Source organism: Populus trichocarpa, chromosome 18 (genome assembly GCF_000002775.5).
Source record: "Populus trichocarpa isolate Nisqually-1 chromosome 18, P.trichocarpa_v4.1, whole genome shotgun sequence".
NCBI classification, from domain to species: domain Eukaryota; kingdom Viridiplantae; phylum Streptophyta; class Magnoliopsida; order Malpighiales; family Salicaceae; genus Populus; species Populus trichocarpa.
The window spans coordinates 13,832,910-13,893,857 of record NC_037302.2 but is presented as its reverse complement, the minus strand read 5'-3'; the positions used below and the strand labels follow the sequence as shown (position 1 = coordinate 13,893,857).

Sequence of the window (60,948 nt, the reverse complement as noted above, 5' to 3'; positions counted from 1 at the left end):
TGAAGATTTAATTTGATTGATAAGTGAGGTTTTATTATTATTGTTAATTTGAATTATTAGAGAAAGCAAAAAAAAATTATTATTTTTTTAATAAATAAAATAGTTTGGCGTGGATGATCTGATTAGTTACAATTTAAAAGACTGCTTCAAGAATACATGTTAATAAGAAATCCCTTAATGCATTGCAAGAACCTCAAGGTACAATATATACAATAATTTTAATTTTGAGGGGACCACTAGAGATTTACATGGTTGTTAACTTCAGGGCCCGTAAAATTAGTCGAGGTGCACGCAAACTGGTATGGACACCCGTATTAATCTAAAAAATATATACACAACAATCCCATAACACTTTTTATCAAATTTAAAGAATATTTTGCTAATCAACCCATCTTATTAGCATAAATTACATGCAAGTAACTTTCCTAATGATATATGTGACCTATCATATTCATAAATACTGGCATAATTATGACAATATAGGAAAATGGACAACAACAACAAAGTTGGTGTTCTGGGATTGACCATACAAAATAATTTTATTTAAAAATATATTAAAATAATAATTTTATTAAATTTTATATTTTATTTTTAAATTTAACATATTAAAATATCTAAAAACATATGAAAACATTAATTTAATAAATTGTAACGATAAAACAAACATTCAATTGAATCATGACCACTAATTATCTATCTCAACAGATTAATAGAAAATTCAATTGAATCATGACCACTAATTATCTATCTCAAGAGATTAATTTCTACGCAGGTTGATAAGTATGGTGTCTCTAAGACTTTGAAAGAAGCTTTATTTTCGTGATCACGTGGGACCGGTCAGATTTTTCCCCAACTCTTCATACATTAATGCCTTTTATTTTGGCTTGATGGTTCATCAGCTTCCCTGTGCATATGCTCCATGATTGAGAGAGAGAGAGAGAGAGAGAGAGAGAGAGACTAAAGTGGAGCTACCAAACCTCTGTGATGCTTGCTTGCACTGGAGAGCCCATTTATGCATTAAATTCTGTGTACTTTGGCACAGGCCATGTTTTTAAGCCTCGAGGAGACGTAAGATGACTCTCTCTCTCTCTCTCTCTCTCGTGTTTTTTCCCTTTCAAAGCAGAGTCAATCAAAATTAAATTTGCATTTCAAAATGATTTTAACGACACACCATCTCCTTCGACCTGATATAGAGAACGTTTGTACCTGCGTTTTGGTTCAAATTTGAATTTTTTTATTTTTTGTTAAAATTGAGTGCGGTTTGTACTTTTTAGATCGTTTTGATGTGCTAATGTCAAAAATAATTTTAAAAATAAAAAACATCATTGGCATATATTTCGGCACGAAAAGCTATTTGAAAAGCACCCGCAACTACACTGCCAAAACACCTCATATTTAAAAGAAACAACTATCATGATTTCAAAATTCGAATTCAATAGACTTAAAAAGAAAACAAAACTTTTTAATACTGAAACTGATATATAAAATTAAAATAAAACTCCTAGAGAAAAAAAAGAGTTAATTATAATTTATTCTCTGTAGTTTGTCATAACTAGTTAATTAATCCATATAGTATAAAGATCAATATTCGGTGTAATGAATAGTTTAATTATAGTGTTGTACGGCTTTGTATGCTTTTAGTGAAATACTAATCTTCATGGAAACGTAAATCTAATCAAGCTGGTTTCTTCTTTTTCTTTTTCAAAAACAAAAATAATCTGAATAATGAAGAATTTTGCAGCCAGCTTCTCACGAATTTCCAACAACCATTCATATTTTTTTCAGTTTTCTCCCAATCTTTTAGTAAAAATCAAACATACTAAAACAAAGACATATTAACTACTCAAAGAAATGCTGATGTGTATAAACTTGATTCTTTTCTAATGCTTGAACTGAACAATATGTCTTCCCAGAGAAAAAGAATCCGATTAGAAGAGCTATAATCTTTGGGACCGGAGCAAGACAATTTTTTCTTTGTTTGCAACTGTTACACAACTAGACAACTGTTATACAACTAGACATCCCTTTACAGAACTGGGCATTTGAGGCCTAAAAAGGAAAAGGAACAATGACAGAGTTCTGCACTGCACTGCATCTACATATTTTACTCATTTTGATTCGGACTGCCAATAACTTCATTCCAATGTTCGTAAACAATTCCCAGGAAGAAGAAACCTAAACTTATCCGCATTCTCTATCAAATATGACGGGAGGTGGACCGCAGAAGCTGAATGGGGTATTGGTCCCATCTTCTTAATCAGCTCCTGAAAGGTGTGCTCCTCAGGTAGCATATCAAAGAGATCATCTCCACTGCAAATGATTTTCTGAATTCTAGAGTAGTTCAAAAATTCATTCCTCCTAACTCTATCTGCATGACTATATGCAGTCATCTTAAACACAAATTCCTGAAGTCGGCGAAAGCAAAAACTACAGTGCCACCCAGAATCAGAGAGAATAAGGTCAGTTTGGCGTGAATGCCGGTAACCGGTGCGAGGGCCAAAAATCTGGATTGTGGCCCGCCAGCTACTGTAATCTACAGGAAACTCAAATGAGTACATGTAGTGCTTGAGCTCAAGGTGCATGGCATGTGGAATTTCATCACACCACTGCAGTAGTTTCAATGTGTGTGGGCTTGGAATCTCATCTGCATCTGACATAATGATCAAGTCACCGTAGGAAATTCCTGAACTGCGGAGCAATCCACTCATAGCTTTCCGCTGCTCAAACTCAAGTACAAAAGGGTCTTCATTTTTTCCACGGGCAGCAATTCGGCCTGAAAATACACCATGGACAATCTTCTCCTTCGCAAAGGCAAATCTAGACCGGTTTGAGTCAAAGAAGAGAGGCTTGGGGATGCCAGTGAAAGTGGTATTCGATTCGAGGATTACAAATTTAGTGATGTAAGGATAAAGCTCGTGCCATCTGATCTCAAGAACGTCTAGCTCATTGCTAAAGATGATGGCATCAAATACACGGCGAGGCTCAGATCGTAGGGACCAACCATGTAGGTGGCAAAGATGTTCCATTGAGACATTCTCTGCATAATAGTGAGGTAGGTGTTTAAAGGGAGGAGGGGGGTTGTCCCAAAGTGGACGTAAAAAGTAGGAGACATGCTGGGCATGTGTGAGGATTCCAATCACACAAATTGGCACAAGTATCAGCAGTATGAAGAAAACAACCTTGAAGGTTACTCTTCTGTAGGCTAAGCGAAGGAGTCTAGGGGCCATGATTTGGTTTAGAAAGATTGAACGGTGCAGTTACATGCATGGTCCCGATTCAGGAAACCCCAAAGCCATGCTTCTTCCAACTTCAGTCACCTACACGATATTTGGGTAGTCATGAATAAGACTGCGATGGCAATTAGAAAATAGTTTAATGACTTGTTTGCTAGACAAAGTTATTAAATTAAAATGCTGCAAACCTAATTTTAGTTTGCTAAACTCAAGGGGACAGTAATCGAAACAAGCTGTGCAGCAACAACCAAGCCTCAAACCCAAACTAGTAGGGGCCGGCTATATTTATCTTTCTGTGTCATTCTGCTTGGATCACAAGAGGCTGTAAAACAAAAGAAACATGAAGCAGAAGTTAAGCGCATTTTGAAATTTGGAAAATGGAAGTCAAGAAAGGTTTTTCTCCTTAAACTTGGCGCAGTAAAGAAAGCAAACAAAACTAGCGGCAAAAACAGAGGGAAAACCCTTAGAAAATTTCCAATAAACAAGTAACAACAGCAACAATCAGTTTAGAACCCTTCACCACTCTTCGAACCCAATTCTTAAAACTCTTATAGCTAACTTCTCCCTCCCCTAAACCCTAAGTGAAATCCATTTACACTACACATATAAATTTTAAAGTTGCAAAGAAAAGAAATGAAACAAATAAAGGAAAGGAAAATTTAAGCACTTGTCTTAAATGTTCAATGTGCACATTCCATTACCTGTTCTATTTCTTCTTTAATAATAAAATCACAATTGTCAGAATTCATCATGCAATGCCTATCGGTTTCATATCCATCACTCCAGAGCTGCCGAGCAGTTCCAAAGCAAACGAATGACAGATATGTAGATAATACTAGGAACTATTTTCAAATCTTTCAGTTGTAATTCTGTTGTATTTTGAACTTTACGTGGATAGAGTTAGCTGTTTGGAATTCAGAGCTCTACATATGCTACATATGCATAAACACATATATAGAGTACACCGGCAAATATTCTCTCTTCCTCTATGGCATCTCTTGTTCCTATCTCTCAACCTGTCTTTTCTTCTCAACCCAATCACTTCTTTACTGTCAAGCTTACATTTAAACATTACATTGTGTGGGAAACAATATGCTAAAATCAACCAATCAATTAATACCCCACCTCTCTGAGAACCCACATAAACAAACCTCTCAAAAACATCATAGGATCTCACCATCAGTCTCCAAGGAGTAACAGGACGAAACACACAGAAGTAGAGCTGGCAAAGCAAACCTAGTAACAACTAGCCAATTAGCTTGAATTTCACATCAGAATTTACGACTGTCTTTGTAATAAACGATTTGATAATAACAGTGCATGATGACAGCCCATCACTCTTCAACAAATTAATGCCATTTTTCTTGTCATCCCCTACCAACCAAATACATAAATAGAGAAAACAATGTATCTAAATATTCAAGATAATTAACCATGCATCAAAATAACAGAATTAAAATCATTTTAACATTAAAGATGCAATAATTTACCAAAAAGAACAAAAACAAGTAGAAGAAGAAAGCAAGCGGGGTAAGAAAATTTCACGATTTCAAATTAAAAGAAAATGATAAAAAGAGTTTATAGTTTCTAAAATATATTTATAATAACATCGCAACATATAACAATAAAGAGTTGACCATTGATTGATCTAATGATTGTCATTAACATACTTAAAACCAAGAGTATTCAAATCCCATTTCTTCAATGAAGTGAAATTCAAAAAGAAAAAACAAGAAACCAAGTTGAAGCAGAGAAGGAAATGAAATGATAAAAAAAAATTAATTACCTCAATTAAACCAAGTTCAGGATCTGGAGATTCATTAATTAAATGAATAGATTCGATGAAAATTTCCCATTTTAATACGGCACCGTTTTCAGCCAAGCAGAGTCGCAGAAAGCAGAAAGCAGAAAGCAGAAATGGAAAATACTTTTATGATGGGAGAGAGAAGAAGACAGAGGGAATGATTGTCAAATAGAGTTCTGTCTGGTTACGTGGCATTTGATCAGTGGAGAGGGTGGTGAAGTTTATGTGAGATGGGTTGCAGTGGAAAATGAGAGGCAGTGATGTCATGTTGGGTTCGTGTCTTGACGAGTATCATAAAACACAGATTTTTTGGGATCTTACTTGATCCTTAACCTGATTCGTGTCTTGACATCAATTTGGGATCTTACTTGATTCTTAACCTGCATTTATTTATTTATTTATGTTTTAATTACTCAGAGATAGATTTTTTTTTACTTATATATATATATTAAGAGAAATCATAAAACACGTAACTTAAACACTGTAGAGAATATTGTCCACACAGATACAGAGAACTGTTCACTATTGCAGTTAACTTGCAATTTTGTCCCTTGAAGAAAGTTTAGGGTGCCGAGGGTGATTTCATCTTTTTTAAAAACCAATTGGTTATTAAAAGATTGCCCAAGGTAATTTTCATTTTTTAAACTTTTTTGAATAGTATAATTCCTTATTTACCCCGTACTCAACAAAATTAAACTGCTCTAATTTTATATTTCTTTTTCATGAAAGGACATTTTTTATCTTAAAATAAAAGAAAATAAAAAAAGAATTCAAAGAAGATTTTTCTTTTCACATGGGTTTTTTTTGCCAATACAATAACCATGTTTGAACTTTTTGCTATGAATAATTAATTTTTAAATAAAAAAACAACAAATATGTGGCCCTCGACTTTTGGCACGTTAGAGGCGCCCATCCTTTTTATGCGACGTGTGCAATGTCTCATGGTGTTCGAATATGCTATTTCATAGTATCATTGGAAGCACCACCTTGCCCTCTTCATCCTAGTACGACATGTAATGGTGGTTGATGAGCGGTTTGTTGCTAGTGATCATTTTTTTTTCTTCCTTATTCTCTCTTTTCCATCAAAAATAAATCCATCTTTTTTTTTTTTTTCAATTTTATTCTTTATGTTATTGACTGTTTATTTTAGTACTTTACCATTTTAAAAAAGTTTTTGATATTTTCAATTTAGTTCTTAAATTACAACATGTCATATATTATTGTTTCCGATTCATTGGTTTTGACTTCTAATTTTTTTTCTTAGCTCTTTTGTTAAAATTTTATTTTTTTAATTTTATTCTTCAATCAAAATTTATATTTTTTAGCCCTCATTTTTTTTTATTTCTTTTTCTTCTTTTAAAGTTGTTTTCTTTTCGATTTAACCCTCAAATGTTATATATATATATATATAAACAATTGTTTAGAAGTTATGTCCTATTTATATATAAAAAAATTACATTCACAATATAATTTGGTTAATTCGACTTTTGCTCAAATTCTGGTTAAATTTATTTTACCAAAAAGTTGATTAGAAATTTAAACAAAATATTTTTAATCAAATCGAACCCACCAAATGCTGTCTTACAAGAGAAAAAATTGTAATTCTAACTATCAAAAGTAGACATCTTTCAAATCTGAGGGATCAAACACTATTACAGGTTACAGATCTCAAAAAAATAAAAGAAGGAAAAACAATTAGCCCTAAAGCAAATATTATATATCCACAAACACTGGGAATATATGACTATATGACTTTAGTTTGGTCAGGCTTTATTAGTAAAAACTTCAGTTCTGTCAGGCTTTGTTCCATGTGTCCATGTTTACCACAGCAGCATACCATTTTGTGAAGAAATTCTAACTGGCAGTATCAAGGAATAAAGGTGAAAGGAAAAGATACGCACAAAGAAGAGAGAGCTCCAACACGAACAAAAGAAACCCATAATATGTGTTTCTTCTATTTTAATCCAAAAAGTCATAAAGTTAATTAGGTTCTTCTTACTGCTAATTAATTACATGATACATAGTCAATTGATTCAAAATTCAAAGCGAAGGTAGAAAAAAAAGCTAATCAGCTGCTTCTCCTCATCAATTTTAGTAGTTGGACTGTCCCAAGAAAGTTCCTGCAAGATTCAAAATGTCCCATAAGAAAAAAACAAATCAGTAACACCATCAATTTGCATGTCATTTCAAGCCCCAGAAGGCAAAATTTGCTTTCTTGAGTTTATGAGCATCACCTCCAAGGTACATCTTCAGCTAGTAGCCAGTCACCTTCTCTATCCTGGTAAGTCAGTCTGTAGTTGCTTGAATTTTCCTGGCCTGTCCCGAATTTCACAGCAAAATTAGGAATCTGTCACTTCTCATGGTCTCGTTAAAATGGAAAAATATTAATTGTAATGTCGAAACTACTTACATATCCCAAACATGTCAAGCAAGGTCTGCTTGAGTGTTGGAAAAGAATGGTGGAGGCTAACATCAATTTTCCTTGCTATTCCTACCCCCTCCATCTTGACCTTAATGTACATATACTTTGATGTTCTAGCTTGGCAATCTTCATAACCATTGTCCACTGCCCGATTGATCTCTAGCGCCCTGCTGCTTTGACGACTAAGCTTCTTCTTCTTGAACTTTATTGGTGGCCACCCCACTATCCAATCACTTTCTCCATCACTTCTGCCCAACCAAAAAAAAAAAAAAAACAATTGTCATAAAACAAAACAACTAGCTATATTTTTCACTTGATTACAGAAAGAGAGGGTATATACTTGTTGGAGGCACAAGAGTTGCTACTATGGTTGTCGAGATCTTTAGGGAAATCATCTTCGTCGTTTGGCTGGTTATTCCAAACCAAGAGAGGTAACGTTTGAGGCCCATCTTCATTTCCTGAGCTCTCTTCAAAGGCATCAATAAAACTCCGTTTCTTGTCATTAGCATTCGTAGAAAACCATGAATATTGACCCAGTTGAAGTTGTCCCGAGCCCAGCAACCCTTTAGGCTCAGAAACATAGCTGTTTAGGTCTAAACCCTTCATTGTTTTCTCACTTGGGAGACCGAGACCAAGTTGAAGTTCCATCTTGCTTAGCTCAGCAACTTACTACGAAGTATAGAGTGTGTGTGTGTGTATCATCCAACAACAACAAAACAAAACCAGAATTCCCAATAAAAAAACCCACAAGCAAGATGTCAAGAACAAGAAAGGAAACCAAGGAAGAGAGAGTTTTGGGTATAAGAGATCTGGGTTTCTTGCTACTAAGGGGTTATAATAGTAGCTTAGAGGGACATAGAATTTATATAGAGAGACAAAATCAAGAGGGATTCTGCTGTGTGTGTTGAAATATGTGGCTGTGGTGGGGCCTAGAGAGTAGAGAGAGGGACATGGGATGTAAGAAGGGAAAGCATGGTTAGCAGGTAAGGGGACAGTGTTTAGGCAACAGTGGTATGATGTCCGAATCAATGCTCCACTTTTTCCCGACCCAGTTGCCCTCTTCGCTTTCGTCCTTTTGGGCGGCACCCACGCGCAAGCTAGTAAAGGTTGAAACCTTAGCTATCAAACATGTCCAAGTGAATTTGACATTCATCAGCAGCAACATCTACACAAAATTCTGTGAAAGATAAGATTGCTTGCCATGGCCCATGGGATGTTGCAGCTATTTCCATGAAGATATGGCCAAGCTAAAAAATTGCCACTGTATCTAAGTTTATCCTCTCCACCTTTTAAGTTTCGCATAATCCTTGGTGTGAAATATTGTAAATATTGTTTAATTTCACATCGCTCAATCATACCAAGTAATCACAACTATGCATTTCATTGCATTAAGCAAGAGAATTCTAGAATATTGCCATTCATTGGACATAACAAATAGTGACAAATTTAAATTTCCAATATGTTACCGACAACGATAAATTAATATCAATGTTGGCTTTGTAGCGATCTTAAACTAGATATGTTTTTAAATTTTCTGAGGTTATTTTTTAAATTGAAAGGAGTGGAAAATCTTAATCTTGTCTATCCTTTATAATTAATAAAAATAAATTTGTTTTGTGTTGAGAAATAGAAGTACCGAACTAAAATTTATAAGTATTATCAATAAATAATTAATTAAACGAGTATACAAATCTACATAAATAGACATAGTCTAATAGTTATATAATCGGTAGTTTTCTTTAATGAAATATATATTCAAGCCATGATGAACATAATTAATTTGATTATTATATAATAGAGAAGAACTATCTTTATTCTATAGTCTAAAATCCGACGATTAATTAATTACCGATAAACAAAAGAAAATGTACATCATTTTGTGTGAAAACGGATGCAATTACTAGCTCGAATTAGCTTGTTTTGTTTTATTGAGAATATTTTAGAAGCCTTTAACTAAGCTTAATTTGTTTTTGCCCTCCTTTTCTCATCCAACTAACCAAGCTATCAACCATAAATTAATTTCCATGAATCTTTCTAGAAACAAAATATAGAATTGAAATTTATGAAAGGTTTTTTCTTTTTATTTCCCCCTTAACCAAGTGGAATCTATTTTTTTTTACATCAGCTCACTACGTACCATCACATGCTAACCAAAAGAGAAAAAAAAAGTTAGGTTAAAATCAGTCTCTTCCTTTTCTTTTTCTCTGGATGCAAAATCTGTCTCTTCTTTCTCTTTCTTTTTTTAAGAAAAAGAAAAAAGAAAAAAGAAAAAAGAAAAAGAGAAAATGTTTGTGTTTCTCCTCCCTCATCACTTCTTTATTCGATAGAAAAGTGAAAATCATTGGATCCTAATTGTTGTCTAACACGCCTCTCACTTGAGTGTGAAAAGTGTACACTTACTTCTCCATTAGGACCGCGCGCATAAGATTCAATACAAAAACCTTGAACCAGTTCTATAATTCAGATTCTTGAGTCAAATCTATGGTCCCATCTTCTTTGTAACATTAGAAAAAGGAACATCCAGCCCTTCTATTTACGGACCACTTACCCGACATTTTAAAAAAATTATTTGGAAATGTAGTAGTTTTCACTTTTAGATTTTTTCCAAGAGTGTATTTATTTTGAAAAAAATATCAAATTGATATTTTTAAATGATCTTGATGTTTCTAATATAAATATAATATAAATATTATAATTCATTTTCAAAAAATAATATTTTAAAAAACAACATCTATAAACCAATATATCACGCAATAATTCACTTTCTAGATGAAGAACACGTATGTTCCTGAATGTATCATTGACATTCACGAATGGATTACACGTTTCATTAGTTGTTATCCACGAAGACAATATATCAAGGGGACAGGGTCTAGTTTAGTTGATAAGAGTAGCCAATTTCATAAGCATTTTGCACCTTTTCTTCTCGTAAAACACAAGTCACGGACAAGCAGAAAAGAATCCCCTTTTGAAACAAATGTAGAAATTCGAATAATGTAGCCAGTCTCCTGTGTGTGTGTGTGGGGGGCTAACCTGAAATCACTGAACATTGATCATGGGTCAATTAGTTTTATAACATAGATTATGAAAGAAGAACATTCAACAGCTGAAAGGGTCCATGAACTTAATTATACTTAATAATCCCAAACGTTGTTAACATCTTAGCCACTATAGAAATTGCTAGCTCTCCTAGCTAGAACTTTCAATACCTAATTAAATTATTATATTATATTATATGATAACTCCATGTAGAGGTTCTTTTTGTCCCTTTTTAATTAAATATGCAAGGAAGAGAGATCATCCCCTCATGACCAAGCAACTAACAACAAAAATGTTCCCATGTCTTTCCCATTTAGGGCAGGCAATTAATATATAATCATACAATAATTAATAAGATCAACTATAATAATCCAAACAAAAACACATCTTCCCTATGTGCTTTGTTTTTGCTCTGTGTGCCGCATGATGATAAAATAACACCAACAGAAAAAAACAAGCAATATTGAGTGTGTCACTTTGCCCCATGTAAACCCGAAACATGCTCACCGCCAGACTCCGTTGTCACAGGAAGGTTGAACAAGATTGAACAGAAACCATGCAGGCTTCACGTGGCTATCTCCCTCACTGCTGGTAAGCTAGACACAAAATGGTCAGGGTCTGGACCGGAGAACCCGCACGGGGCAGTCCTTGGTGCCGCCCACATTCGAACAAGGTGAATGTGATCTATGCCACTCAGCCCTCATTGGGTAGCCCACGTGTTAAATGGTCGATCTTGGGTTACTGAATACAATGTCTTTGGTCAAATTGTACGGAGTTTGAAGAACTTGTGGCGAAGAACTAGAAATATATCCACCACTCACTCTGTGCGGGATCTGGTGGTTCTTCTTGTGTTATGCCGTTTTCAGTGATTAATAATATCGTGTATAGGTGTGGGAAGAGCTAGTGAATAGGGTTTCAAGGTCCTTTTCACACCTACGAGAGCTATCTTCGAGGGGAAATAGGTTTAAGGTCCTTTTCACACCTACGAGAGCTATCTTCGAGGGGAAAATAGGGTTATAAGGTCCTTTTCACACCTATGATAGCTTTCTTCGAGGGGAAAATAGGGTTTTAAGGTCTTTTTCTCACCTATGAGAGCTATCTTCAAGGATAAATGCTATCCAGAAAGCTAAATTCTTAATATAATTTTTTTTAAATATAAATATAGTTTATTTATTTATTTATTAATGTGCATTTCAATTGTGAAAATTCATTTTAAAAATTAATTATATTTTAATACATTTGATACATAATTATTTTAATAATTTGATATGACTTGATTAACTTAACGAGTTTAAAAATAACTCAAATAATTCTCAATCAATCTAATATTAAAAGATGAAATTAAAAAAAATTAATTAAAAATATAAAAAAATAACTCGAGTTAATTTTGATGAACTCACTAAACTCATGACATGGGGTCATGAGATCAAAATAATCTTATAAAAAAATAAAAAAAATAATTTTTTTAAAAAATTCAAGAAAAAAAAATAATGAAAAAAATATTATTGTAATGAATATTTTTTAATTGTGATTCACAAGGCGCGTCTGTGTATTTGGTATAAAAATCTATTTTTACTTTTTAGTAAATATTTAATGAGAATATTTTTTATGTTATTTTTTTTATATAATTTATTTGAAGCAACTATTTTAAATTCTTTTACAGTCTTACTTTATAATCATCACGGCATTTTTTTATTGACTAAGTTTTAATTTAAAAAAGTTATTCTTATAATAAAAAGACATGTTTTCTTTAGAAAACGTAACATAAATAAGAAAAGAGGGTATTGGCTAGAGAGTTTTTTTTCTCATTAATTTAAATCATTTGAATTTCTACAAATATTTATTTTAATTGTGTTACATTTTCATATAAAAATCATGCAATTTATAAAAAAAAACATTTTTTCATAAGAAAGAAGGAAATGTATTAATAAAAAAATAAAATTTTGACCATAATTTTTTTTGAATGTCGCATAATGTTTTTTTCATACAACAATTTTTACTTTGGTAATTAAATCCACTTTTGTTCATACCACAATTTTTTGAATGTCACTTAATTTTTTTTTTTTTGGAGTGAGAGTTGATCAACTGAAAATTCCAGTTTTTTTTTTAAATAAATATAAAAAAATATATATATTTTTAAAAATCAGTACAAGCTAGACCTCAAGCTAGCAAATTATTATATTGAGATGTTAAGCCTAGCCAAGTACGATAACAGTACTGAAAACAACTAGGTTGCTAGAGGTGGTTGAAAATAAACTGATGGAGCCTAAGATTTTACCTAAAGGTCCTAATATTCAAATACCTTATTACCTAAAGGTCCTAATTTATGAGCTAACTTTCATAAATTTCACTCATTGCAATAAGGGCAATAATCACCTTAAAAGTGTTCAAAAGTTACGAGATGCAGTTCTTAAAGTATTTTTTATTTAAAAATATACGAAAATAATATTTTTTAAAATTATTTTTAATATTAATATATAAAAACAATCTAAAAATATAAAAAAATTCAATTTTTTTAAATATAATTGAAACACCACTTCCTCAGAGGAAAAATTTAGTCGGTGGTAGTCGTGACTTTACCATCTCCCTGTTGGGTTGGGTTTCTATCCTTGAGTTAAGGTTTGGTTAAGGTTTGGTTAAAGTTTGGACCTTCTCTTCAACTCAGTTACATGCTTCTGTGTCAAATGTTAAAGATTTGAACAGCGAGATATAAAAAACCTACATTTGAAGATTTTTAAACTATATATATTGAATGTGCCATGTGTTAAAGATATTACAGCACGCATAAGAGAATTGCAATTAAAAAAATTTTAAAACTGATAAAAAATAGAAAAGAAAATTGAATATTAAAGAAATAATATTAAAATTACAGAAAAAAAGTTTTGGCTTTGCAAAATTGAAAATCATAAAAATATTAATCCTCCTATTGGAAAAAAGGCTTGGTTTTGAAGTTATAAATTAAATTAAAATAGGATAATCTTTTCTCCCTCTAATTGGAAATTAATAAAGGTCGGGTTCCTTAAAATTAGAAACTAAGCTAATATTATTAATTAAATAAGCTAATATCGAAGAAATTACATGGTAAGTATACACCCTTTATTCCTATAATTTTAGTTAAATCTCTCTAACATTCAATTTTCTCTTACTATTTTTTAATTAATCTTCAGGTGTGATTTCCTTTTCTCTCAATTAGACACAAATTTGTGGCACTGTCATTCAATGTATTAAAACTGGAAGAAAGGAAGAGAACATTAACGTTACATATAGAACGTAGAAAGGCAGAATCAATGAGAGAATTAGCTTAGGGAGAAAATCCATGAAAAAACGCAAGAACAATATGTGGCATCAACTCTTTGCATAGAGATCCAAAAACTAGCCAGAGCAGAGGGAACATGATCTAGTCAGGGCTTGACCAAATTTGCATGAAGTGGGGCTCTCTCCATTTTGTGAGTGACAGAAGGATTGCCAGCTTGCCAAGTTGATCTCCTCATTGAATGTGGAATTTAAAACTTGAGTACGATCTCTGGTGTTATTTCCAACCATCCAAATTAGCATGGCGACAAACCGATGGCTTATTTTAAGCTAGCCATTAACACCCTGCAGGCTAGTAAGAATTTGATTTCTACGAGAGCAAAATATGGTGAAAATGGTGAAACATATTGACATGGAGGGTCACTTCAAACTCAATCACTTTCATGTACATGGTGATATGCTCTGTCCAAGCTCTTCTTTTCGACTGTATAATTGTGTGCTATTATGGCATGTTTGAACTTTCAAAGCATGTTAGATGGAGTTGGGAGTGTTATTGGTTATTTTTTAAAGTGTTTTTTTATTTAGAAATATATAAAAATTATGTTTTTTTTATTTTTGATATTAACATATCTAAACAATCCAAAAACATTAAAAAAATTAATTTCAAGCAATTATTTTTTATAAAACACGGTTTTCACTGCAAAAACAAATATATATATCTAGTGAAACATCAAGTTTTAGACTGTTTTGATTCTTGTCTTAAAAGTAGAAGGGGATGAGCCTAGTATGAGTGAGTTGAATGGTGATTTAATGAAGAGTGGTTCTTCATTGTTTGTTTTAGTATTTAAAATCGTGTTTGAATGTGTTTTAAAATTATTAAATTAAAATAATTTTTAGTGTATTTTGATGAATTTAATATATTTAAAAAATAAAATTATTTTAATATATTTTTAAATTACACACCCACAGTAATTCTTATTCTTCACTCTGCTTAGAATTTCTAGCACTTGTGTCGAGATGTTATTTTAATTAGACTTCTCAGAAGGTTTACCTGTTGTCCTAAATTTTTAATCAGACCTAGACTAGACTCTGAATAATAACTATGGCCACCTAACATGAGCCCCCCACCCCACCAAAAATATTCAGGCACATACAACAATGTAACCGATTTTTCATTCCACTGTTGGACTTGAGACCAGACCCTGTTTCATTAATTTAAGCTAATGAAAAACAGTTTGGACCTGGCACTGTAATTTTTACCCATAACCCTATAGGCCCATAAATTTATGATTGTGTCTCTGTGTCTAGAAGCAAGAAAATGAGCAAATCACTTGTGTCAGATATGGTCTCTACTCTCTATTCATCAATCTATCACTGAATGGTGCTACGTCTGTGCTGTTTGGTCCAAGTATTCACCACTGCCAGGCATTGCCTTCCGGCAGGGATGCTCAAGAGAAGAGATTGCCTTCCTCTGAACTTTCCTGATCTCTCCTTTCAACCCTAGGTCGTAGCATTCACCACTTGCAATAACTTTGATGAGGGCTCAGGTGATTCAAGGTGGGAGAGTTACCATAAATTTTAGACCCAAGTCTCGGTCGAAGAAAAAAGAGATTGAAATCTGAATTTACATAATGTAGCCTCAATAATTTGCATTCTTATCTTGAATTACCTCAAACTTAGCCACAAGAACCCTGTCTATCACTTGCTAAATGCCTTTGTATGCCTACTACCATATTTGCTCAATGGCCTGATCAGCTTAGAAATTTGTCAAGCTGGTGCAGAATTGAAGTCAACGCTGCTCATTTGCACGAATGCAGCAAATGAGAGTTTGTAAATCCAAAACAAGAATTTCCATAAACGATGCTCTTGTAAATCCAAAACAAGAGTTGGTAGTATTATTGTTCATAGAATTTCCAGCTTTGTTCGACGTAGAATTCTGCAGGAAGCTATTATAAATTCGAGATATGATGCTCTTTGCAAGAGCTGGAACTTGGCTTTTATTTGTATTGGAGTGTTTGTATATTGTACAAACTTTGTAAGCAATTTGCTTAAGTTGATTTTTATCAATGAAAAATTCATTCATAAAAAAAAATAAAAAAATAGAATCTCACAATGATAGCCGAAGCCCTTCAAAGCCCATTTCACGATTGTTATAAGCACAGGCCTGTATAATTTGGTGTATTTTGATAAATGAAATAAGGCAATCTTTACCAAATGGGGATGTAGCTCAAATGGTAGAGCGCTCGCTTTGCATGCGAGAGGTACAGGGTTCGATCCCCTGCATCTCCATTATTTTTTAACATTTTAATTATGCAAACTTTTTATAATTAATTTGGAGAAAATGGTGAGATATCATTTGAGATTACAAAGTAGTTAGTGGAGAAATAGAGTAATTGATAGTATTTTATTAGTTATTTTTTGGGTTTATTTTAAAGAAAAAATAGATATAAAGAAAAAAACTTAGGTAAAAATATTCTTATTGTTTTTGATAAATCATAAATTTTATTATATTATTTTATATTTATTTTAATATAAATTTAAATATAACTAATAATATATCACTTATTATGAGTGATGGCTAGCAACCACCATAGAAATTTCTATGCAAAATCTTGTCATGTCCAATCCAGTATTTTTATATCAAATGCACTGTGAATTATTCCAGCATGAAAATTTGTACGGCCAAAAAACGACGAGAAATTCAACATAGACCCACAAGTTCAAATAATTAAAAAAGACAAGAACCTAATTGCATACATATTAAGTGGCTTTCCAAATGGCAAGGAAAACCGAATCCAGACAAAGAAATCATTACTCCCATGGGACCGGCCTCTTGTCTAGGGAAAAAAGAAAAAGAAAAAGAAAAAGGAGAAATATTAATTAAATACAATAGCGATGTTACGTATATGAATAAGGATCCAGCTTAAATTAAGAAGTATCTTTATCGAGAATATTTTATTTAATAATGATCCTAATTAATTCATATTTTTATTCAATGAATGCGTTCAAAATAATATTGCTTTTTTTTCCATCCATGCATTGATTAGTTATAATAAATTTATATATGTTTTCTATACAATTTTTATTATTTAACATGCATGTGTTTAACATAGTGTACGTAATTATTTCCATGTTTAATTTTAAATTATGAATTTATTAAATTCTTAAAATATATGTTATTTTTAAGCACTTGTTATCTTTTTCCATGCAATAAATCATACAAAGTCTATTACATGTAAATATGGAAATTAGTCCTTTTGTATTCAATTAATTAGATAATATTTATGAGATTTGTAATTCATCAATATCTATCAATTGTCATTTTTTAAGTATTGAAATCACATTAAATAGAAACAGGAGAATCCTGCTGAACAAAAGATAGTGCACGTATAATTGGAGACATCTTCCACCCAGATAATTTGAGATAGATTAGGTTTTGTTAGCATTCTTCTAACTAAAATGGCTTCTGGGTATGAGAGACATCTCTTTGAGCAATGTGAAGGTGGTTGTTCTTTTGGCCTCTGCCGGCTTGTAAAAAATAAAACTAATGGATGATATTAGAGTTAGTGATGGATGAATTTTTTTTGGCACTTTATTAGAAAAAACCTAAGTCCTAGTATAGAAAGTCTAAAGTGATAATATATTGATACATGGGTAGGAGTTGTGTCCATACCTAATATTCCCAGGTTTAACAGGATGTTAGGTTCAAATGATACAAGTCTAGCTCGCTTCTAGACCCAATATTCTTGGGCGTGATTACGAGCTGAGTCCACGTGGGTATATGTATGACAAGTTAAAAAATCCAGCATCCTTAGAGACCTAGCTGCGTGCCAAGCTTAATTGGGCATAAGGTCAACGAGCTGCCAAACTCAGCGCCCTTTAGCATTGCTGCATGTCGAGCCCAATTGGATACATGTGTGGTGAGCTTCCATACCCAACGTTCTTGGGCTCGACTATGTGCCAAGCCCAAACAGAAATGGGCTTGGCAAGTTACCAGACCCATTGCCCTTGGGCTTGGCAAAGTGTTGAGCTCAAGTTGATATGAGGTTGCTGAGCTACCAAACCTAATACCTTTGGATCTGGTTGCGTGCCAAGCCTAGCAGGGCGTAGGTCTGGCGAGTTGCGAGACCCAACGCTTTTGAGATTGGCTACGTGCCAAGCCCAAACGAACATGAGTTTGACAAGATGTCAAAACCAATATCCTTGAACTTGGTTGCACACCAAGCCTAATCAGGAATTAGTTTAGCGAATTGCCAGGCTCATCATTCTTAGGTTTGGCTGTGCACCAAACCCAATTGGGCATGGGTTTGGCTACCTTCTCGACTCTTCGATCTTGAGCTTGGTTGCGTGCCAAGCCCAAGTAGGCATGGGTCTGGCCGTGTCAAGACCTTCTTGACTCTTATTTTGCAATATCCATTGGTCATGGGCTTGGCAGTGTGCCAAGCATAAAAGACTAAAAGCCTAGAGATTATTATTGGCTTCATGTTAAGCCATAAGACTCTATTTGCTTATTCTCATAGCTTTTAACATAAAATGTTAATGTTGGGGATACTTATCTCTTATCTCCTATTAATATTAATGTTAGGGGCAACTCATCCTACATTAATGCAGGTGTAAGAAATATTTATCATTCATTAATATTATTAGAACAAAATTACACTTCAGTCCATCACTTTCACAAAAAAAAAAAAACAAGAATTATGGATTATAATACCCCTAGAAGCACACAATTAAAGAGTTTATGATCTCTATTCTTAACAAAAATACTTTTTTAATTTCAGAGATTTTTTATATCAAAACTAAGAACAAATACTCTGGTTCTTAAGAATAAATGTTCATTCTTTTATTTATTATAATTATTTGTTTAAAGATCATTGACTTTATCATACTAGGGTCCTAAAATCCCATCAAAGATGACTATTTTGCATGTTATATGCTTCCTATAGCAAGGAGAATAAACTATCTTACTAGAATGTATGATTAACCCATAATCCAACCATTAAAATATATATTCTTAAACACTTTGAATTCACTACAAGATTTAACAGTTTTACCGATGAAATTTTTCCGTCGGTGTAAGACACATATTCCATCGGTAATTATATTACCGACGGAATCACAGATGGAAATGATGCGTCGGTGAATCGTTCGTCGGTAAATCCGTTGGTATATTATTGCCGATGGATTTACTGACGGAACAGACGCGTAGGTAATAATATTTTTTATTACTAACGGAATTACCGAGGGATATACCGACGGAATTTCCGTCGGTAATTATATAAAAACATTTAAAAAAATTATTTTATAAAATTATAAAATAATTAAATTAACATAAATCAATACTCTATAATATATACTCAAAATGCTTGGAAAAAAGAATAAGAAAATCAACTCAAACAAATTTGCAACAAATTAATAAAACGAAAAAATAAATTCAACTAAAAAAATTCATATGAAAAAAATGAAGTTGCAATTGCTAAAAATTTAAAAATCCCTATAAATAAATCAATTAAAAATTGATCTCATATGAAAAAAAAATCTCATAACAACATTTATACAATTATTAAGAACAAAAAAAATTAAAAATAAAATAAAAACAAATATAGTGAAAAAAATCATGAAAAAAGAAGAAAAAAGAAAAATCTTACCTTAATGTAGTTGTAAGTGAAGCTAAGGAGAGAAAAAAAAATCATAAAGCATATTAATTAAAAAAAACTAAGAAGATAAAAGAAGAAAGAAGAAGAAGACATACCCCGAGCATGGAGGGAAAGAGAAGGAGATGAGGAGAGAAAAGAAGAGAAAGAAATAGATATTGATGTTTTTTACATAAAGTGAAGAAGAAAAAGAAGAAGAAGAAGTAGAAGAAGAAGAATAAGAAGAAATGAGTTTATCTCTTATGAAATAAGGGGATCCAGACTTTTTATTGGGGCGCGTTAGCGACGGATTTACCGACGGATAATTGAATATTAATATTTTTTAATTATTCTGTCGGTAATTCCATCGGTAATATTTAATTTAAATTTTCAATTTCGTAAAAAGTTTTCAGAAACCGCCAACAATTACCGACGATTTTTCAATCCGTCGGTGATTTCGTCTGTAATATTTAATGAAATTTTAAATAAATTGAATTTTTTCAGAAGACCGCCAAATAACTCTGACGACTTTTCAATCCGTCGGTGATTTTGTTCGTAAAGAACAACAATTAACAGTGCAATTGGAAAGTGAACAGTTCTGGAGCTCTCTGAAAAATATCGACGGAAAATTCCGTCGGTGATTCCCTTTGTAATTGACAAGATGAACAGTGTTCACAGTTTTACCAACGAATTTACCGACGGATTACTGACGGAATAAATTTCGTCGGTAATTCCGTTGGTAAATCATTAATTTTTTTTCCACTGTAATTCCCTCGGTATATACCAACGGAATATTTCCGTCGGTAAAATCCCTCGAAAATTTACCGACGGAAATATTGCCTCGGTATTTCCGTTTGTATTTATCAATTTTTTGGTAGTGATTTTAGAACATCGTCGTTTAGTTTAATGAAATCTTTTAAATTAACAAAATCATATTTTACAGTATTTAAAGTTATTCTAGTATTAAAATAATATAAAAAACCATAGAACATAAAAATATGAGATGTTACTAATGCCGAACATATATAAAAAATACAATGGAAATATTAAAACATAAAAATTAATAAAATTCTTACTAAAATACTTTATTCTCTTATTTATAATTGTTTCTCATAGTTACAAAACTCACATCCAAATGTTTAGAAATTCTCTTCAATAAGAGATTAATTAAGAGTACAAAATATGGGGAAAAAATCATTAAATTATTAAATGAATGGAAACCCCAACCCCCCCCCCCCCCCCCATCCTTATTCCTTCATATATATATATATATATATATATATATATATATATATATATATATATATTATTTTTAGCTGTGTATTATTCATTGAAAGAAAAGTCTTCTGGCTGCATTACTAGGGCCTGGGGTGGGGTGGGGCTTAGCCTAATCAAAAGCACTTTGCATGGAAGAGGACGACAACGGAAGGAAAATTCATGTGATCTATCTTGAATAAAGTTGGAAAAAATATATATATTTTTAGTAAAATAATGACGCAAAAAGGAAGGGATCATATTATAATAATCAAAAGGTAATCTGTGCCCGATTTGCACATAAACATGTATTTAAATCTCTGTGGTGATTAATTAATTAATTATAGCATCCTTTATCCTTATTAGGATACAATAATTGTGTGATGCCGACGTCGACCTAGCTAGGTGATTGTCTACTTTTGTAGAGAATCTACGTGTTTTAACTCATGAGGTCCCTCCTCTGTTTTTGTTTTTCTTGTTAAAGTCTTTTTCTTTGGAATAATTTTAACCTTGCTTTATATTTTCATATCCTTCATTTTCCTAAGAATTTCATGCATGGAATGGGCATCTCGTGGATTGAATTAAGTAAATATCATTAGTGAATTTCATAATTGTTGATATTTCTTGATAAATCATATATAACTATAGTAATATATATATATATATATATATACACACTTGTAAGATGATGAGAGATATGATGATATTTTTTTAATTATATTCTAAGAATTAATCTAAACTAAGTATATATATATTTTTTATATCATTTGATTGTTGTCCCAAATAAAAATGGATGAGATAAAATAATACAAAGAAACAAGATGAAATAGAAAGTGAAAATAAAATTATATTTGATAATTATATACAAGACAAAGTCATCCTTTTATCCATATATTATTTTGCCTTTATATAACAAGTTTGAAACACTAAACGCTTTTTTTTTTTTCATTTCATTATTCTGCATGTCATCCTTATTCAATTATTTCTTAATAGTAATATTTATTTTATTTCACATCATGTTGAAAATAAATTATTATTTTAGTATTTTTTTAATTTTTTATTTACATTTTGAAAAAATATTTCATTGAATATTGTATTAATTATGTTGATTTAGATTTATAAAATATATTATTTGTCTAATAAATTGCAATTTACCTTGTTAACTCATTTCTAATTTTTGATATATATATTAGAAAAAGAATTGTAATTTACTTTTTTTACTATTTTTTATTTTAATTTGAAGAGATGATTAATAAGATTTTATAGTACAAATGTACAAGTAAAGAAAAAATTAAAAAAAAAATCACATGTAAAAAAGAGAGAAGAAATTGATAGGAAAACAAAGAAAAAGAATCAAACCTAGGGCTACAACCAAACCTAGGCACGCCTAGGCTGGGCATGGCCAAAACAACTCAAAGTTTCTTCTTGTTTAATTTTTGCTATTTTCTTTTTGAGATCATCCCCTAGGCCTTATAAACATAAATATAATCTTTAAAAATAATTTCAACCATCAAATCAACACAAAATTTAAATTTAATGTTTTTAAATCCAAATCTCCCAAATCTAGAGACAAAGTTGTATAATTTTTGTGTCTATGAATTTCTTGCAACGAGAGTTTTTATTTGATGCTAGTTTTGGCCTGTGATGGAATCCTATATGGCCAGAATTTTTTTTCTCTCTTCTTAATATTTTTCTTATTTTTAAGTTTTTTAATCAAATGGTGGAAATTAAATGTTGTTGAATTAATACTTCAATATATCATTTGTTAATGATAGAGATGGGGATTTTAAAATGTTCATATCATAGTATTTAGACCCGGCCCGGTTTAAGGCCCGGGTTCCGTGTTTTGACCTGGTCACCGGGTCACTCGGGTCAATTCTTTTTTTTAAAAAAAAATAAAAAAGACGTCGTTTTATTAAAAAAATAAATAAAACTCAACGGGTTGCAACCGGATTTTTGACCGGGTCACACCGGATTTTTTTTCCCTTGTTTTTTCTTCAATCCGGCCTGGTTCCAGTCCTGAATCGGCCGGTTCCCGAATCAGGCCGGGTTTTGAAACTATGATTTATATAGATATTTCTAGAACAATTTTTTTTTTGTTTTTATCTCTTGAAGATGTGCCCTATGTGCCCTTTGATTGAAATTTAATAAGTTTTTGTCCCAGCTATCTTTTATCCCTACTATTTTAAAATACTAATTAGACTCCACGTTCTAATGCTACTATTTACTACTATTTTGTTTATTTGAAGCAAGCACGGGCAGACCTAGAAATTGTAGCTTGGGGTGCTAAGATATACAAAAACTTAAAAATTAATTAATTAATCACTTGATTTTTAACCCTTATTGTTCATCATATTTTCAAAAAATAAAAAAAATATTTTCAAAGCGATTTTTTCAATCACCTACTATTTTGTAATTTTTGACCCTTTTACCTGTTGTTTTTGTATTTAAAATTTCTTTTATATAATTAAAAGAAATTCAAGACCTCAAAGAAAAAATGGTCCCGTGCGCCAAGTGCATTATTAAAACTGTCGGTTTTTCAAGGTGACAGAGGTTGTGATTACGATTGAGAATTTTTTTAATGTTTTTTATTTGGAAATATATTAAAATAATATTTTTATTTTTATTTTTAATATTAATATATTAAATCGATTAAAAAAAAAAAAAACGTGTTTCCCCACTCATCCAGCACACACACACACTCTCGTTTTCGATTTCATAAAAGAATAACAAAAGCTCTCATTCTATCTCCCAAAAGAGGAAAAAACGTGATCCTCTCACTCTTACTTTCCAGCATGCATCCACTCGTACCCTTTCAAAACACAAACAAAAAGAAAAGAAAAACCCTTTCTCTTTCCATTTTATTATTCATTATCTTCCTCTTAAAATATCAAAACACTACAAGAAAATGGGCCCTTCAAAATCTATAATTTTGCTTTCCTCTCAGCTTGTGATGGGGGTGCCATGGCCCGCCCTGCAAGTGATAACCTTGCAAGAAGATGGAAGTGAGCAGTACTGGGTGCTGATTCTAAAGCCGTGCATGGAGCATGTCTGGTGAAAAAGGGAGTGGTGATTTTGGTGCAGCTTTAATCTCCTCCTGTAAAAGCATATATCCACTACATAGAGCTAGGAGTTAAACCCAATGTATGGATTGTCGTCCACCTAAATTTGTCACCTTCCATGACTTTCCATGCACAGTGATTATTAATCCTGTAGTATATATTATGAACACGGGGCGTTTGGAGAAATTTACATCTATGGTGATAATGACTGAAAAAAGCAAGGCAGTACAAAAGTCTCCCTACAAGAGAATATAACACCAGAAATGAGTTTCAAGCTGGCCACTTTCCTCCCACAAGGCCCCCCATTTAACAGTTCCTTCTTCCTGTGCGTCGACGTAGATCGATCGATATAGTAGATTTCAAAATATATTTATATTATTTTTCATTAGAATTTCTTTGATTGTTGGAGTTAAAACCTTTCATATCATGTTGATGATGATGTTTGCCAATGGTAATTAGAAAAGTCAAGTCCACGCTGATCACACACAAAGGTTTTTTTTTTCATAAATATTAAGCACACACTTTGTGGGAAAAAGAAAAAGAAAAACAGTTCATATTTTCTATTCTCTCTAACACTGAATCTGACCATGGCTTTTTCATTTTGATTTCTACCATTACCTCAATGATTGAATTCCTATTTAAAAAAAATAACAGTGAAGGCACAGATTTCATGATGTTTGCCAGGTACAATATTAATGAAAATAATTTAATAAATCCTCTTAAATATTGTTTTTAATATTTATGTTTTAAAAATATTTTTTTTAATCACAAGATTACCGATCCTTAAAGTTTTTATTTTAAAAAAAAAGAGCAGGAAAATTAAATAAGTTGGAAAATGTAACCTTGCTAGGCATTCAAATTATTGGTAACACCTTTTCTATTATCTATAGGATTGGGGGTGGGGTTTGAAGAGATGGAAAAAATAAAAAAAATAAAAATTAAGGGCATAGCTTGAATTAGTCCACATGGAAAAAGTCTTGTTTTTTCAAGTATACTGTGAATCAAATAAAATAATTCCTTTTATCTTATCTAATTTGTTGCAACAATAAATGTCTCATGGCTCCAGCCAAGACACGAAAATAGAAAAAAAAAACTTTTTAAATGAAATAAAAAAAATATAATTTTAATACTATCTATGTATTGATTCTCAGTAGAGTCTCTAGATGAATTTTTTTTTACTAAATCTCTTGTTTATTAGAATCCTTCAACAGAACTATTTATCTAAAATAACATTATTGATTTGATTTTTAATACTAAATATCAAGATATATTGAGAATAATTTCATTTTAGTGCATGAAATACACATCACATACATACACACGCACAAACACACGCACAATAATGAGAAATTCTAATAGATAGAGGGATTCAATTGGAGAAAAGTTTTGTTGAGTGGCCCAAATGAGAAGAAATGAATAGACTAATAGGATATTCTCCTAAAATAAAACTAATTGCCTTAATTAGTTGAAAGATGGACGTCGGTAAATTGGAAAAAAAATAAAATTGTGAGAGACTAAACTTGTTTTCGTAGTAGCATATGCCCATTTGCAACTCATCAAGAATACTCACATGCCTATGTGAAACAAGCCGAAGCTTTTTGTGAAACTTAGCCCATTGTCATCACATGCGCGCGCCTTCACAATGATGGCTAAAATCATTGCTGGTTCTTCGTTTTCTTAGACCTGCATACGGTCCAAAACGTTGTTTGTTGCGAAGGATTTGGAAAGGAGAAGCCTATATTATAGTCTCGAAAAAGGAATGAATAAAATAATGATGATGAGAGAGATGCAATAATGATAAATGAGAGATGACAGTTTTGGCTTCTTCAGAGAACGGTGAAGTGTGATCACTCTGATCCCCTATAACTCAGGTGCACCTGAAAAAAGTGGTCGAGAGATGAGCCAACTAGATGGCATTTCTTGTGGTGGGACTCGAACCAAAAAGGCTGGTGTCTTGAGGTAGTGGTGTCATTGTTCATTTCTCATACTTCATTTCACCATGGGTGATTCTGCTCATATTGCCTTGTAAAGCTCAATGATATCTAGCTAGTCTTTCTTTAACACGCACCAAATCTAACTAGCTAGTTTAGAAATATCCACCTTTTTTTTTCCCGAAAGAAAGATACGGAAATCGGATTAGACACAAATTAACTAGTTCAATATATGTAAACGTCATGATCATTGGATTGACTGGTTAATATTTTTCTCCTAATAAAGTAGAATAAACCTTATATATGGTATACAATGTGGACATCCATGGTCTCCCAATCTCTCAATCTCTTGGGTTTTGAATGCAGTTTCTCTGGATAAAAGATACAGAAACAATTAAGATAGAAGAAATATTAATTTCCCGTGTTTTTTATATTTTAAATATTCGCTCTAAAATTATTATAAAAACACTTTTAATTTTTGTTTCTGTCTTTACCCCTCTAATCAAATGCGTTTAATTTTGTCTATTATGTATATTTTCTTTTTGTACTGAGATTCTGGCCAGATACAACCTTGAAAGATGCAAGCTAAAATTTAAACTTGGGAGGGATCGATCAGTCCATGCTCCATGTGATGTGTATCTTAAGTGTGTGACAGAAGATGCATTATTGCAAGCTGCAACCCTAAAAGTAACTTAAAAAACGAAGTATAATACGACCATAACTAAAAAAATTCCATGCGACTGTTTGGCACCTTGAGATTACAGCACAAAAGCATGCAGCTGGAGGGAGGAGACATCGGGGTCGTATGGTTGGACTTCCCAGATCCTGCATACGTACGTTTAACTGGGTCCTCTCTACTCTTATTATGAAAGTGGAACTGAGATTTGCTTTGCTTTTACAGTGTGGCAATGCCTAGGAAAAGATAAAGTGAAGCAAAATATGTACAGAGCCCTCATGTCAATCAATCCATTTTGGGATTCTAATGTGAGTAACAGTGTTATATGTCTACGCACGGGTGAAGCTTGGTATTTACTGGTGGATAGTGACATCCACACATGCAAAATATAATCTCTATATAAACCTCTCTCTTTAACAATTCTTTTCCACTCAAGTATTTTTGAAAGGCAGATACATAGAGAGAGAGAGAGAGAGAGCGAGAGAGAGATGGAGAGTAGAGAAGCAAAGCCTAAGGCCAAGAAAGGTTTGTGGAAACCAGAGGAGGACTTGATCCTGAAAACATATGTAGAGACTCATGGTGAAGGCAACTGGTCAACTGTGTCTAAGAAATCAGGTACTTAGCTCTATCTATTGTATAACTTGATTACAAACTCCTCTTTGCACAAAAGGAGTAATCTATATAAAGCTTAAAGTCTTTGCACAAACTCGATTACAAACTATATAAAGCCTAAAGTCTAGACTGATTTTTTCTTTCTTTTAGCTTAAAGCTGCAGGTGGGATATTAATTATTATACTTGCATTGTTGCAGGTTTGATGAGAGGTGGCAAAAGCTGCAGATTAAGGTGGAAGAATTATTTAAGACCCAATATTAAACGAGGTGGGATGTCCCAAGAAGAAGAAGATATGATAATTAGGATGCATAAGCTTCTTGGTAACCGGTCAGTGGCTCGGCGCTTCTTCGCTTTGTCCTCGTTGAAAACCTGCCTACTCATCAATGCCGATTAGAAGATCGATGTTATATAACAACTTGTCTGGCTTTCATTTCATTTTTATTGTTACATGCAGGTGGTCACTTATTGCCGGTCGACTTCCAGGTAGGACAGACAATGAGGTGAAGAACTACTGGAATACCCATTTGAACAAGAGATTGCCTTCAGGCAAAAGAAAAAGTACCGACTCAAACCCAGATCAGGACGACAATAACACCAAGGAGAACAAAAGCAAGAGACTCCGTGCACTTGGCGATTCCCAGCCCACTGGCAACACGAGTCCAATAGGCAGCACTGAAGAATTGGAAGGGAAGAACCAAGAGAAAGAAGAGAGAAGTGCTGTAAGTGATGTATGGGCACAACAAGATGCACAGAGCATGATGAACTACTACATAGAATCTCCAATGGTGCCAGACAACAATGCTACTTTTGTCTTTGACGATGAGCCTTTCTTAGCCTACTGGGATTCTTTTGTTTTGTTTGAATCAGTAGGCTGTGGTGGTGACTGGTGACTGGTGAGACATCATTTTACAGATGGGCACACAATCTGTCATGCCATAGTTTATGATATCAGACTCCATGCATGACCCTGCATCTGATAAGACCACTTCTACTTGAAATAGTACAAGATTGACCTCTCCATGGAATAGGAAAATCTGTGCTATTTCCTGCGCTGTTGAGGATTGTTTTATGGATTCTACATTATATATGAGCGATAAATATGTTTCAAACAGATGTATGGCCACATGCAGGTGACACTCTTCGAGCTTGTTTGGGAAGTTTCCCTTAAAATTCAATTTTTTTTTAATATTTTCATACGGTTTTGATTTTCGATCTCAAGAATAATTTTTAAAATATAAAAAAATATTATTTTAATATATTTTTAAATAAAAAATATTTTAAACCACAACTTTTACTATAATTCTAAACAGATTCGAAGAGTGTCACCTGTAATATATGCAAGTCGGATAAAATTCAAAGTCCCCATCAAAATGAAAAGAAAAATTACAACACATGAAATGAAAATAAATAAATAAATATTGATCTAATGGTTAAGATCAAGTAGCATGACACTCGGAATCAGAAATCCGTCACCTAGCCTGCCGTGACACCCTTAAGAGTTACAGATGCGAGTCCCACAAAAACGAAGACATCCTCAGAACAGAGCTATGGAGTTGCAGGCTACAAGGTAAGGGGTTAAAGTGAAGCATAACATGAGAAAATTATCAGCATCTTGACGCAAGCATTCATCCCATTATTTTTTCTTCCAAAGGAGGGCCCAAAAAAAAATAAAACATCACAATCGGCTGATAGGTACACCCATGCCCAGCCATCCCTACGACTACGACAATGTCTCTTCTCTAGCACGAGCTGGAAACTTGTAGGCTTCGTTCAAAAAAAATCAAAGATGATTTCACTACTTGACGGTAAGATAATGCTATTTGACAGTCTAATATATTTTTTAAATTGTTTTTTTATTTAAAAATATATTAAAAAAATTAAAAAGATTAATTACCGTTAGAATACTTAAAAAAATATTAATTTTAAAAAAATAATTTTCAAATTTTAATAAAAAATAAATTAAAACTCAAAGCCAAATATAAAAAAATATAAAATACGAAAGCATATCCCTTTCTTTGGGAAATGTGAACAAGAAACAATAATAAATAATGAGGGTCCGACCACGTTGGTCCAGCCAAGTTTATACACAAGATTAAATTTAGGGAAGATAGAAAATGGAGTCGATGATTACTTGATTAATAACATTTTATTTTGAAAGATCAACATTTATACACAGCTATTCCATAAAGAATACAAAAAATAATGCTGGTGATATCGTACCAATGGGAAGGATCTGATTACAGTACTTCATCCTCCTCTTGAGTATACAATAAAGCATTCTCATTCTCGATAGGCAGCGAAGGTGGTGTCCCTGGGGGGATGCAAGCAGCACCATTCTCACCAGCACATATGCACAGAGCCTCTGCATCTCTAAGAATTGAATCAAGGTCGATATGGCCACTCAGCTCATTGGTGAATTTCAAGAGGGTGTCGAAGTCCATGTGCTCCCCCATAATCTTGTTGCGGTACCGCTTCAAGATCGCAACACATACATACAGATGCAGGTGCTCAGACAAATAATGGGTCCACAACACCTCCCACAATCGCATTGTTTTCTTGTATTCAAATTCCCTGAAGATTTGGCAAATCATAGTGAGAAAAATAAAGAGATGATAACACCTCCTTTCCTTTCTTCTCCAGCAGTAAGAGAGCATAGCTTTTACATTTTGATACTAAGGGTATGAAAACATCACTGAATTTAGTAACAACTTGGACCACGGTGATGTTTGAGATGTTTTTCCCCGTAGGCATCTTGTCGCAAAACTGGTTTTATATTAGACACACAAAAGAATGCACCTCTAGTGTATTGTCCAGCATTCTTTTATATTATGTATCAATCTTCTCAATTAAGGAGAGGTCTCAGATGCCTACGGGGAAAAACATCTCAAACATCACCTGCTGGAATTTATTTGAAGGTAGATAGATACATTCAAGTTGTATTGAAAACTAGTAAAGTATATTCCATTCATTACTAGGGTGTGTTTGGGAAAGCGGTGCAAACCACATTCTCAAAAATTTTGAATTTTTTTTTTGCTTAAAATGAATTTTTTTTTTTATGTTTTCAGATGATGTACTGATATCAAAAATAATTTTTAAAAAATAAAAAAAACTTCATTTTGATGCATTTCTAAGCGAAAAGCACTTTGAACCGCCACCACTACCACAATCTCAAGCAGGCCCTCACCAGCAGCATTCGAGTTTTTTCGACTCCATGATCTCAGAATGCATGCAAGTATCTTCTTCTTGGTGAAACAAAAAATAGACTAACTACTATAATCATTTTAAATTGAAGCTAAATTGAACTAGTTGAAAATCCAAAACTAGTATCAGCATCAAATATATTTTTAACTTGTATATGAGCGAAATATTCTGTTTTATATCCCCTATGCCATGCTTGTAATTGCAAGAAAAACAAGATGCATTGAAAGGGTATGCCAGCAGCTTCATTAAAAAGACATCCATCAATCCTAAGAGCGGAAAAAGAGGAACAAATAATCCACAAATCTGACCTTTTAAATTGTATTAGAACCCAGCGGAAACAAAAGAAGTAATTCAAGCAATCATTCTGCTTGAAATAGTTATGTAATGGGCTATCAAGCAACTCCACCAGCTGCCACAAAAATAGCAAAAGTTAGTTCAACTAGTAACTGTGGCCCATCAGAACAATTTACTGAAAATCCAGCTACCACCTAACCTTCATCCACAGTTGTAACATCCCAACATAATGATCATTTAGCCTTCACAATTTGATATCCATTTTACAGTGACAACACAAGCAGAAGATCATCATAATTAATTAAGCCAAAAGGGCCTTGATTTTCACTAGGAAAGAAAACAGAATCTAAATTTACGATGGCTATAATCCAAGAGATACATAGTAAAAAAAACAAAATCGAATTTCAGGGAAAAAAAGAGAAAGAAAATACTTGTAGGGAGGGGGGAGACCTTAGATAATGCAAAAAGCTGAGAGTGCATGCCATTTTGGTCACGATTAAAATTGGGTCCAAGACGTGCCATCAGTGCCACAAAACACCAAAATGCTTCTGATTCGTCCTCCATCACAAATAAAATTGGGGATAGTAAATCGCTCATACCCTGAGAAAAAAAAAGGACAGACATGAATATTCAGCATCCCCAATACACCAATTTCTCAAGCATGAGGGGAAAAAGGCCTTGAATGTAATCACTAAACATTTTTTGCCCAAAAGGAAGAGGTAATCTTTTACCCACTCTAATGTTTTCTGAACCTGGATGAGAGCATAGGAAACTACACTAAGATAAACTGCAACTAAGAATTAATAGACTTATCCTTATTGAAACCATTTTGTTTATTTACAGTATACATATCAGGATGAGAATAGAAAACATGGAATTCGATATAAAGTGCATGAAAAAGCACAGAAACAGAAGTAACATGAAAAAAGAAGCGTAGAAACAGGAGTATAGGTAGAAAGGAATAACAAGATCAAGCAACACTGCTAAGCACCAAAAGTTGCAAATTGCACAAAGTACCAATCTCCTTGAATGCAATTAATGACATGTATTATGGTACTTCCAAATTTACTTCAATGCAATATAAAAAGAGCCACCAAATACAAAACAATGACTCCATAAATGTCACAAAGGATAACAAACAGCATCTCCTTCAACAAATAATTGCACAAATTAAGTTATTACCTGGCAGTAACCAAGATCAAAGTTATAAAAGGAATATGTCAAAAGAATATCACGTAAGATATTCACATTTGCATTATCATCCCCCTCATAGAAAGACAACGTTCTATCAGTCCTCACCTTGAACACATAACAGAACAACCATTAAAATTAACTTAAATTATCTTCTTATTTTATGTAGTAAAATCAATAATTTAAATCTCGAAAAACAGCTATGGTAGTTTCATGCATACCACATCTTTGTCTATACGGCCCTTCCTTTCCCTAAATTTTGTAAATCTCTTTGCCTGTTCAGTAGAGATACTCTGCAAGGCCAAAAGAAAAGGTACGTATTACAGCTCAAAGGAAACTTCTTAAAAATAGATTAGAAGAATTGCAATGACCCTAACTGTTAGAGATGCATGAAAAACCAGCTGTTCTGACACATACCAGAGAGACCAAAACATAGTATCATAGTTAAGGTTAAACCTAACTTTAAAAATGAAATTTCATCTTTTCCTGAATAGAACAAATAAAAGCATGTATTTTTTGTGGAAAAAAAAAGTCATCAATCAGAGTAGAAAGTAGTATTGCACTTGTCCTGACAAACAAAACTAATTTCCAATCATCCAATGACAATACAGGTAATTAGGATAATAAACTGACAAACAACAAAATATCATCTATCTGAACTTAAAAAGTGAAAGCCTAGATATGGTACAACATAACTTCCACCAAGCCCAAGAAATTTTAGCCTAAAAAAAAAGAAGGAAAATCCATGTAGCTAATTCCAACTAGTTTGGGACTGGGTCTTAAAGCCTCTCTGGCTCCATTACACTTGAAAGCAAAGCACTCCTTTTAGCTGATTATGAGAGAAGGAAAGCTGAGCCAAAAGCCTGACAAACACATGGTTTATTTGAGTGTACTGTGCACCCAATCTGCAAAGGTTTTGCATAATCAACAAAAGAAACAAAATTGCTCTTCTTGTTGTACCTTCAATTTAGCTGATTATTATAAATAGGAATTTAGACAACATGAAAGCAAATCACTCTTTCCCTTTCTACAACAATGCATTAACAATCATTAAACCTAATAGTATCCTACAAGCCCAAGCAAGTGAAATGCCGGCAACAAAATAGCATGTTTCATGAATCAGTTGAAGTAGAAATGAAAAGAAAAATAAGAGCATAGAAAACAACAGGTGAAGACTTCAGCTTTAATATATGAAAAAGTGAGAATTGCAACAAACCTGCCATTGTTGTTTTACTATCTCATACTCTGACTTTTTGGTTGACTTGAGGTATTCCCTCTCAGCGTATGTTGAATCATAAGCATGATATCCCAACAGAAGTGGCCAGACCTATATTCATTATTGTTAATCCTAAGAAGATTAACATATTAAGCCAAAAAGTATCAGCAAACAATTGTTTGCTGAGAGCAAAGAACAAACCTCTTTGCATGTTGAGTGCTCAACTCCCCCGTAGAATATTCTCTTTTTTAAGGCTTTTGAATCTATGATTCGCCCTTCAGAATCCAAGAAAATTTCCCACTGAAAAGACAAAGAACTTTTGAGAAAAAAAAATAGTGGCGTGTACATTCAGAGTCTTGAGTAAAAAATCAGGGTTAAGGGCCACAGGTACGATAAAATTCATCTTCAATGGGAAGCTAAAGCATATGAAATGGACAAACCATGACAGTGATTTCTCATGGTGGGATCTGAAACCCTTGAACTCACTGAGTTTGGCACATGAGCTTCTAAAAAATAAGATTGAGAAATCGCAGTAAATGTCAAATCAGAGTTGTACAAATCACAGGCATCCAAAGACTATCATGGTTTACAGATAAAAGAGCAGTTGGGTCAATGCAAGGATGTGACTGAGACCAAAATAAAAGGCTACGGCAAGAAAAACAAACATTTAAGAGTACTGAAAAAGAGACATTCATATTGACAGATCTATCATAAAGGCGATAGAGAATTTATCTTCAGGCAAAAAAGCTTTACCTCTTCAGACCCCAAGGGAGGCTGTCTTGGTTTTCCCCATACAAGTGTCATTTTATCGAACTGCCACAAAGAGGTGAGGAAAATAATAAATCCCACTTCTATAAAGAAGAATGATTGTATTTATTGATCAACGCAAATAGGAAAAAAGACATTCCATGAAACACGGTTTAGATCATCCCAAGGAAAGTCATTATTATCTTAAATTTCTTAATATTAATGAATCAAGCAGTCAGCAATTACAAGTGCTTTTCTTCTGTGGCATTTTGATATTCTAATGGAAGCAATGGAATTACATGAAGGAAAAGCTACGTACCACTAAGTATGTGGAGATCTACAATCTAACTTTCTAAAAGCAAGTCAAGAACATGAAAAGTATATGTAATGCATAATGGCATCCGTTTTTTGGTCCCTGAGTTGGATCACAATATGAAATATGAGGTGCTACTATGGCAAAACCCTTAAATATAAGACTCATGCTTAGGGCTCCTACTTTAACAACCAACAGATCATGGTGCTATTGAGAGGAAAAGTTTGCCAACTTCTCGAGAAGATTTACACCAACAGAACTTTTCCTCAAATGTAGGAAGATCCATTCCTTACACCAACAGAACTTTCTTCTCGGGAACATTAAAAAAGTTTAACAAAATTTTGGCTATGGTGCTATTGAGAGGAAAAGTTCTGTTGGTTGTTGAAGTCTTCCTTCTCGCGACATAAACCTGTAAAAAAATAAATCAAAAGCGGTGTCTGGGCTCCCAAGAAAATTTTGTTTTTACCACATTCAAAATAAATGCTTTGATACATTTTATTAAATACATAAAAAATACCACCCATTTCCAACAAGTTCCCATTGGCAAAACCCATTTCCAATAGCTTGATTCTTAGTAACAACATATTCATACCTTTGGTAAATGGTGGATTTAAATTACTATCCATGCTATTGCTAAGGACTTAATGGTAAACTTGCAGGCCAAAGCTAGTCTTTGTGAACTCCTGGTGCACCGGGTACTGCACCAGTCAGCCATGCCCTCTTTTAAAAAACAATACATTACCAACAGAAAGAATTGGTTGCCCCATTCTGTTCACCAGCTAACAAAATCAGTATTGCCCTATAATGAATTTCCTCAGCACAAGAAGAAAAACCAAAACAAGGAAAGAAATTTGATACATCAAATTCAAAAGTTGCGAGTAAACTCTGTATGATATGATTCAAACAGAAGTAAGACGAACAAAATGTTCAGCAACATCACTGTCGAAAACCTATATGCAAAAGCCCCACAATGGCGTAAATGAATGCAATTTGCAGATATAGTACCAAATACTATGCCAATACCAGTTTCAGGTGCATATGCAAACCTAATGATGATGTGCACATTAAGGGTTATGTGTAATCTGAGAAGTGTGTGTGTTATAAAGAGTACACATCAAATGTAACAAAAAATATATCACCTTTTAGGAGCAGGACACAAGAAGACCAATAATTTAATTAAACTCCAGAGGGTCCCAAAATATTAATATATTCAAATTGCTCAAGTCGAAAAGGGTACCTCCAGAGGATCTGAGGGAACAGGACCTTCCCCAGGAGCTACCTTTGCATCCATTGATGCCTCATGGGGGATATCAGGGGGGGAGTGGCTAGAACTTTTCCTCTCGATAGCACCATAGCCATTGCTATTACTTTCACGAAACAGTTGTGAACTTGTATCCCGAGCAAATTTAGTCACAAGAGAAAATTTTTCCAGTACTTGGATTGTTAGATCTCGAGCAGGATCATGACTCTTGTGCTTCTGCCTCCCGTGGTTTTGAGAAGGCCTAGGAATGTCTTCATGGATGCTGCCATCAATCCTCCCTTGGAGTTCATAAGATGAATATTCACCACCATCTGAAACAGATGCAGATGGCCTACTTGCAATAGAAACAGGCAACTCTAAAGAGGACAAAGTTCTCTGCAAAACCCAGTTAAAAATCATCAAAAGAAAGAAAAAAAGAACAGAGGCAAAATGAAACGTAATAACATGTCAACCAAACATATCAGGATTTTGAATATCTAGATTAATTCAGGGGATACACCCTAAAACATAACAGAAATGATTGAGATGGCACAACCTAGTAGAAATCAATGTCTATGCAAACCAACCTTTAAAAGTAATATTTGCAATTAAAGACAAGCAGTTTCTGATTACCAGTTATCTAAAAAGAGAACAAAGGAATGTTCATCCGCACCTGAAAGGGATTTTGAAAATCATTCACCAGGAATACATTTGCATCTTCTAATGACCTGGAAATTTGATGGACAGCAACAAGATTACTAGAAATGGCATCTCTGATGATATATAAGATCAGATAGATGTAAGAGTAAACAAGTTTAAGGACCTCGTAAACAAATCAATCTTACAACTGAAAAGATATCCTGAAATGCACAAACAAAACAAGCAAAGCAAATAAGATTTAAAAAAAAGACCGGGCCTTTCTGGGAGAAGGCACTTCTGTTCTAATCATCTTTTTTTTTCCACTTAATTCTTTTGAAGGATGTCTGGTCTCCAAGGTGTAAGTAGGTTCCCGTCCACCATAAAAAATGTGTACACTTAATCTAAAAGAATGTGTCAAGCATAACTTAACATCACAGCTCATATAAGGTTTCATGCTTGACATGAACACAATATGATGCCACACTCATCTTAAACAACATTCCTCCATTATTTAAGTTGATAGGAGAAAAAAATTAAGCAAAGGGGCAACACAGAAGCATATGGGAAATATGTGGAAAGCTAAACAAGGCAAAAGAATAGGAGCAACAATGAGAAGAATAATTGCAAAAAACCCAGCTCCTAAATGTAAGAGTACTCATAAAGCCCTAGAAGAAAGACAGAAAAATGGCAAAACAAAGAAATCATCCATTAGATAGGTGAGGAAGACAGTTCCTTCACTTCAACCTTTGTACTAGAACTTTTAAACCACAAAAGTATTACCATTTCTTTCATATCAGAAACTCTACACAAGACATGACAGGACAAACTTCATGCTGCTACCCTTTTCCTATGCTTTTTAAACTTCCCTTCCCAGACAACAATGTTTGCAGAAGGAACCTACAAGTTATTGAAAAACTGATAGTTTCATTTATTTCTTTCTTTTTTGTTCTGTCAGAAACAGCCTTAAGAGAAAGAGAACCAACAACCCCCCGTCCATCCCATTTCTACAAGGAGAGAAGATTCCATAAGGCCAAAATGTGCTTTGGCTATAGCCCAAGGCAGGCCAGCCCGGCTTTGGTCCTTATACCATACAAAGCAAGGAACTCATTTAATCCCAGTAAAGTTTCAAAGATAACCTTGAAGCAGTTTCTCACCACATAGCACCAATAGATTAGAAAACAAGGCATCCAAGAATAAACAATGAAAAAAATCAGTCAATTCTATTTATAAAATGCGCTCCATGCATAGCACAATACTAGCCAATGTGCATGTGATATGTTGCGGGTAGGATTACAAGTTAATTTTGAAAAAAAAAAAAAGATGCCATCATTATAGATGAGTTTTTTTCATATCATTAAATTTGTTAAAAGAGGAATGGAAAGATGATTTGTGTGTGTAATACAACGAGTGAAAAAACATATTAACTGATAAATCAGAAGAAAAAATTGTTAGCGCCGATTAAAGAATAAAGTGGGAAGAGAATTTTTCCATAAATGCAAATATTTTACCTCAACTGCCCATTTTATATTATACATTTTTTTAAATATCTTAGAGATTTACTATGGTTGTTAAGAAAATATCATTTTTATTTTTATAAATGCACAATACATGTACAATTGATCGATTTTAAATCTAAGAAAATAATTAGAAATAAATGACAATAATCTATTAGAGGTATTGGAGGTTTTATGAAATCAAATAAACCAGCCAAAATATTTATTATTTTAAAAATAGTTAATTTGGTCAATTTAAAAAAAAATGACATAGGATATTAATTAAAACAATTGAAAACAAAAGTCAGGGCTACTGGGGATGGAAAACGAGCCCGCATGCTAACCTAAAAGGCAAAAGCTCAGGCTCGCACTCTTGGTTTCCCTTTCAAAAAAATAAAACAAGCCGATGACAATTGTTTTTTTTTCTAAATTGAGCGGACGACACATCGTTGTCTAGGCAAATGACATGTTGTTCACTGTTACCTTCTCCGATCATTGAAAATCAAGAATTAGGTTTTGTTTTGTTTTAAAAAAAAGGTAATTGTTCTTTTTTTTAAATTGTGCAGACCACAAGTCTTCTGCCTAGGCAAACTACATGTCATCCACTGTTACCTTCTCCGATCACCAAAAATCAGGAATTGGGTTTTTAGACCCCAAAAACACAATTTTCAATTTGTTTTAACCTGAAAACACCTAAAAAACATCAAAGAAAACTCAATAAACCCATTTTCAACCCCAATCACTCTAAAAACTGAATTTAAAAAACTTTGCAGGCTCCAATCTACTTTTTCCTGCATGTTCAAAAGGTAACACCACCACCATTGAACTCCCTTTCCAAGACAAACCCATTAACATGAAGATCGGCCTTTTTTGTTATCGGAATGTGGCCAACCGAACCCTTTCTCTCTCCTCTCTCTCTTTACAACGACTTTCTCTCGCCTCTCTCAAGATCCAAGGAATGAAAAATTAAAAAAATAAATTTTAGCAAAGACCAAATATAAAAAATAAAAAATTGAAGGATGAACGTGTAGTTTTACGCACCTTTAGAAAAATAAAGATGGGAAAAGAGTTGTTATTTTTTTTTGTTAATGTTAATTTTGATCTTTGTTTCTTTAATTGTTTTATTTTCAATAACTAAAATTCCCATCCTATAAATTTGACCTCTCATTTAATGCTGGAACATTATTTGACACCTTGGACATGTGATAGCATTGCAATCTGAAGGAAATAAAAAAAATGGGGCAGGACAACATAACTTTTAAGGACAATTTGAAACAAAATAAAGTTGAATGATCAAGTCGAAAACGATATAAAAATCGAGGGACCTAGAAGTGAAATTTGCCCAATGAACAGTGCTATGAATATTGAAAGGATGAACAAGATTAGCACAATGAAATGAAAGGTTGATCTATTTTAATTTCTTTGTCAACAAATGTAAATTTAGTATATTAAAGATGCTCTTATAATATCTAGATATGCACCTTTACTATGCATAGAGAGTCTCAAAATGAAAGGTAAATCAATAACCAACCTCGCAATAAAAACATGTTGCTTTATTGTAGCAAGGAACTCTTTGACTCCTCCATTGTAGAAGTAAAGTGAAGGAAATGCGAGTCCTGCAACACACCTCCATTTTAAAAATCAAGCGAAATAGATCGAAGGATTGATAGATTCAATTTTAAGAGAAATAGTCCTGCAACACACCCCCAAAACTCATAACCTTCAACATAGGGCATAGATACACCCAAAAAAAATTAGTGCATAAAAGTAGAAACAATCACCTCGCAATAAAATTAACCAAAGATAAATAAAGTAGATGTTCATAAAGAGATATAGAACTAATCATACCCTGATGAGGTAAAAAGTATATAAAATAGAGCCCATCTCCTCAAAACAAATATCCAAAAGGAAAAAATAGATAACATACAATACTCAAATTGCCACTACAAAGTACCGATTTCTTCAGAATCTCACTTCAATCATCACACTGTGCAATTTTGATAGTTCCATGTAAGTGCAGACCGTAAAAAGTGACAAATCCATGAGAAATATGATGTTTGTGCTCTAACAAATATCAGACATAGTAACACATACTACAAACATCTTAAATTCCATCACCTGAACCATTGACCATTTATCAGACTAAAAGTATTCAAAACCTTTATTCATATTAGTTATTCTACACTATTCCTGGTTTTCCAACACAGCATGGTTGAGTTGAAAAGCTCACCAATCACGTGATAACACTGAAACAAAAAGCCTCATTTGTAGGAAAACATGGTTTCATTTGTGACAATAAAATGAAAGAAAGCAGTAGTTGGTTGAAAACTTTTTATAACCACCTTGATAACATAATTTTTTATCCTTGCATGTAAACATTCGATTTGTTGGCCTTTACAACTCAACACACCGAGTTGTAAGTTCAAGACTAGTGTAGAATTATCCATTGATTTTTATCAATTTGTTAAAAGCACCTTCGGACAGTTAAAAACTCTACATCCTCTATCACTGAAAATTACAGCCTTCATTAAAAGAAACAAAAAAAAAACATATATACCTGATGACAAAACAACTATTATGTACTGCCACCCAAGCGTCCGAGTATATCGACGAATGGACCTCACATCCGTAAAAGGCACAGCCCTTATGGTATAAAGACTCCTATCTACACGAACAAAACCATGTCACATTTACTCCTCTACATCACAACTCATAATTCACCAAATTAACAGTTCAGAACCACAACCTCTCTCTGACAAGCTCGCATTCGTAATCTGCCCTTTGTACGGAATCCACGTCTGCCATCACATAAACAACAACCCCATTTTAGAAAAAACGCTAAACAGAGTTACATATAAACAGATAATCAATAAACTGATTAATAAAAACCTAATTAAATTACCATAAAGAGAGAAGAGCCTTGCTTGATAAGCTTCAGTCGACCACTGATTCTCTCGGACGCATACTGAGTAGGATGAATTGTGACGTTATCTTTCAGATATACAACTTCTGCGCCTTCCGGCACGCTCGACGAGGTACTCTTTCCGCTGTCGCTCCGCGTCATCATCATGCTCGCCGATCCCTGGATCAAAACAACAAGGCACGGCGATGATTAAAGAAAAGGTGTTTTGTGAATTGAATTGAATTTAGTGAAAATGTGAGAGAGTGATTGATTAAGTGCTGTACTTGTTGAAGAGAGGCGGCGTAATCGGCGTCGTCGGATAAATCGTGAAGGTCCGGTTCTTGCATGATTGATGGTGGTTAGGGATTTGAGGGAGGAGGGGGAGTTTTTTTGCTTATGGAGGAAGGAATGGGGGATTTGGAGGGAGGGAGTTCTACTGAGAGAAGGAAACGTGGGGCCCCTAAACAGACTGTGGTGACGATGAAAATGATAAAATACTATTAAGGAATAAAAAAAATATTCGGTACACAGTTTCATTAATCCTGATTTTGACCCGCTATACGGTGCGGGTCAAATCAATTTGTTGTTAGTGTAAAAATATCCTTCTTAGTGTTTTTTATATTAAAAAAATTAAATTGAAAGAAGGTTAGTTGACTTAATAATTTTAAGGCATTTTGGATGAGAAGTAAAAAAAAAATATTTTGATTAAAATATTTTAAAATAATAATATTTTTTTAATATTAATACAACAAATTGAATCGGCCAAGATTAATTTAGATTGATTTATTAAATTTGTAACTTGAGTTATGAAAACATAATAATCATATATAAAATATATCAAAACAATTATAAAATTTAATTCTAAATTAAGTGAATAATAAAATAAAAAATAAATAAATAAAGAGTCTACCTATCAAATCTAATAAGTTAAAATAATACAATAAATAAAGAAAAGATTACAAATATTAATGTTGGTGGTTCCGATTTTTATAGATAGTAACTTTTAAAAAAAACTTAATAAGTTTTTTAAATATATTAAATTAATATAAAAGGTGTGTTATAAATTTATTTGAAAAGATAATTTAATTTTAGTTGACATATAAATTATTTTTAAAATATTTTGTATTTATAAAAAAATAAAAAGATAGATTACTGATTGAGAAAAAAATTCATATATAAAATGAAAATAAAAAAAACAAGCAAACAAAATTAAATGAAGTAAAAAAAAAAAAACAAAAGGGTTCAACTATAAGTAAATAAAAAGGCTTGGAAAAACACTTTAATGGTCCATAATTTTTTTTTTAATTTTATCTCTGTCCAAACCACCCTGTTAAATAGTGTTTAGGGATAGTTTTATCATTTCATAGGGGTTTTTTTGTCATTACAATATTTATGAGGGATAGATAAGTTTTTTTACATATGTTATACATAGTAAAATGACTTCATTATTTTTTGAATAAAAAAATTTAAAATCGGTGCCAATGGATTTTTTTGTCCTTTTGATTTCATATATGCATTAAATATCTAAATTACCCTTAAAAGGTTAGGTCTTATTCAATAATGGTTAGGGGTGTTTTGATATTTTTATAATGGTTTTTTTTTTTTGTGATAATAGGTTAGTGTTATTGAATTTTTAAAGTTTTCTTGCATGGGTTTTTTCATCTTTTTATCCTAGTTTTTTTTTTTGTTTTGTTATTGCATCTTGGTTTTTTAATAAATATAAAATATTAATAAAAAGAAAGGGTTTATGGCACGCGCTAGCGAGTAGACGTTGCTTGTGACCTCGGTTGGCGCGCGTAGCGGAATCTTGCGGTCAAACATTACCTTCAAAGGTGGCATTAAAAGCACGCTAACGACCTCTACGTAGTGATGTGGTGAGTATGTATGGAGGAGCTCTAATATGAGTGTGTCTTATCATTTTTTTATATTAAATTTAGTTCTTATTATTTTGATTACTTTTGATTACTATATGTTTTTTTTTTAATCTTATTTTGATTGATTTATTTTCAATTTCATCCTTATCATTTAGTTTAATTTGATTTTCATATCAAATTTGGTCCTTATTCTTTTAATTTTTTCCCTTTTACTGATTAAATTTTGTTTTCAATTTCATCATAAGCATTTGATTTTAATTTATTTTTCTTTCGAATTGGTTCTCTTTCTTTTTATTGTTGTTTGTTTTGTTTTCGATGCTTTTTTTATTGCATTTTTTTCCTATTTAATCCCTTGGCATATTTTTTTTGTTAAGAATTTTTCTTCGTTGTTTTCCTCCTTTCTATTAGATTAGTCTTGATCTCATGGTTAGAGTTGCGAATTTTAAAGGTTAACATGGATTGACTTTGTTTTTTTAGGTCTTTTTATAAATCGATTTATTTTCAATTTCTTCTTTTAACATTTGATTTTTCTTGAATTGGTCTTTGTGTTTTTTCTTTTATCTCTTTCTTTTATATGGGGTTATCTCAATCCTATGTTGACTCATATATTTTTTTTCATTGTTTTTTTTTAATTATTATTTTTAGATTCATTGCTAAGCATATTTTTTATTGAGAATTTTGCTTTGTTGTTTTTTGAGTTTGCCTTTTATGTGATCGATTTCGACCTTATGACCACATTTACAAGGTTTGAAGATTAACACGGGTTGACTTTGATTTTTTTATTTTTATTTTTTGAAGTTGATTTATTTTTCAATCTCATCACTCAATATTTTTTCTTATTAGAATTGATCTTCGTGTTTTTTTTTCAATTTCCTCTCCATGGGTCTATTCTAATCATGTGCTCGTAGTCGCCGGTGTTATCAAGATAACCCAAGTTGACCTATATCTTTCTTAAAAAATTATTTTTAATTTTTTTTACTATTCAATATTTGATTATTTGATAATTGAGCTCCATAGTTTTATTTAATTTGCTTTTGTTGATGACTTTATTTTTACCTTTTATTACCCAGAATAATCATTTGATTGAATAAAAGTTTATCATAAGAAACAAAGTTAATAAATACAAATAAGTGTATGACTCGTGTTGCGATATCAAATATATTAATCTTGGCTATCTCTTGATTAAATATGAATTGATTTAATTACATGCGTGTATAAATATTTTGGTTTACGATTGATAATTTTTTTATATAAAAAACGTAAAAACCTATATATTCATTTTCTTGAAAAGAAATTATATGACTAGCGACAAAGCATTCGATAGTCTTATTGCAATCATGTCATATATAACAATACCAGTATTATATATATAAACTAGTCAGTAGCTTGCGTATTATTGTAACCGTGTTTGTAAATTTAGTCTGACTCGACAGGTCAATATAATGACTTATTGACTTAACCCTAGCCCGAGCCAACATTTAAATTAAAACTAGGTGATGGTTGATTCAATGTGACTTAATCAACCTAGCGGGTCTATGCATGACTCAATCAATTCGATCAAGACTCGATTTGGTTTCAAACTTTTTTTAGAACGACATTGTCTTAATGTTTTTTAATATCAAAACAACAACGTTTTGGATTGATTTGAGTCAACACGAGTTAACCCGTCTAACCTGTGACCCAGATCATAAGCATGATTGAGTTTAATAATTTTGCCTTTTAAAATCAATTTTTTATTTAGTTATATGATAATAAAAATAGATATTCACACCCATAAAATTATGGAGGAGAAATATGTTTTTTTACATCAAAATTGTATTTTTTGATTCATGTATTTTTTTGTTTTGACTATAAAGTGAGTTTTTTATTAGCAGTGTAATTCATTTAATAAAAATTAACAACAATAATTTTTTTTAGAAAAAATATATTTGAGCTAAAAAAGAAAAACCATATATTTTTAATCACTTTATTTTTAAAACCATTTACAGTGAATCCACTTTAGCACTGCATCGCGTTGGAGAGAATTCCAATATTATTTTAGTAATTTACAAGTAATTTGAAAAATAAAATATTTGATTGTTGACCCAAACCCCGAATCAGATTTCATTTTATTTTTTTTCTAAGAATAATTTTCCTTTAATGCCAAAAATAATTAGCAATTTTGATTCCAAAAGCAAATTCCTTATCAATATGTTTGAAAAGTCTAAATTGAATTCTAACTTAGATATTAAATTTTATATTTAGAATCCTTTTGAGCATTAAAATTTAAAATTTAAATGGAATTAATATTTAAAAATACTATAAAAGTAAATTAAATATCAACGACTCTAATTTACAATTCAAAAGTAAAAAAATCTAAAGTTAAAATTAACTTTATTAAAACAATCCCGTGGTCTTTTTTTTTAAAAGACATTCGAGGAAATAAAATGAAGATAAGAAAAATAATATAGAAAATAAAATGAATTGAATTTTATATCTTTTAAATATATAATTTTACTTATTTATCAATTAAATTTAATAAAATATTATAATTAAATTTAATTACAACACAGAATTTGTTTCAAACAACCTATATATTTCCCTGGATTGTTTTTTTAAATTCAAATCCAACTTTGATTTAGTATGTTCTTAACTTTTTGATAATTTTCCTCGGAAATTTCTCTTCCATAATAAAGAGTCAAAATCCCATATAATCTCTTATTTTCCAAGAAAAAAAGCAACAAATTTAATCTCATTTATTAAGTTCCCAACAGCTCATTTCATTTCATAGTGGAATCTAAATCCTACAAATAAATAAAAATCCAAAAAACCCGTCTAACCAATTCGATCAAGACTCGATTTGGTTTCAAACTTTTTTTAGAACGACATTGTCTTAATGTTTTTTAATATCAAAACAACAATATTTTGGATTGATTTGAGTCAACACGAGTTAACCCGTCTAACCTGTGACCCAGATCATAAGCATGATTGAGTTTAATAATTTTGCCTTTTAAAATCAATTTTTTATTTAGTTATATGATAATAAAAATAGATATTCACACCCATAAAATTATGGAGGAGAAATATGTTTTTTTACATCAAAATTGTATTTTTTGATTCATGTATTTTTTTGTTTTGACTATAAAGTGAGTTTTTTTATTAGCAGTGTAATTCATTTAATAAAAATTAACAACAATAATGTTTTTTAGAAAAAATATATTTGAGCTAAAAAAGAAAAACCATATATTTTTAATCACTTTATTTTTAAAACCATTTACAGTGAATCCACTTCTAGCACTGCATCGCGTTGGAGAGAATTCCAATATTATTTTAGTAATTTACAAGTAATTTGAAAATAAAAGTATTTGATTGTTGACCCAAACCCCGAATCAGATTTCATTTTATTTTTTTCTAAGAATAATTTTCCTTTAATGCTAAAAATAATTAGCACTTTTGATTCCAAAAGCAAATTCCTTATCAATATGTTTGAAAAGTCTAAATTGAATTCTAACTCAGATATTAAATTTTATATTTAGAATCCTTTTGAGCATTAAAATTTAAAATTTAAATGAAATTAATATTTAAAAATACTATAAAAGTAAATTAAATATCAACGACTCTAATTTACAATTCAAAAGTAAAAAAAATCTAAAGTTAAAATTAACTTTATTAAAACAATCCCGTGGTCTTTTTTTTTAAAAGACATTTGAGGAAATAAAATGAAGATAAGAAAAATAATATAGAAAATAAAATGAATTGAATTTTATATCTTTTAAATATATAATTTACTTATTTATCAATTAAATTTAATAAAATATTATAATTAAATTTAATTACAACACAGAATTTGTTTCAAACAACCTATATATTTCCCTGGATTGTTTTTTTAAATTCAAATCCAACTTTGATTTAGTATGTTCTTAACTTTTTGATAATTTTCCTCGGAAATTTCTCTTCCATAATAAAGAGTCAAAATCCCATATAATCTCTTATTTTCCAAGAAAAAAGGCAACAAATTTAATCTCATTTATTAAGTTCCCAACAGCTCATTTCATTTCATAGTGGAATCTAAATCCTCCAAATGAATAAAAATCCAAAAAACCCAACCAGAAAATCCCAAAAACAAATCCAAAGCCAGAAAGCAGCCAATAAAATCTTAGCTGGGACCTAACTTTAAACGGACCGGTACTCCCCACACCACGCCACGTGTCCATTCCAACGCATTCTCCGTGGGCTCTTGCTCACTCAAACATATTCCCTTCCCTCTCTTATTTAACCGCTTTCTGCCGGTCCCTTCTCTTCTCTCACTCTCAAATTTCCAAAAGCAAAGAAAAGAGAAGGAAAGATTTCTTTTTCCTGGCATGGATTCAGAGACCAACAAGAAGCTACCAGTTACTGATCCCTTAAAGAGCGAAGGGAAGGAGAAAAATGGCTCAGCCATGACTAAACAAGGAGCTTATGCTGCCATTTCTTACATGGCCAGTGCAGGTCAGGTCCATTCTTCTTTTCGTTAAACTGTCTTTCTTTTCTGTTTGTCTCTGGTTTTGTTTTGACATATTCTTTGGTCGATGAAAAAATGTGGGTGAAGAAGAGAATTTGAAAAGAAAATTTGGTTTCAGTTTTTGATGGTGAAAAAGAAGAAGGGGGTGTTGTTGGATTGTTCTATTGGCTAAGAAAAAGTGAGTTGAAAAGGGGTTTGAGGAGATAATGCTGTGGGCCAAGGAGAATAGAAGAATATCTAGTATTATTGATGCCACTAAAGACACTAATAATGGAGATGGAATTTAGGAGACATACTGAATTGTCAACAACACTAGGCTTTATTATGTCTAGAAAAGTAGGACTATATGATATGAGAATATTTTTTATATAGGTTATAGTGAAGTGGTCACTTGTGATGGCCAGGATAGCGAAAGAATGCTATAGAGTATGATGGTGCAAGTATGGAGGGGGTAAAATTCTAGGAATTTAACCTCGTGGGGGTTGGCCTAATGGTTAAGGACTTGCGGGTTTGCTTGAGTCGTATGAATTAGGTGCACGCTACAGGTTGAATTCTCAACATTGTTAGGTGCAGATAATTCCATGTTGGGGCCACAATCGTGGACTTTCGTTTGAGCTTTCCCAAGCGTGCGGGGGTGGGGTGTTGCGTGTGCTAGCTAGGAGGACTAGTCGAGCCATATGGTCTCGATACCTTTGCTATCATATAAAAAATTTAAGGAATTTAACTGGAATATTAATGTAGGAGAATGATGCAGTTTAAGATGTCAGGAAGTAGGTTTACTTGACTGACCTTCATTGTTTGCACGGGGGCTTTAGGATTTTGTAGCTTAAAAAATTGTTCTGAGATGGATGAAGGCATGAGTATTCTGACATGATGGCGAGCATACAGGATAACAGATCCTGTAGAATGTGATACCTGATACTTACAAGAGGTATAAACTTGGTTGGATTGTGAAGAACATGCTTGTTCATGTCAGCTTAGGCCTTAGTGAACGATCAATCTTTGAGGAAGCCTTATACATAGCTTTGGTTCTATTTGTTTCCCTGAAAAAATAAGTTATTTGGGAGATTGTTTTTCCTGCAGAGGAAAGTTTGTTCTCCAATTTTCCTGATTATTGGAATGTTCATTCCAATATTTTTGGGACCCAGCGAAAAAAACCACTGAAAGTATGAGTCTTCCTGGGATTTCATTGCTTACCTAGCCTTTCCTGAAAAGGTAAAGTTTCTAGCGAGGTAAATGATTGACTTGCTCTCAGATTCTGTAACTGGGGTTTAGCAGTACAATCTGAAAATCTTTAACCAACAGACTAGAGCCGCTAAATTGAAAAAAGACAACAAAAATTGTTCAATTCCTGATAACTGAAGACAGTGAAAGCGTGTTTAAACTTTGATTGCTTTGTCTTCAACAGTCGATATGAGACTGCTGTGACACTCTCTTAGTTGTTTGAATTAAAATTGTACTGCATCCTTTGCCATTTATTTGCTTAATAGTTTCTTGTATGAAGGCAGACTTTTTTTTCATTGTACCTAGTGTGATCATGCTGCCTTCTCCATTCTACAGTTCTCTTGGTAATGTTCAACAAAGCAGCCCTTTCTTCTTACAGTTTCCCATATGCAAACGTCATCACACTCTTTCAGGTATCTCCTTGACTAATATGGTTTCCTGGAGTACCCTCTATGTATAGTTTTTTAATCATTAGCTGCTTGTGGTAGCATTGATTTACTGCAACTAGTTAGCATTCTCTCTTCTAAGATTTCAAATTACAACTAGATTCTGATTCATATCCTGAATCTATCTTTGCCTGGCAATTTAGTGCCAACTGACTTGACTATTTATTTATGCCAGGTCCTGATTCTTCTCAGTAGTTAACCGGGGCATTTTTTTTTCTTGTGTTTTCTAGATGCTATGTTCATGCTTATTCCTTTATGTATTGAAATTCTGGAAGATCATATCTTTTACAACTAGTGAACCGCAGAACATGTCTAACAACCCAGCAAGACTTGTATCATTTAAGACATTGCTTCACTCCCTTCCCCTGGCGTTGTCATATCTGCTTTACATGGTATGTATTTAGCAGAGTTTTATTATTTATTTCCTTGTTCAAAATTTTGAGTTAATTCTAACCATTTCTGGCCTTTCTCTCTTCTGTTAAAGCTGATCACAATGGAATCTGTACGTGCCATAAATGTCCCCATGTACACCACCCTTAGGAGGACTACCGTGGCTTTCACAATGATTGTGGAGTATCTTTTGACAGGACAGAAACATTCCTTGCGTGTTGTTGGCAGGTATGCAACTCTTTGATGCTGCTGTAATAGATGATATGCTGCTATTATGTGATAGTTTCCAGAATTGAATATCATTGTACATAATGGACACTTACTAAAGCATATTTCAGGATAATACGTTCCTGAAAATTAGCCTTTGGAACTAGCTTTATCTGGCTATTTTCATTAAGTTTATTCTCATGATGATGGTATTGGAGTGACGTATATAGATTCCTTATCAAGTCCTCCACTAAAAGAAAGTTTGAATATCAAGATGGTACTTGGTGCATGTTTATGAATTCATAACAGAGTTTTCTATTGGATAGATGATTAGTACTTTTGTACTTGAAGATAAAGGAAATATATATGTAAAGGGTACTGATAGAAAAGTGATAGATCAACTGTAAGCGTATTGAAATGAAATTGGGACTCTAGAAGATGAGTGCCGATAACAAGAAACATTCAACTACTTATATGCACTGCTCGGAAGTTAAATATGCCATGTTGATGATAATCCGAAACTGGTTAGTAAGGAGTGATTTGCTTTAAGATTATACATGATAACAGAAAGCACAAAAGTAATATGAATTAAGACATTCGATAAAGACATGATGAGTAGTGATTGTTGAGACGAGCTGATCTCAGTTTCCAGTGCTTCATCAAAGTCTTAATTTGCTACCTTATGAGGGTCTTATATTACAAGTGGATCTGTCGAATCTGTTTTTTTTTTTCAAAATCACATCATTCATACAATTGGAGTTCTTTTATCTAAGTTTGAGTTGCTTAGACAGCATTGCTTCGAAGATGGATTTGGTGAAGTAATGAATGTCACAGGTTTTGACAAACACCTTGCATCTTGTAAATTGCTGCTGTTGTTACTGTTTCTGCTCGTATTACTTGATTGTTTAGTGTAGTTTATATTTCTAAGGTTTCTAAGAACAACGTGTTTCTGATGTGAAAAAAATCTAGCAGCATGCAAACCGGGTCTTATCAATCAAATTTGGAAGGTCTTATTACGTGAGAAGAACATGGTGTCATTTTCTTCACACTCAAACTTTTTTTAACAGTTAAAGAATGATGACCACATGATATAAATTTGTATGGTTTAAGTAGTTATACCATCCTAAGCTATAATAGCAGTGTGATCTGGGTTTTCTTGTTTCTAATATCTTGTATGATCTAGGATTTCATCAGTGTTGGGATAATCATACTTGGTGCATTTGTTGCTGGAGCTCGAGATTTGTCATTCGATGCTTATGGCTATGCCGTTGTCTTTGTAGCAAACATTTGTACAGCAGTATATCTTGCTTCTATTGCTCGAATTGGTAATAAAGTGTCCACTCTTCTCATTTACAATTGATTACTAAGAGGTTTCAAAGCTTTGTTTTATTTATGATACAATGCAACGCCTTTCAGGTAAATCTAGTGGCCTTAATAGCTTTGGTCTTATGTGGTGCAATGGTAAGATTAGAGGACCCCATTCATTTTGATAGATTGGACTAACCTTAATTTGTGCATAATTTCACATGCTAACTTTTGTAGGTATAATTTGTGGACCAATCTTGCTGTTCTGGACATCAATTAGAGGAGATTTGGAAGCAATGAGGAACTTTCCCTTTCTCTTCTCGCCAGGATTTCAGGTTCTTTATTTTCATCAGAAAGTACATTTAAAGGTTTTAAAGTGCATGGTTGATAAATATATTGGTAAAAAATGTTGATGAACAGGCCTTAACAAGCACATGCGAGTCCTGTGGGTAATCATGCGCGTTTATTTTTTCTTTCTCTGTATATGAATCAACATGATTATATATGTTTATTGCATCTTTTCATCATGTTATGAAGCTAGCCAATTCTCCCTCTCTTAGCTAGTCTTCACTTTATTTTTGACAAGGACACAGAGAGCGCACTATAGCTGTGCTAGTACAGCTCCATTGTAGTGGCCAACTTTGCTAAGATTTACAACATCCCTATCTTGTTTTGTTTGAACGAAACTTGTCTGCTAAGATTTAGAAAATTCTTGTCTTGAGAACTTGAGAAAAACCAATCTTAACAATCTTAAAAGCTCTAAGACTGCAGATATAGCGAAGTTACTAGATTTGCCTGAACTCCTTACTGCTACATCATCTACAAAAGTTGTCAAATGCATATCGTAGCTCCTCCAGGTTTCTCTATCCTAGATCATGTTGTATCTTAACTAAACTTCAACATCATGCAATTCAACAAAATCAGAAAAAAGGAAAATGAGATTCTTAAAGAAATATTTTCTTCCTCTGCGTCATATACATCTTAACAATCTGTGGCTAAAATGTCAGCATCTACAAAATTTCAGAGCAATGGACATGAATATCCTTCCATCGCTATTCATTTAACAGTTGTGTCTGAAACTGCTGCATTAAAATGTTTTGCAGGTGGTGATGCTTCTTTCCTGTATCATGGCTTTCCTAATTAATTATTTTGTGTTTATGAATACAACACTAAATTCAGCTTTGACACAGACTATCTGTGGTAATTTGAAGGTATGTAAAATGCACGCCTCTTGTTAACCTTGCAGCATCCTTAATTCATGTCAATGACACCACAGTCAATACCGATGTGATTTCACTGGTGCAACATTTTCGCTTGTCTTGTTGAATTTTTACACTAATTTTAGATAATGAAGCCAGTGGCTTCCATGTGGTGTATTTCTTCATGTAGTAGAAATCGAACCTCTTAAACAATCAAATTATAGAACTCTTGCGATAACTTGTCATTCTTTTCCTGGGCTATTCTCAAGCTGTATTGTTTATTCTTCCAGGCAGAATTTTCTGTGACTGATATCTAGTTTATTCTTATCTTCCATTTGCTATTCTAGTTAAAGTGCATATGGTGTAATGGATCTGAAATAACACCAAGGAGGTTATGAGTCTTTTTTGTAAGTTGTGCCATGTGAAATCAAATTGTTCTAAACAAGTGCAGCAAGCAGGGAAGATGCTAGAGCCTAAGATTCTTGGATTTTGTAATCACTTTCTACAATAAAAAACCATATAATGCAGCATCTTAAGTTATTTCATAAACATTTCTAGCCAACATCCCTTGATGCGACCAAGTTAATTAAGCCAGAACTGCTGGAATATCTGCATTAAGCATGAATCTCCTGATGAGCCAAAAGGGTATAGTACTGAGCCTAATTTTAGGTTCAATGATTGAAGACAAGAACAGGGCAGGAGCTATAATCAATTTATCTAGTTTTTCTCCTAGCCTTTTATGCTTGTTAGCATTTAGTCTTTAGCCTATAACATATCATAATTCATATTCTATTTCTTCTTATTGTGCTGTTATAGGATCTTTTCACCATTGGATTTGGCTGGATACTATTTGGTGGGCTTCCATTTGACTTGGTGAGAATGAACTGTTAACTTCTTTGTGCTGTTTACATAGCAGTCTTATAATGGCAGATATTCTTATGTTGACTGGTGTCATGCTACCTTTTCAGATGAACGTTGTTGGCCAGTCCCTTGGTTTCTTTGGATCTTGCTTGTATGCCTACTGCAAACTGAAAGGGCAATAAATGCCGAAACTGCTGCTTAGCAGAGGTATACTGGGGGAAAATTGCTCAAATGGCAGATCACTAATGCCTTCATTCAATTGCCAACTTTTTGTTTCTAGTTATAGCAGACACAAGGGAATGGTACCACATGTCTTATGTAGATAACTTTTCTTCATAATATGCAAGATGTTGGCTGCTCCACCATTGAATATTTTCATCTCACTCAAGCTATTTTCTTCATTTATTGGGCTTGCCGTCCCTTGTCCTTAATTTTGGCAGACAAATGCCTTAATTTATTATTACTATTATTATTAACATAAAGTAAGCCTGGTTGAGAAATTACTGCAATATTTTCCCCACTTTGTCTCCGCAAAAAAGCCACTAACCTATAAATTGAGGGGTAATTTGGTTTTTTTATAGGGGAACAATAGTTACTGGGTTATGAATAATATAATGAATTAATTAGCTTGCAACCAAAATAACATTAACTTGCATAAGGATAAGGAGTCTTTTAAACAAATTTTTTTTTAATTTAGCACAATTAAATTACTAAACTACCCTCGAAAAAAAACTTAAACCTTCCTTTTAAGGAGTTTTTTGGTCTTTGTATTTTGTATTTTTTTTTGTTGTTATCAAGTTGATTTATGGATAATTTAGTCTTTCAAAAGTATAAAATATTAATAATAAAAAAAGTGGTTGGCAAAAATATGAAAGTGTCTTATTATTCTATTTCATATTCAATTTAGTTATTATTTTTTTAATGAACATCCCTGTATATATCAATGAATAAATGAAAAATCAAGCTCTTTTTTTACTTTAATCTTATATATACAATAATTTTTTTTTAAAAAAATCATATTAACAACAACACCTGAATGTTTTTTCATGTTCAAAAAAACGTTTGATTAAACCTACAGCATAATGTGAGCAATAACAGTGGATTTCTTTTACAAACTGCATAAAGAGAACTGATCCCTGGATAAATACCACACCTCCCTCTCACATGCACATGCATACCAAGCATGACCCATGTAACTTTGTTGATTTTGAGTTGTCACTACAATTATTTCACGACACCAATGAGTAAAACCAATTGCGTGTGAAATCGCCAATGAGTTTGTAGTTCAACTAACACCCATGTCCTCCCCTCTCCAAAAGATCACAGGCTCGAACCCTGTAACAAAAAGCAAACTGTGTGGGAGATCAACCACCAGTGTGAGCTTTTAGAGAATTTGCTCTCTCTAAAGAGACTTCGCTCCAAATGTGTGGGCTATTAGAACTTATTGGGGCCATATGCTGTTCACTATCATACTCTATGCCATAAACTCTGACTGCATGTAACATGTTTTATTGCATCCTCCCAGTGTATATGTTTTTCCATTAAAAAAACACGTTTTTGAACATTTTTGTTTTTTTTCTTTTAAATTAATTTTTAAGATATATTATTTTAATTTATTTTTAAATAAAAAACACTTTAAAAATCAACTACCACAATTATAAAATCTCACAGTGGAGTAAACATAATTGCTGTTTTTCGGTCAAGCAGACAAGGTTGTGCTTCTGTAGTGCGATTGTTCAGGTGGAAGAATGTTCCCTCAGGATAAGGAAGGATGAGCACTGAGCAGTGCACACGATTCATTAATTATTTGTTATTCAATCTTTTGAAGGGTAAAATGCTAGCTTCTTCTGTTCATTTTTTGGATATTTTGCGCATGTGTGGACAGAAAAGTCTGATACACGGAGAGTTGTAGTATAAAGGGAGAAAGTTAGCAACTCGAATTCGTGGGGGGGAGGTGTACTCTTTCTTGTCTCCACAAGCTGACAAGTGAGTTTGGCCTCATTGCCACATATGATTGAAACATACCCATCATCCATTTTGCAAAAGCTTCAATTTTCTTGCACTTCCATTATCCTTATTTCATGCTCAAAATCACTAACTCTTTTTTTTTTTTTTTTTTTATTCACGTGGGGTGTCCGGGCCAGCTTACGCGCACCACGACTATTCCCCACGGCCCACTGGACATCCTGCAAGCCCAGGAGCAGGTAAGGCACCGCGGGGGTGACAAGCGTGCACATAGAGGGTCGAACCCGGGAGGGGGGCGGAACAAGTCCACGATGGACCACAGCAGTTAAACCCTCAAGTGCTGGGTATACATGAGGGCTCGAACCAGGGCACTCAGGCAGTGCAAGGCCTGCCAAGGCCACTGAGCTACAAGCCCCGTGTGTTCAAAATCACTAACTCTTCATCATAAATATGGCGGTGCTCCTATAACTCTTCATCATCTCCAGTTCAAATTTAAATATTTCAAATGGATAGCTAGTCAAAGAAAGCTATATATTTTGATGTTCAAGTAGTATGTCCCTTGTGATTTTTTCTTTCAATTTGGTGCTTATGCCCCCTTAACTAGAAATTATTGAGGAACAGAACCCTAATGAAGATAATCAAACCAAAATATCAAGAGCAAATCTCATTTCAACCAATTGTTGTTAAAGGACCTTACTAGAAAATAGTTGGGGGGGGGGTCAAAAGATAAAAAGAAGAAGAAGAAGAAGGCAAACAGTGTAAATCCACGATGAATGAGATGGTAAAAAATCCCAGCCGAATTAGTTTATTTCTTGTAATATTGTAATGTTGCTTTTCCTCGTGAACAAAAAGGCCAACATGGCCCATTAAAAAGCTTGTAGAAAATCTCAAGTACGAATAGAACATGGGTGTCTCTTTGCCCAATCCCTTTAATCAAGAATCATCAATTTGACTTTGGAACACATGCTTTCACTTTTCATTTGTTGCTCGAACTGTGCATCAAGGGAGTTTTTCCATTGAAAAACTTCATTTTCTCAAGTGTCTTTAAACTCAATCCAAGAACATCCATCCCTATTGAATGTCAACTATTGAGAATCAGGTCATGATCCCGGCCGACATGTTTCTAATCCTTTACAACATGCACCAAACAAGCCTTCATCGGCCTCTTCATGTGTTGTTGTTACATGTAATATGCTGTTTTATCTTGACATGACCTAGCATTCAAGTTTTGTGCCCGTAAAACATCATTTTCATCACACACGTAAAAAGGGAGTGTCGGTACTTATGCAAGTATGAGAAAGGAGAATAATCAAAAGAAAAGCCAAAATTGCGCTAGCTTGCTTTTGACCTCACAAGTCATTAGTATAGGTAAAGAGAGCAAAAATAGAAGAGAAAGACCTAGGATCTGGTGAGGAAAGAAGAATATGAGAAGAGAAGGTGTGGGAATGGTTCAAGGCGTGGGGGAATCTGTGTTTGGGTAGTGGCACGCGAACTTATCGCCCAAAATCATGAGGCTTTAAGCCTCTTTTATTAAAAGGGTCTTTTACACTTCCCAAAATCCCGAGAGAAGGGCCAAGAGTGACCCCTTAAATTAAAGACAAGAGACTTTTAAAAGAAATAAAGCAAAACCCAAGAAGAGTGTCTCTTGGTGCAGGCCCAGGGCAGGGCTTCTCTAGCGCCGGTGTCTCCGCTTTGCGGTGTTGGCAATTTTGCCTGTTCGCCACCAAAATATATGGATGAGTTTCATAGGGTGAGCGTGGAATTGCATTTTAAATGGTGTTTTCTTTAAAATAAATTTTTTTATATTTTAATATATTCTCAAAAAAAAAAAAACACTTTAAAAAATTAACATGCAACATTTGCAAACACCGCTAAAATCAGCTTCGTACGAACCCTTCCAAAGGAAACTTTTTTCTACTCGACAATCTCTTTGCTGACATTCTGCACTCTTGTTTCCAATATTCCTCTCTCTCTCTCTCTCTCTCTCTTTCTTGCACAATATGGCTTTGGCTTTGACCACCTTTAGTTCTTACGTACGAATTCTCGATGACTACCTACTTATTTTGTGCACTACCAAGTAGCAAGTGACCAAGTGGATAGTCTCTTAATTTGTGGGAAGAGCCTACACACCTGTAGTCAGTCCTTCCATGGAATAGTCTTGTCATTAGTTACTCAGCCCTTACCCTATTAAGTTACGTATTTAAATCAAAATCAATTAAATTATATATATATAAAAAAGCAAACTAAGAAGCCTAGGAAAATATATTTATGGGTTCAATTCTCTCAATCTCTCCCCGTGGTTCAATTCTAAGATATTTCTCTTCAACGACTTATCCATTACAATAAGGCTTCCATAAGGAGGATTTGTTTATGCTTAGGTACACATAAGCCAAGTATCTTATTCTCCTTTTTAGCATAAAATACAATAAGGTTAATTTAATTAAATGGAATGCAAGGCATGATGATATAAAAAGACGGGTATTAAAATATAATCAATATATTCTTAAAATAAAGGTACAATCAAAAGGAGTTGTTTGGGTTTTTTGGTGAAGAGGAACATTTCAGGTGGCATGCGTTTGATTTTATTGAGTACAAACTAAGCATGAGAAACCCTAAAAGTAAGTTGCTCCCCTTGACATCATTCCCCTCACCTTCTTCACCTTCTCATCCCGAGGCAAAACCTACCAGTATACATTCTCTTCCTCCCCCACACCTTGCCTCCTCACTCCATTCTCTCCCTTTCTCCCCGAGTCCCAGGTCCCTTCTTTATGGCCTTGATCACTCGACTTCTCTTCCTATAATTCTATACATCATCAAGAAATATCATGAGCTTGTTAGTTATTTCTCTTCTTCTTCTTCAAACCTTAGTTGAGTTGATTGCTTGTACATTCCATATGATATCTTGACTGATCCAACCCAATAGCCAGCTTTTGTTTCTGGATCATGCTAATCAAATTAGCATCGCCCCACTTGATCTCTATTAACATAAGCTCAACTCTTTATAGCTAGTTTTTCAATTTCTTCTTGGTGCAACGATAATCTCTTTCTTTTTGTTTGGAACTAACAATAAGTTGTAGTTATTTTGTTGCTATTGCTTTTGATCTGTTGTTTTATTTCTCCCCTATTGTTTTTGAATCCCACTTAATTAATTATAATTGAATAATAGGGTTTGCTTTAATCGATATATTTTCATACTCGATCGTGTTTGATAAATATTTTGGAATATATTTATTATTTGTCCCTTAAAAAGTCTTGGATCTTTTTGCTTTTGAAAATAAGACTTGAAGTTAATTGACTGAGTTCAAGGAATATATCATAAGTGATCATGATATCAAGATCCCACTCCATGACTACAACCACCAACAAGATCACCACCTCCACCTCTTACTCCACCAATCCACCATCCTTTTTCTTACCAAGAGATCTAGATACCCTAAATGATCATATTATTGTCCCTTGAAAAGTAGTTTGGGGCCATATCTAGCTAGTTCTTTATTCAAGTACACCCTTTTCCCTTTTAGTTGGTAATTAAGTGGTACCGAGCCTGCGACTTTATAAAAGCTAAAACCATGTTCGCATTATTTTTCATGAATTTTTCATGGTGTCTGTGTGTACATGTTTCTTCTTGCATAATCATTTGCCTCTTCTTATAAGAAGAGACACTGTAATAATTGCTGGATGCTATGGAAACAAAAGAAAGCGATGTTGGTGAGGTTCAATCCGAAGACAGATTTACACGAGTGAAAGTAAAATCCGATCTCAGATTGAGCCGCGCCAATATCACTTTTCAGAGCTCTTTGCTTTTCCAGCTTTCACCTCAAAGTATATTCTGTCTATGTTCTTCTCAAAATTTTCTTTTTGAAAACGGATGTCTCCAACCTTTGATCTATCTTCTCATTAATACATGAATTTGATACATTTTCCCGCCGTGGTCTATTACTAGAAAATAATATAAAATATATTTTAAAATTTTATTTGATAATTAAGTTTTTGAATTGAAATGATTCTTTAATATTTTATTTAAATATTATTAATCAAGTAATTACTATATTGAATGTCATCATTTTTATTCTATTTAATAAAAAATAAATATAAAATAATATGAATATGTGTAAATTTTAAGTATAAAAACTTTTATTTAAAAAAATTTATAAAATAATAGAATAAATTATATCATAAAATAACTATAATTATTCTTCTAATTCTGAGCAGACGAGGTACATTTTCCCCTTGTACTAATTCAGCATGCAGGTCAAGAATTAAGTTCTATCGGGAGCTAGGTACGTACACAAGGTATGTAACTCCATTGCTCTCTTTGATATCGATAGATAAATAAATTAGGATCTTTAATTAATATAGCTTGTTTACGGGATGTTTAGTCCACTATATATAGTCCAATTATTTATAAACACTAGAAGATTAAAATATTTGAATACAGACAATTCTCTCGACATTGAAGTTACGTGCAAAAGAGCTTGCTAGTATATATGTGTATGAGTTTTATATATACACTTCCATAAAATATCGAATCCTAGGAGAGATCTTCAAAGGTAACATTATGGGATATCAAGCCATGTTTTAAGGGAATTGTTGGGTTAATTAATATTTTATTAAGTTTTATTACAATACAACAATAAGTTCTTAGTTTAACATCTATAATAGGAGTCCTCGAAAGTAGAATATCGTACAAGCTACTTTAATTACTTTAATTGAAGAATAGATAGGTTATAGACTAGTAGCTGAGTCCTTAAATCCCCCATTAAATTAAATCTTTAGATTAGCCATAGTATTCATCAATCCATCCTTCTTTTCTGTTTTCCAGCGTTTAGTGAGGCAGACAGTAGCGATATCTCCTCTAATACTTCATGTTTTGAGTGTGAATCTATTTTATTTTTTTGAGAATAAAGAAATTCATTCTAAAAGTATTTCAATAATAAATTTATTTTATATTTATATATTTATTTATTCAACCAAATATATTATTTATCCTTCACTAACTTAACTAAACGCAACCTAACTAACAGAAAGTTAGTACTGGCCGGAATTGTTAATATTTTCAAACAACATTATTTATGTTACATTCCTTAATTCTTTATATTGTTTCACAAATAAATAAACAAATGATTTGTCTTTATTTAATTCGAAGTTTGATAGATGCAAGTAAACATAATTAGGTTTTTCTGTGCATATAAAGCCTGAATATTCAATATAAATTCTTGTAAATATAGAATCATTTTTAGGATAAGAAACAATTAATCTCGTTATACCTTAATAACTTTCAGCAATACCTTGTACAATATGGCACTGTTCCAACAAAGAAAGAGGTTTCTATATATTAATTTGTTATAGAAATTAATGGGAAACTTAAATTAAACCATACATAAATGGCTTCATTAATTCTAGGGTTTGGATATATATAGAGATATGTACAAATATGGTAATGACCTATCTAGCTAGTTGATCGTACGTATAATTGCTTCAACACCATCTTCTTCTTCTTCTTCTTGGTAGAGAAAAAAGAAAAGGAAATCCCTGAATGAAAAAGACATGCTGATTTCGAAAGAAGTGCTTTGCTGGACGCCAATGAAGCTTCTAAAGTGAGTTGCATTATTTGGTTTCTGTCGGCACATTATTATTGTAGATAAAATAGTGATCACTATTGCATTTTTATCCCTCCCTTCTAGCTACTAGTCTAAATTTTCACCCCCCTTTGGGCCCTTCCTAGCTAAGCCAGCATGATTTTTCCACGGCCATTATCTTTTAGGTTAGTTCCCGTCCAGCTTCAAACAAACTAATTAATGCAGATTGATTTCTAGATTGAACTCTGGAACGGTCTAGATTTATTAGTACGTACGTATTGCTCTTTGACGGGTCATTTTAAGAAAATTTTTCTTTAGGTTTTTGGACATGAATTATCACCTATATCTTCCTTTAATTCAGCCCTTATATTCTCTTTTTTTTTATATAGTAATTGGGTAGAATTAAATTAAAATAGCATCATTAAGAAGATGATAACTGAAAAAAAAAAACTTACAATATAAGTATTATTCTCGTCTTTCTTACCTAATTAATAAGGTGTCAACTTTCACACCTTCTAACCCTAGCTAGTAATCAAGACATATGATTAAGGAGATTTATTCCCCTCTCAACCTTTTAAGTTCAAATTTTAAAGTTATATCTAGATATGTCTTCCAATACGAGGATTATGCCATTAAAATACTTTGAAAATAAGATTTAATCTCGATTTACATACAAACTAGTCTAAAGATGATCCTAGTTGTCGAAACTTCTTCTTTTTTTTTTTTTTTTCCAATCTGTAGAGTTAATTACTGTGCATTGTTGCATATAACCAGGGAAATGGTACTTGATGATACCCGCCAAGAAATCTAGAGATTTTAATTTTCTAATATATGGATTGTGCCATTAAAATCTTTCGGGAATAGGATTCAATCTTGATTAACAGCACAAGTTAATTCATGTGCGTTATTGCTTGTAACATCCGGAGAACTCAGAAAATAGGCCCTTGAAACCTCTAGCAGCAGACAACAGCAGTAGAAAATATTAATAATAGTAATGATCCAATTTCCATGGCCGACCATAACATTCATCTACTCCTAGCTACTCCATAGGAATTTGTGTCAATTCTCATGTTACTTTTAGTTAGTGAACCTAGATCGACTCAAGTCTTGCATGATCCCACTTGACTATGATTTATCTAACATGTTTTGGGCTGGCGAAGCTGTAATTATTTGATAGGATTATAGCATTCATCGTCTACAGTATTCATTCCAAAAATTAAATAAATATTTTTTGAAATTTCATATTTTCTTTTTAAGAATTTT

General features: G+C 32.8%; 5 protein-coding genes, 1 long non-coding RNA gene and 1 other non-coding gene across 13 annotated transcripts in view; 4 read left to right on the top strand and 3 right to left on the bottom strand.

Moving 5' to 3' along the window:
- Nucleotides 1–1,860: 1,860 nt before the first annotated feature.
- LOC7459880 (uncharacterized) lies at nucleotides 1,861–5,185 on the bottom strand. 3 transcript variants are annotated; one of them, XM_024589523.2, is made up of 4 exons: nucleotides 5,020–5,182; nucleotides 4,411–4,469; nucleotides 3,422–3,555; nucleotides 1,861–3,317 (listed from the first exon to the last, which is right to left on the bottom strand). In XM_024589523.2, the coding sequence occupies exon 4, from the start codon at nucleotides 3,225–3,227 to the stop codon at nucleotides 2,136–2,138; it is 1,092 nt and encodes a 363-aa protein (XP_024445291.1). In that variant the 5' UTR covers nucleotides 3,228–3,317; nucleotides 3,422–3,555; nucleotides 4,411–4,469; nucleotides 5,020–5,182; the 3' UTR covers nucleotides 1,861–2,135. The 3 variants fall into 3 exon arrangements, with proteins under 3 accessions (XP_024445291.1, XP_002324640.1, XP_052305195.1); XM_002324604.4 differs by lacking the exon at nucleotides 4,411–4,469 and having other exon boundaries at nucleotides 5,020–5,185; XM_052449235.1 differs by lacking the exons at nucleotides 3,422–3,555; nucleotides 4,411–4,469.
- A 1,776-nt stretch (nucleotides 5,186–6,961) lies between these two features.
- On the bottom strand, nucleotides 6,962–8,318 carry LOC7470082 (auxin-responsive protein IAA29). Of its 2 annotated transcripts, none has more exons than XM_002324603.4 (4): nucleotides 7,800–8,318; nucleotides 7,448–7,707; nucleotides 7,272–7,353; nucleotides 6,962–7,157 (listed from the first exon to the last, which is right to left on the bottom strand). In XM_002324603.4, the coding sequence occupies exons 1-4, from the start codon at nucleotides 8,105–8,107 to the stop codon at nucleotides 7,106–7,108; spliced, it is 702 nt and encodes a 233-aa protein (XP_002324639.1). In that variant the 5' UTR covers nucleotides 8,108–8,318; the 3' UTR covers nucleotides 6,962–7,105. The 2 variants fall into 2 exon arrangements, with proteins under 2 accessions (XP_002324639.1, XP_024445755.1); XM_024589987.2 differs by having other exon boundaries at nucleotides 7,448–7,704; nucleotides 7,800–8,306.
- Nucleotides 8,319–15,966: 7,648 nt separating this feature from the next.
- TRNAA-UGC (transfer RNA alanine (anticodon UGC)) lies at nucleotides 15,967–16,039 on the top strand. Its single transcript has one exon. It is a non-coding gene; the product is annotated as a tRNA-Ala (tRNA).
- A 10,690-nt stretch (nucleotides 16,040–26,729) lies between these two features.
- LOC7459879 (transcription factor MYB82) lies at nucleotides 26,730–28,030 on the top strand. Its single transcript, XM_002325170.4, has 3 exons — nucleotides 26,730–26,921; nucleotides 27,117–27,246; nucleotides 27,374–28,030. The coding sequence occupies exons 1-3, from the start codon at nucleotides 26,795–26,797 to the stop codon at nucleotides 27,807–27,809; spliced, it is 693 nt and encodes a 230-aa protein (XP_002325206.1). The 5' UTR covers nucleotides 26,730–26,794; the 3' UTR covers nucleotides 27,810–28,030.
- Nucleotides 28,031–29,046: 1,016 nt separating this feature from the next.
- LOC7459878 (uncharacterized) lies at nucleotides 29,047–40,635 on the bottom strand. Its single transcript, XM_002324602.4, has 15 exons — nucleotides 40,440–40,635; nucleotides 40,156–40,335; nucleotides 40,000–40,051; nucleotides 39,811–39,918; nucleotides 38,785–38,869; nucleotides 35,795–35,849; nucleotides 35,119–35,517; nucleotides 33,575–33,634; nucleotides 33,023–33,121; nucleotides 32,822–32,932; nucleotides 31,827–31,898; nucleotides 31,597–31,713; nucleotides 30,865–31,014; nucleotides 30,429–30,529; nucleotides 29,047–29,490 (listed from the first exon to the last, which is right to left on the bottom strand). Exons 1-15 carry the CDS (start codon nucleotides 40,500–40,502, stop codon nucleotides 29,157–29,159), a joined length of 1,986 nt encoding a protein of 661 aa, XP_002324638.4. The 5' UTR covers nucleotides 40,503–40,635; the 3' UTR covers nucleotides 29,047–29,156.
- Nucleotides 40,636–46,120: 5,485 nt separating this feature from the next.
- LOC7459877 (UDP-N-acetylglucosamine transporter UGNT1) lies at nucleotides 46,121–52,546 on the top strand. 3 transcript variants are annotated; one of them, XM_024590037.2, is made up of 10 exons: nucleotides 46,126–46,496; nucleotides 48,070–48,146; nucleotides 48,485–48,571; nucleotides 48,664–48,797; nucleotides 49,971–50,101; nucleotides 50,193–50,237; nucleotides 50,319–50,416; nucleotides 51,185–51,292; nucleotides 52,097–52,153; nucleotides 52,249–52,546. In XM_024590037.2, exons 1-10 carry the CDS (start codon nucleotides 46,370–46,372, stop codon nucleotides 52,321–52,323), a joined length of 939 nt encoding a protein of 312 aa, XP_024445805.1. In that variant the 5' UTR covers nucleotides 46,126–46,369; the 3' UTR covers nucleotides 52,324–52,546. The 3 variants fall into 3 exon arrangements, with proteins under 3 accessions (XP_024445806.1, XP_024445805.1, XP_002325205.1); XM_002325169.3 differs by having other exon boundaries at nucleotides 46,132–46,496; nucleotides 48,410–48,571; XM_024590038.2 differs by lacking the exon at nucleotides 51,185–51,292 and having other exon boundaries at nucleotides 46,121–46,496; nucleotides 48,410–48,571.
- Nucleotides 52,547–56,746: 4,200 nt separating this feature from the next.
- LOC112325065 (uncharacterized) overlaps nucleotides 56,747–60,948 on the top strand; it is a 7,499-nt gene continuing 3,297 nt past the window's right edge. The window contains exons 1-2 of one of the 2 annotated variants that reach the window (XR_008058124.1): nucleotides 56,747–58,399; nucleotides 59,618–60,948. The exon at nucleotides 59,618–60,948 is cut by the window's right edge and continues 247 nt beyond it. This is a non-coding gene — a long non-coding RNA (uncharacterized LOC112325065). The other variant, XR_008058123.1, reaches the window with a different exon arrangement.

What these genes read in the sequence shown, in the direction of transcription:
- LOC7459880 (XM_002324604.4), bottom strand. Translation starts at nt 3,227, where the DNA reads ATGGCCCCTAGACTCCTTCGCTTAGCCTACAGAAGAGTAACCTTCAAG.
- LOC7470082 (XM_002324603.4), bottom strand. Translation starts at nt 8,107, where the DNA reads ATGGAACTTCAACTTGGTCTCGGTCTCCCAAGTGAGAAAACAATGAAG. An exon ending in AACTCTTGTGCCTCCAACAA is followed by an intron (nt 7,708 to 7,799) that starts GTATATACCCTC and finishes TTGGTTGGGCAG; the next exon opens with AAGTGATGGAGAAAGTGATT. An exon ending in GCTGAAGATGTACCTTGGAG is followed by an intron (nt 7,158 to 7,271) that starts GTGATGCTCATA and finishes TGAATCTTGCAG; the next exon opens with GAACTTTCTTGGGACAGTCC.
- LOC7459879 (XM_002325170.4), top strand. Translation starts at nt 26,795, where the DNA reads ATGGAGAGTAGAGAAGCAAAGCCTAAGGCCAAGAAAGGTTTGTGGAAA. An exon ending in AACTGTGTCTAAGAAATCAG is followed by an intron (nt 26,922 to 27,116) that starts GTACTTAGCTCT and finishes GCATTGTTGCAG; the next exon opens with GTTTGATGAGAGGTGGCAAA. An exon ending in CATAAGCTTCTTGGTAACCG is followed by an intron (nt 27,247 to 27,373) that starts GTCAGTGGCTCG and finishes TGTTACATGCAG; the next exon opens with GTGGTCACTTATTGCCGGTC.
- LOC7459878 (XM_002324602.4), bottom strand. Translation starts at nt 40,502, where the DNA reads ATGCAAGAACCGGACCTTCACGATTTATCCGACGACGCCGATTACGCC. An exon ending in AAGGCTCTTCTCTCTTTATG is followed by an intron (nt 40,052 to 40,155) that starts GTAATTTAATTA and finishes ATGTGATGGCAG; the next exon opens with ACGTGGATTCCGTACAAAGG. An exon ending in ATTTTCAAAATCCCTTTCAG is followed by an intron (nt 35,518 to 35,794) that starts GTGCGGATGAAC and finishes TGGGTTTTGCAG; the next exon opens with AGAACTTTGTCCTCTTTAGA.
- LOC7459877 (XM_002325169.3), top strand. Translation starts at nt 46,370, where the DNA reads ATGGATTCAGAGACCAACAAGAAGCTACCAGTTACTGATCCCTTAAAG. An exon ending in TGTCATATCTGCTTTACATG is followed by an intron (nt 48,572 to 48,663) that starts GTATGTATTTAG and finishes CTTCTGTTAAAG; the next exon opens with CTGATCACAATGGAATCTGT. An exon ending in GTGGGCTTCCATTTGACTTG is followed by an intron (nt 52,154 to 52,248) that starts GTGAGAATGAAC and finishes CTACCTTTTCAG; the next exon opens with ATGAACGTTGTTGGCCAGTC.